Raw genomic sequence first — 72,089 nt, forward strand, 5'->3', positions numbered from 1 at the left:
CATGTGTTTTATGATTTTTCCGAAACTTCGTTAAAACCCATGATTTTGCAGGTCCCTGTTTTTCAGTAAATATATTACAACACGAAGATCATTATGACTTTTGGCTCTGATGTAATTATTAATAATTCCCATTGGACATATGTTGACGTTAAGATGATTTATTTCATTATAGTTACAGTCACGTATAGTTTTTTAAAACCACTCGAAATCACACGAGGCCTTTCATGAAAAATGTAATTGATATTTTCTTTTGTTTCAAAATCAGTCTTATTGCAGTGTAAGATTACAGTGTTAAAACCTAACGCGTGGGAAGTATTATCTGCGCGTGGGACTGTCGTTGCCAACGGGTTACCCTGGAGTATATTTGTCGACAGACGGGTACTTATGGCGAGGCAGTCGGGGCGCAAACAGCTTCAAAGGCGAAGACAGAAAGCACGAGTGAGAGAATATGACCGCGCGATTCCCTCGCAAAAACATCAATCAATGTGGATCCTTCTCCGCATCCCTCTGAGTTTGTCTTTTCATAGAAACCGATACCTAAAGTCCATCCACCGATGCTCGAGCACACCCAAAATTAGCCCCGGATCAGAGGAAGCGGACTCGGAATGCGAGAGGCATGTTGGAGCAACACTCTAATAACAAGCTCTAGGGTTAAATCAATGGGACCGGAGCTTAAGTAAATAATTAACTAATGCAAAAACATTTTGTCTTGATTAAGATCACAGTGGTTTCATTTGAAAAGAAGAATTTTGTCAGAGTCGTTGAAAATGTCCGTGATACCGGTGCTCTAATTAGCGTGGCACAAGACCTTTGCAAACTAGATCCAGATTAAGATGAGGTCACTCACTAACCAGCCCAAAGTTTCTCGGACAAGACCGGAATTACCCGATTTGATCCGACTGGCTGAGGAACGTTTTGTCCTCTGGTTGTCATCATCGAAAGGAAAAGCAGAAAAAATCCGATTGGTTTATTGAAAAGTTGGATCACGCCATTCGACAAAGCGGACAAGAGTCTTCATGGAAATGGTTTATTTGATTTACCGATCCAAGTAAAAAAGATTAATCTTTGAAGGTTTGGTCATTATTTGAATGTGATTCTGGTAAAGAAAACGATTAGTTTGAAGGTCAAAGCAATAGCGTATTCCCTGGTTTGTTGCAAATTTGAGCATGATGAGGAAACGAATCCAGATTCCTTTTAGCTGGAGGTTTTTAAACTTTATTTAAAGCCGGGAGATGCTTGTGCCATGTCAGTTATTAGATGTTTATGCCTAGAAACAAACAAATCCATCCACGTTGATCGCTCCCTGTGACAAATCCGATCTCGTTCTAATTTATGGCCTAAGGTAATGTTTTATTAGCTCTGCAAATACGCCTGAATATATGAAGACATTGATGCTCTGTTGCTCAATCGCCAATTTAGTAATCTTATAAGACCCTTTCACAAGCCTATACTACTTCGTCGATAACATATTAAAGTTCGAAAATCACACGATGGATTTGTTTATGAGAATTCGTAAACGATTTTTGCAACCCGTGAATCGGTTCTAATTGTAAACATAACTGCTTCATAAGATCTAATTAGAATCTTTACTGTGATGAAAACAGATATATTCCATTGAACTGGTTCACAACAGATTATCAGACCCGTGAAGATCAGGGTTAGAATTGATCTTCAGCAATCATGCTTGTTGTACGAGGCGACCAACGGGTCGGGTGGTCAGACTCGCTGACTTGGTTGACACATGTCATCGTATGCCAGTTGAGTAGAGCGATGCTCATGATGTTGATCACTGTATTGTCTGGTCCAACTGGACTATTTACAGATCGAAGTCAAATGTGTGGGATATCCGGCGTTGAACAACAAACAAAACACAGCGAATGCCTACAGATGTCAGAAGAGATACAGGTTTGCGCTATGCAGGTGCGTGCCTTGGCCGTAAGACCAGTGAAGGTCCGGGCTAGAATTGATCTTCAGCAACCCATGCTTGTCATAAGAGGCGACTAACGGGATCGGGTGGTCATGTTCGCTGTCTTAGTTGACACATGCCATCGTATCCCAATTGCCGATGCTCATGCTGTTGTTCACTGTGTGGTCCAGACTCGATTATTTAAAGATCGCCGCCATATAGCTGGAATATTGCTGAGTGCGGCGTTAAACAACAAACCAACCAACCAACCCTTGGTCATAACTATAACCGCTGGACTTGGAATCGAATTGATAAGAGTTTACAAGGTGGCGGTTAACTGATACACTTCTCGCTGTCATTGTTATCTCCCTCAGATATGTCAGGATTCGCGCTAGTCATCGGTAAGAACGCCATATTTAAAGTGACAGTAGACCGCACCCTGGTTTCTTGTCGTGCGAGTGCATCTCTTAGCTTAGACTTAAGCGTTGTCTCTGAATGCATTTAACTTTTTTTTAATAGGAACAAACAATCCCATTTAAGTGGAAAATCCCCAGTGAGACGGCAAATACAGAAGATGAGGAAGTCTAGACTTGTTTCATTTAGGGTTTTGAAATTGCAGGGAAGCCTGGCAGTAGGGAAATAAATACGGTTCAGGGACTATGTGACAGGCGTCTCCAAGCTGTATAAGAATTGCAGGAAGTTGGTTTGAACCTCAGATTTAAACGGGTTAAAGTCCATGATTTCTAGCACCAAAACGGTTGTCGTGAATTCTCCGAAGCTTTCCTCACACTTAAAGCAGGTGCGCTTTTTACATCCCGTTCAACAGGTTCACTCAAGAATGAGAATAGTCCGTATTTCATTCATCAGATGGTAAGTGATTGTTTCGTCAATGAAGCTAGGGTATTTGTGTTGCATACCTGTGTGCATACCTGTGTACGAGAAAGCAATGACTGGACTTCATGATCAGCTTCTGTTATATTGAACGTCACTGTGAGTAAACAAGAAAAGCTATTCTGGGATGATTTTCGTTATGCCATCCCAAGAAACATATAATTTTTGTTTGATCCGGAATGTCACATTCCGCAATATTGAAACTATATAACGTCAGCCGGTAAATATCAAAGTCTGAATCAGTTAATCCGGTGATTGATAATGTGAACACCAAACTTCGAGGTTATTATAAGATATGCATTCAACCCTATTTACTTACCTGGTGTCCACCCATTTACTTAATTGGTATCCACCCATATACTTACCTGGTATCCACCCATTTACTTACCTGGTATCCACCCATATACTTACCTGGTATCCACCCATTTACTTACCTGGTATCCAGCTTGTTGCTGGGGCCTTCGACTAACATCTTGTCTCTGAAGTGAACATATTTTGCCGAAAAAAAAACTTCATAAAAACTAATCATAAAATATAATGAAAAGAAGTCAAGAGACTTTCTACATATTCCTGAAACTGGAAATCTAGACTTGCCACATATTCTAGACTTGCATAGACTCTCTTGGATATATACTGATGTTGAAAAGAAAGTACACTCCTGATTTCTTTGGTAAAATATTTTCTTGAAAACAGCATTAATATTCAAAAAGTGTTTGATTCTGCCTTGTCACAAACATTGTGCAAGTGTTTCCAAAACACCACAGATATTGTTCCAATTACAACATTGCTAGCAAAGTATTTATGATTTTATTGGGAATAGTCCCCAAACACCAGGTGTCTACTTTCTTATGAACGTCAGTATATTTGTTTCATGGTCTGGATGGCAGACTACTGGGGTCTATTCTAACTAAATCCCTACAGGGAGGATGGAAATATGAAATTTCTACTTTCATTGATCTGTGACATGAACGGACAACTTACCATGTTCGCACGGTGACGTACGGTACGAACTTATCAAAACTGTCCAGCCATTGCTTTCTGACACACAGGTATGCACAGTTAATTACCTTTACTGACAGGTAATAATTGCGCAAGCAGCCTGGTTTGTGGGGCGTATTCACCATAACCCCGATTTTCGTTATGTTCCCTACACACATACACGGCTCTTTAATTCGTCACATAAAAGGCTTTTCTCGTTAGTGTGAAAAGTTGAACTTTTTAACAATATTAACAGGTCCGGATTTTCCCGTCAACCTGAATGGTAGAGCCTATTCAAAATACAAAAACGGACACGGATTTCCTCCTTGTACTGAACGGTAATACCTTTTCAACATATAAAAAGGGGCTCGACTTTCTCCTTTAACTGAAAGGTAGAACCTTTTCAAAATTTAAAACGGATTGCGGATTTTCTCGTTAAATTGAAAGGTGGATCGTATTTCCAAATATAAAACGGATTACGGATTTTTCTGCGCGGTTTGTCAGGCTCCGTTTTTGCACAACGCTCGCGATTTTTTAAAGCAGTAATCTGCTGGTGATTCAATGTTCAGTGGTGAAGAGTCACGTTTCGCTACAAGTATGTATTCCGGGCAGCTGTGTGTGATTTGAGTCACGTCAGTTTCGGTGAACAGGCTAACAATTCACAATCAGGCTCCTAACACCCTCCGAAGTATGAAGTTATATTTGCAAATGCCTACTCATTCATTCATTCTGACATGGAGTGTATTTTCACCATCTGAGACGCTCGCCAACGATTTCTGCAAGTTTTACATCAACCGCGTTTGAACTGAAATAATTGTCCTGTCTCATAGTCAGAGAAGCAACTGGTTCCTCGATCGACGTTCATTGCTGTACTGGCTCGGCGGTAGCGCGCACGTACTATACCCAGCCGTCAGCTGGGCTATATCGAACCATCTAAACTTGGCCGGTGTTTTTAAGCATCTAACGAAGTAAAAACGTAACTACAGTGCAGTTTATTCACACAACATGATCTGGGTGGGAAAAAAGATTAAACTGTTTTCAAATAAAATAATAGCGTTTTTGAGTTGCATATTTTGGCTTAACTAAGCAATAAGATTCGAATAATTGCATTTTTGGCACTGGTGAGGTTAATAAAATGTGGTTTCTTTTCTGAGCTGATAAGTTTATAAGTTCTTCGAATAAACTACGGTGTAGCTAAATTGGAGGGATAGGATGTGTAGCTAAGACAATGGCCTTTTGTTTCCATTCGTTTTATAGGTCATCATAAAACGACGTAACGACTCTGTAACAGCCCGCTAATCTTGCCAAACACGCAACAATGGCGCACAATTGCACGATCAAACAGTAAGTATAGCGATGACACGCACGTGTTGCTCCTTACAGAGCATTAGGAGCCACATTCACAATGGTGGTGTGAGGAGTTAAGACCTAAACGAAAACAGAGCAGCTTGGTGCTAATGCGTTTATGATGCAGTTGATCTGGAGAACAATTAAGATAAGCCATCTTATCGCGAACCCAGATTCCTTGTTATGGAAATGACAGGTTTCCCTTACCACAAGTTATGCAAGACGTGTTTGTTAACTATTACCTGTACCAAGCACGTGCGATAAAACTGAAGTAGTTTGTTAACGTATCAGCGTACAGAAAACGAGTCACGGTTCTAAGCCGGAGAAATGTAGGGAATCCTCAGCACACTGTGTGGAGTTTGTGAGCTCAGACCTCTGCAGTCCACGTTATCCGAGCGTCATTCGGCGCGGCTCGGAGCAAACGGGAGTGAATGGGTTTGTAGTAAGCGGTTGAGGTTGTGTAGTAAGATCTATACAGATCTGTCGAACTGACCACGCTGGTGATTGGTGGGAGGGTCCGAGATCACGTGACTTTATCAGCACGCGCCAGATCACATGGTTACTGCCAACTGGTGTTCGCCTGCGAGAGTGTAGTACAGGGGAATTCCTGTACATGTCGAATGAACATCAATCAGCTGGTCGGTGGATTCTATAGGCTGTCGTTCACAGTCGGAAGGAGAGGGGTACCGTTGATCATTAGAACAGGACTGGGAGACAGAGCCGGCTCAATGAGAGGATAATCTCAAGGGACGCCTGTTGGATAGAGGCAACAGTGGACGTTATAATTATACCATTAAATCAATGAAAGGATTGAGAGAGTGTCCGAAATTTGAGGATCGGAGAGCCATGCGGAATTGAGGCATGAATAGGATGTGTCATTGGTGAAAAAAGGCTATGGGGCTTCTGACGACGGGAAGGTGTTCAACAGTTTGAAACCCGGTGTCATTAATTTTCCTAAGTTTTCTAAGTGTTGGTCGACAATCTCTAAAACTGGCGCTGAAAAAATTCTCAGCTTCCTCCTATTTCGGAAAGAAATTATCCTCGTGGAGGACGAGGTTTGATGATGTCATCACTGACCAAATCCACAAGTGGAAAGCCAGTTGCTCATGGAGCAGACGACACCCCAACACGGGCACGTGCGTTGCCAAAGCAACCGAGGCCAAAGAGACAGAGGCCAAAGCTGATGAGCCTCAATCACAACCACAAAGCATGGCCCTGACACCTGTGTCCATCCTGTGGTCACTTTTGTCCATTTTCGTTGCCTCAACGTGTACAGTGACCTTTTTCTACCCGGCCTGGGTGACCCACCCGGATAGACTCCATTCATTCGGGGTGTTCAGATACTGTGTGAGGAACCTTGAGATCCTCATCCCCACCCCCAGGTGCATCAGCTACGGAGGCAACCCCACCCTGGGTAGGATTCCCGCGGGGGCGTGGCAGGCCTCGTGTATCCTATACGGAGGGGGGTGTATTCTTATGTGTGTGTCAGCGTTGTTGACAGTCTTCGTGTTGTGCGTGGACAAACCCAAACATAGGCGCTTGGCGTTAATCAATGGCTATCTACAGACCGTTGCAGGTAAGACCCTGGTTAAGTGTTCAAATTTATAAATGAGTACATGTATGTCTATTTTCAGATACAACCCCCTTTTCAGCTTATAAATTTATAACTAATTTGTAACCGAGGATATTGGAGTCATACATCCAGCATAAGTCACTTTTAAACAAACTTCAGCGCTTCGACAAATGTAATGATCTCGGTGTATGTAAAATCTACATTGACATACTTTACAAGATCTAACAGTATACATCGCCCAGAAGTTCTGTGTTCGTTCTTCAGATATTTTGTTTCATTTCGTCACGTAATACAATACGGGAATACAAAATTCTGTTTAACAACGTCCTGGTCACAGTTCTGTAATATCGCAGCAGTCCGGATTGAACAGGTTCCGGATTAACAAATATAGGTATGAAGCAATGTCCCTTTAACTATGTATAGACCTTTACAATAAAACAATAATAAAAGTATCATAACAAGGTTTCAGAATAGCAGGTTTCGGATTAGTAAGGTTTTCAGAAAGACAATGGAGAGTCTGATTATCATCACCGCCAGATGTTGTTGCCAGAATGTCATTTCTCATGTAGATATCCGTCTGTCCCACGTCAATTAATCACGAACGTCAGTGTTCAGTAGACCGTCTGTACTCGTACATACTGCTGGGGCCGATCCACGACAGCAGACAAATCTAAATCCCTTACAAATCTCATTATGACATCCACAGTGTTACCATACTCCACCGACGTCTAGTCACCGTGACGGTGTGTTGACATGCCACAGGTTTATGACTTAAATCTGCCTCACTTTTATTATTTGCGCTCTTTGTAACCATGTCATGAACCTTCTCGTTTTTCCAAGCAACACGGTGCAACAGTTTGAGTTTTTTTGCGATACTCTTTTGCACTAAGGCCGAGTGGATGCGTTGAGTGTTTATTGCACGGACTTGACGAAAAGAAGTTTCTGTTTCAGTCCAGCTGTAAATGGTCATCATTTAGCCAGAGATGAAGTCTTTATGTATGACAATGATGACTATCAGTGATACCGGAGTCTCTCTAGAACACCGTTTAGTCTCTGATAGTGTATCTGTTTGAAAGAAACAAAGAGCAACGTTTTTATTGAACAGGAGCCCCAGTGATACGAGCGTTTTAGAACCTGTAGAAAACCAGAGTTTCTTTATATTGTCGGGAGTGAAAATTATATTGTTCAGGAATTGCTAGATGAAGTTTTATTGTAGTTGATCGTGTGACCATTAAAGTAACGCGGAGTTGGGACATAGAATACTACTGTATACTACCAGTATAGCCTGGCGAGGGTTTTCAAGGTCTTTTAAATCACCATGGTCATTTTAATTTTGGGATACGTCAGAAGAGGGTACAATAAAACTATGATAATCTGGTCGGTCAACTGTCCCGATTGACGAATCGTGTCTTGTTTGTGGTGCCCCTTTAACAATGGATAGGTTTCTGTGATAATAGTATTAAACGGTCTGGAATAACGACGTCCGTACTAGGGAGGTTACGCTGTTGTGTGATTGTGAACGAGGTCCATGTGATGGGGTTGACTATATTCAAGACAAAGTATTATTCATCTCGAGGTAGACTCAAACTCCATTCATCTCAGTCAGTATTGTAAATCTCACTTAAGTCACTTAATTGCTTCTCTACTTCAACGTCTCACACAGCACCATTGTGACCTCGTTACGACTTCCTGTAAATGGCCAAGTCAGCCACGTCAAGACAAACCAGTGATTGATATCATGAGCAAAGTCCTTGGCGTCCGGTGATATACAGTCAACCAAGTGACAGAACTTGATCACCCTATCCATTAAGCCGCCGTGGCCTATTGCAATCCGGAATCATCAGTTGGTAAGGGGGGATCTTTTGTAATAACCGCAATTATATTATTGTATAGTATTATAGTATCTAAAATATATAATCTATACTTAGCTGATTTTGGCTTTGATTGTGCGAAAATGGGTTCCCCCGTCCTTATCTTCACTTAAAGGGGTTCTCTGTCTTCCGCGAATTACACCTGCATATACTGATATATCCGTGTTAGCTCTGTATCACGGAGATCAGCTTACCTGATTGGCTTACCCTCTGAATCATTCCTTTAAACGATGCTTCTGGAGTATACACGTTACAGGCAACAGCCCCGGTTTAACTGCATATGCCTTCATTGCCTAGTACTGACCCTACGCCAACAGATCCCCAAATTAATTCTGACATTTGACCAACTGTACAATCCAAAGCTATACATCTTAACGACTGTCAGTAAATTCAAAAGCCTGCTCTAATAGCGAGGTAACGTTCATCAATCCTCCGAGGGCATTGTATGGAATCACGATAGCTGTAAGGCAACGCTCCCCTTGCTGTAGGGGACGAAAGTCGCCCAACAAGACGGCGCGATATGTACTCGTATTATGAAGCCTCTTATGTCAATTAGAGCTTTAGGACAGTAATGCGTGGCCCGTATTGCTTGGCATAACCCTCCTTACCCCATGTGGAGCTCCACAACCTCCTCTAGAGCTCACACTCTATTCTACATGCAGCAATGGCAGGAGAATTGGTCTTTATTGGCCGCAGAATTGGTTTTCACTGCCGTTCTGTCATGTAATCAATCAAACTATCAATTTGAACAGGACGCTAGCAATTAACCCTCCTTATTGTTTATCGTTGGGGAAGGAGCTTCTTTGGCCTGTTCATCCTTGAGGAATGTTACGACTGCGTTTTGTCCATAATCGTTCAGCGACATGACAGTGGAATGCATTATACGAACAGAGTGTGCATTGTATGGATGCTTAGCTGGGCCAATTCGTGACGTGTTTATGTGGTATTGTAAATAAACAAACGTAACCCTAATTAGCTTGTCAGTGGGGAAATGGTAATATCAAGTGCTTTCCTGTCTAGGGGGGACATGTAAAGACATAAAGACGGTTTTTTTCGTTGCATATAAGTGTTTCGTGTCAAGATATACCAGTTACGTGTTTCTCGCTTACCGTTTCTGCCATGTCAAATGAGGAAGAATGATTCGTATGGACTCAAGAAGAAATACAATATAACTCGTAAATCCGGACGGGTTTTCATGTGAACAATGTCCAGTCTAACGAGTATATGCATCCACATATGCATTTATATGTTGTCAGATTAACGGAGTCCGGACTGACGAAGTTTCACTGTATCGATGAATTAGCACAGTGGTTGCGCGTTCACTGGTCTTGAGGCTAAAGACTCGGTTCGATTCCCACAATTTAAATGTACCACTCAAAATAACTTAAAGCACAGTCAATTCTTTATAGTACGATAATCAATATGTCACGAGATGAACATATATGAACTGTTGTGACATGAGGAACTCGGGTGCTCTTTCATGTCATGATAGTTAAGTATGGTCAAAAAATGTTAAAGCATCGGGTGTTGTTGTGTTTTAACTTCTACTGTGTAGTTTCCGAACTCGCTCTAATACTCTCACTGCCATGATCGTGAAATACTGGTGCACATCCTAGCATTTAATCATTGTGAAAAGTGGCTCACTTACTTTCTCTTAAAATGCCAATAGTGACATTTATATCAAGTAAACTACGTTTATATCGAATACGCTTAATACGAATTGACGGATATAAAGAACCGTTTTTCTATGTCCACATCGCTTGCTGTATATTATGATATTATTCAAATTGCTTATAACGAACTACGTATATAACGAACCAAAATCAGTGGTTCCTGTAAGTTCGTTATAACCGTAGTTAATTGCATGAGTTAATGTTAAATGGAATTCAGACCTCGAACTCGTCAAAAGACGGTTACATATAATCGACTGTGATGTATCCATTTTCACACGCAACACCTTGACACAGAATAATCACGATCAGACATTGTAGGTGCGCTTCAAGCAGTAATATTACCGCGTTATCTTTGTCAGGTCCAGAGCTACAGATGTTCATGGGAAATGTTAACATCCTTCGTCTCGTACAGATAAGCTGTATCTCTAAGACTTGCAGAGGAAACTGGATCGCTTTCGTATCCACTTTATGCTTATGTTATTAGGGTACTGCGACAGCTTAATAGTCTGGATGATAGGAACACTGCGACTGGGGCGGGATGCTGTGATGTCAGTCATCAAACAGCGTTATGGGCTACTGGGAAGTGGTGCCGTAGGTGCCCGGATTAAAGGCAGTCGTCGATACCTACTAAAAGGCTGCCAGGCATAAAGTAACACGTGACCCAATGCATCACAATGGAATTCCTGAGTGCTGAACACTCGTCAGCAGTACACTATATTACAACATATTCCTTTAAGAATTGCATAGCGCCCTGTGTTTCTCTTATGTAAAGTCTATACCTAAGTCCTGTATGAAAATGTCTATAGAAGGCTAACGTAATACAGTTCTACCAAGTTTACATGGCTACCTGTTCGGAAGCACATAATGCCGATGACCCGTGAAGATCCGGGATGGAATTGGTCTTCGTGCTTGTCGTAAGAGGCGACTAACGGGATCGGATGGTCAGGCTCGCTGACTTGGTTGAAACATGTCATCGTGTCCCAGTTTCGTAGATCGATGCTCATGCTGTTGATCACTGTATTGTCTAGTCCTGAATCGATTATTTTCAGACCGACGCCATTGCTGAGTGAGGCGTTAAACAACTTCAACATAATGCCGATAACTTCGCCGTAATGCTATAAGGCACAACATATCGCAACGGCAATACAAATTATTCCCTGGATTATAACGGGGCTAACGCAGAAAGGATTCGGAACGTTCAATTAGCAGTAAGGAGCCGATGGACACCGATGGTTCGAACCAGTATCATGCAAGCTATGAGCAAACGCGCCTTCACCCGAGCTACTCAACTGCCCACCGAAGAAATCAAACCGTTCCCTATTTGAAACTTTGTTTAGTGTAAGTTATAGAACACATACGTCATTTCGTGTTTGAATTATTGCAGTTTGGTTCCAAACACGTAAATAAGAACAGAAATACCATAATCTTGACATTCCATATAATATACAAACACCGTTGTGTCGAAGTTGAAGTGACTTACGTAAATACTTCGAGTTATCCGATGTTCGACACAACCGAAAATGATGATTCGTAAGGATTTATTTAGGATCGGGGACCTGGTTTTTGCTTCGAAACAACCGTTAGTTCGACGCGACGGTCGGGGAATGTACCTTGATTGATATAATTGTATAACAGGAACACTAGTATTGTTATAGTCTGTCTCACAGTCCCTGAACCACATTACGTTCCCTACTGCCAAGCCCTCTCTGCAGTGCTAAAGCCCTAAAGAAAGCAAGCCTAGTCTCTGGTCTCCCTAGGGCTCCTTTTCAATATAAATGGGCTTGTTTGTTACTATCAAAATTATATATATTCAGAGACTAAGCCATAGTCTAGTATTGTTACGACATCCTTTCACGCCAACGCTCATGCGTGGTTAAGGCCACGTTTGACGTCGGCATGAAGGTCGACCGTATTCGATTGGTTACGTTCTCAATCTGACAATCATCCGTTGCTTGTTGATCTTTATGACCCCATACTTGCTGTATCTGTCAAACATCGTATATACTAAATGTCGGAGGTGCTTATTAACGCAACAGCCAGTGTTTACACAAGTCCCCCTCCGTTCCAACGTTTACCCATCTCAACATCCGTTGATCAGGGTTTGATACGTCCCCTCTTGTTTGCGTCAGCGAAATATAGATACGTAGGCAAATTCTACAACCATCATCGGTCCAAGGTTGTGTATGCGTGCGTTTGATAACATCGAGTATGTTTATATCATCGGCTTGTATATTTACGCTCGCCGTTTCCGTAACAGAGATCGGCCCTGCCGAATGCTTGATAACACATTGATAGGCGGTATGAAAACCGCGTATCGTGTGCTTGAGACGGTCCCCGCTGACTTCGCCCTGCTGCCGGTTTCCTCGTTGTAGGAGCTCCGTGCAGGGTTTTGGTGGTGTGGGGAGCCTGTGTTACCAATCCCGCTGTGTTTGTGGACAAGCTATAAACATTTTCTTTCATTTCTCCTGCGTTTTGCCTGTCACGTGTTTTTTGCACATCAAAATTCCGCATTTATATTAAAAATGTCTTGACACCTCTCGAAAGGTTTGTTATGCGAGTTAACTGTGCATGTAAAAAACACCCTAAAATTCCTGATCAGTCACGTGGTCTGAAAATTAGCACGTGCAGCACTGCGATGTACTTGTATCCGTGGATAAAAACTATTATTTCCAAACAAACATTTGCCAGCTGATCGCAGCACGTGTGGACCGCCTTGATGTGAAATAAACAATCGTGTACATTGTAAGTGTTTGATGGCCTGTCAGTCAGCTCATGTTTTTGTGATGAACATCCCGCGAAAAAGCACATAACTTCATTTTCCCAAAACTATAAATATTTTAAACAGTTTTGGGGATCACTGACTCGTTAGGAGATAAAAACATGAATCCTTGACTCAATGCAGAACTGTAGGAAGGAACTAATGTTCCCATCCGTGTACAGATGACCTATTTAATAAACAAACATCTGTATGAAATAATATTTATCGTCCTGACCTACTTCAATCAAATGGGGTTTTAATATGTTTCAAACAGAAAGTAAAATAATCAAAATGTTTCTCTCGATGCTGTGTAGGACCAGTTTCATGAAATTCAAATATATGTCATACCCGTGAAGATCAGGGCTAGAATTAATTGATCTTCATCAACCAACGCTTGTCATATTCAGAAACATACAATGCCGTTCACACGTGAAGATCCGGGTTAGCATTGGACTTCAGCCACTCATGCTTGTTGTAAGTGGAGGCTAATGGGATTGGGTGGTCAGGCTCGCTGACTTGGTTGACACATGTCATCTCGTCCCAATTGCGTAGATCAGTGCTCATGCTGTTGATCACTGGATTGTCTGGTCCAGACTCGATAATTTAGAGACCGCCGTCATATAACTGGAATATTGCTGAGTGCGGCGTAAAACAAGAAAATCAATCAATCAAATGCAGACGCTATAACTCGCCCGATGCCACAACCATTCTACAATTGGTATTACACGGTTGATACTTGACTCAGACCAACCAGTTGTCGATAACATGAACATCCATCCATATCCCTCGGGTACCCTGTTACAGTTAAATGAGTTAGCTAAGTCGCAGGACTGGTGGATCCAGTCTGGGCGCAGAAGGTGTCTGTCTATTCCCGAACCTGTTGACAGGCCGTGCAGTCATTTGCAACAGTCTCATGAACCGTTTCAAAACCTCGATGGCTCGTCCAGATGAGGCTGGTATCTATAATGTAGACGTAACGCGTTCAGACTGGTTCAAGGGGCGGTGGGGTAGCCTAGTGGTTAAAGCGTTCGCTCGTCACGCCGAAGACCCGGGTTCGAATCCCCACATGGGTACAATGTGTGAAGCCCATTTCTGGTGTCCCCCGCCGTGATGTTGCTGGAATATTGCTAAAAGCGGCGTAAAACCAAACTCAGTCAGTCAGTCAGTCAGACTGGTTCAGTTCAAGCTCATTAGTGAGAGAAGTACACGATCGGAGGATGGCGGTGGTGACGTCACTTCCGAATCTTAGAAATGGCGGCAAATGGGTCCAGGTTATAACAGAATGCATGGAGATACGATCTCAGGGAAGAAGCCATCTATCTTTGTGCAAGCGTGTCGTTTAAGGCCGCACTGAGGAACATTCCAGCTATTTGGCGGTGGCCTGAAATAATTGAGTCTGGACAAGACAAAACCAGTGGTTAACATTATGAGCAACGTCCCAGGCAGTCTGGGTTACGATGACCCGGAACCGACCAGCCTCCATTCCTGACCACTCAATCCAATCACAAAGGAACATTTTGCGAATCCTGGTGTCTTTTTTTCTTCATTTAAACCCAATATAATCAAAAGCCATCTACAATATATTCACGTGTTCTTTGCGAAACGATGGGGAAGCCAAGTGGTTAAAGCTTTCTCAAGTGACGAAGAAGACTCTGGTTCGATTCGGCTCAAAGTGTGAAGCCCATTTCTGGTGCCCCTGCGTGATATTGCTGGAATATTGCTGAAAGCGGCAAAACAACATACTCACTTTACGAAACAACAGTTTTGCTTTAACACACCACTTTAAGAAAAAAGACTTTTTCAATTTAAAAACCTATCTAGTCATTGACACCGTGAGTGAGTGAGTGTGGTTTTGCGTCGTTTTAGCAATATTCCAGCAATATCACGGCGGGGGGACACCAGAAATGGGCTTCACACATTGTTCCCATGTGGGGAAACGAACCCGGGTCTTTGGCCTGACGAGCGAACGCTTTAACCACTAGGCTACCCCACCGGCCCTCACATTGATACTGACACCGAATATCTTAGTATACAGTTTTTATGTCAAAATAATGTTAAACTACAATGACTACCAACGCCGGATCACGTACAATTAACGGTTAATTTACCACGTGACATGATAATCGCCTAATCCAGCAATTTAGAACCTTCGTATCCCGACAATCCCAACTTTGACTGGTTTCAGCACTACTGTACCCATACGCTTAGACTAGATTACGACTGGACTACAATAGGTCTATATTGATTTATGTAGATCGGCCGTATTGGCGTGAGCCCAGTTTGATAGGGTGGGATTGTACTTGCGAGCGCTGTACAGACCATGGCAATGGACGAGATTGGATTAATGCAGTTCTTATCGCTCACGCCTGTGACTAATGACACTTATAGACTTAATAGAGTTGAAACCATCATCGCCAACAATCCCGCCTGTGTTAATCGGGTCATTGATAATGTATCTCTTCTCAATGAGGAAAAGCTAATACAATGTATTTGGGTCGAATGTAAACTATTCACCACCAGAGACTTCCCTTCTAGCACGTTTACCCGTTGGCTTTTGTCTTATCTTTCGTCAAGCATTGTTTGGGGAATAGCCCCTGAAGGATATCAATCTTATCGCGTATTGATTTGTGGGAAATCCAATGAAAATCGCGATCATCAAGCATTGATTGACATCTTCATGTACCCATCTGAGAGAAGAGTATTGTTTTCATGTAGTGCTTGGCAGATCGTGATCGTCCTATTTTATAGCCACTTTCAAAATGTCAAGGATTCAATATAGCGTATGATTATAGGAAACAGATCATGTCGCAACGTGGCTTCACTCTTAAGTAATGCTGGAATATGTCAGTGGTCCATTCCTAAGACACTCGGGAAATATTCAAGCTCGTAAATGTTCATACTTCATCTGTGCTTTTCATGCAAAGTGTAACAGTGATACCTTTGCTACTGATTCGATATGAATATATTAAGGGCAAGTTTGCAACAGTGACTGAAACTATAGTTTCACTTCGTTACAGAATATTGCTGTAATCCCCTGTCTTTTGAATAGCTACGAATGCTTGATCACCACCAAAACACCTTTGAATAGCTACGAATTCTTGACCATCATTAAAACACTTTTGAACAGCTACGAATACTTGATCACGACTAAAACAGTTTTAAATAGCTACGAATACTTGATCACCACTAAAAGACCTTTAATAGCTAGGAATACTTGATCACCACTAAACACCTTGAATTGCAACGAATACTTGACAACCACTAAACACCTTGAATAGCCACAAGTACTTGATCACCACTAAAACACCTTGAATTGCAACGAATACTTGACCACCACTAAACACCTTGAATAGCCACAAGTACTTGATCACCACTAAAACACCTTGAATTGCAACGAATACTTGATCACCACTAAAACACATTAAATAGCTTCGAATACTTGACCAACACTAAACACCTTGAATAGCCACAAGTACTTGATCACCACTGAAAAACCTTGAATAGTCACAAGTACTTGATCACCACTAAAACACCTTGAGTAGCTACGAATACTTGATCACCACTGAAAAGGATCCAACAATTCATCTTATTGGAAAACACATATGCTTGTTTCCCGAGCTATTTAAACCTATACAGCAGAAAACACGGAGGGAGAATCTCAGCTACCGTTCATAAATTACAAACAAGAAGGCTGTTTACTTCAGTTAAACGTCATTAGAAGTCATAGTACGTTGCGAAGCCATATGGTCTGTTTTTGTATTTCTGGAAACACTCTGGTAAAAGACTCGTGGAATATACACAACCTCCTGTTCCTGTTAATACCTCTGTTGTATAGATGCGTGGCTGCCTTTAGACGGAAGAATTCCGATCATGTTTTCAGCTATTTGTTTCAGTAATAGAAATGCTTTAAGTGGCATTATGTTAAAAGCGTTTTGCAATTCCAAGCTGCTACTCTGACAGGTTCTGATCATTTCTAAGTTTCCACTAATGGATATGAGTTCATCGAGTAATACAAACACATTCCCAGTACAAACATAGGAGACATGGAATGGGCATGTACGGTATTTGTGTATTGGGTATCCGATATCCGTATGACTTTATCCCAAACTCAGGGACAGTGGGGTAGCCTAGTGGTTAAAGCGCCCGCTAGTCACGCCTTAACCCGGGTTCGATTCCCCACATGGGTGTGTAATGTTTGAAGCCTATTTTGGTGTCCCCTGGGTGTGATGTTGCTGGAATATTGCTAAAAGTGGCCTAAAAAATACTCACGCTCTAACACATTGACATCAACAGAAGTGTATTATTCACATCAAGTCTCAGTTCATTATATAAACAGAAATGCATTAGTCACCGAAATTCACTATTCAAATCAACAGAAATTTACTATTCACATGAACAGAAATTCACTGTTCGAATGTGTTACTCCTCTGTGAGTAAAAGAGGCACAACTGGCTAAACTCATCAGAGGCAGATTTGCCTCCCTTGTTTGTCAGACCCCTTATGTGTGTTTGTATCATGTCACTTTGGGTTCCCCTTCCACTTCAGGCTGGGACTAAAACATCGTATTATGTCACTCAAGTGAAAACATTGATGACACAACAGTCTCGTTTCCTGATGACTGGGTTCTGTCGTATTGCGCAACTTAGTACAATAACCAGTCCAGAATTTTGAGACCAATTCATTTAACTGGATGCATAAATATTAATCACTGATAGATCTGAGTACTTGTATATTGCAACACTACGCCCCTTCTAGTCCTTGCAAACACGTCGTACAGCGTGCTTTGTCGTACAGCGAGCTCAGACAAACGGAAACCTGGAAATCGTGGAAATCTCAAAACGAGGCTCTGCCGCTAGAAAAGTTTGGCGGTCTGGTACGGAATTGATATTATATCAATCACATTGTGCGTTGCATAACTACACTGAATTAGCGCAAAAAATGCATAACAGGTGTAACCAATGAGCCAGATGCATTGTGAATCATTATATGACCTTATCAAACGGGGACAGTCTGTGACGTCTTAGGTCATGTTGCCTACACCTCGCTATAAAATATAGAAATACGATGTTATTAAAGTTTATAATTAATTTTTTTTTATGAAACAAAAAATTGTAATTCAGTGTAACCATATTTGTTTGTGATGTCTAGTTTCACTTTCACACGAGAAAATTCGGATCGGCTAAAAAGTAGGTCATTGTCTGAATAGGTTAATGAGACTCATGTTTTGGTTTGTTGGGCCTTCCTTCCACTTCAAGTTTGGACTAAAACATTTTATCATGTCACTTAAGGCTTCCCTTCTACTTCAAGATGTGATCTAAATACTGTAGCAATAATATTATAATAATTATTGTAAAGACTGCGATAAAGGCTAGTGGCGACAGCAACTGTGTGTAACTACAAAGATGCTAGTTTGACTCACAATATCAGGCCATTTTATAAAATCATGTCTTGATGTGACCTGCATTACTGACCGCCTCTGTGGTGTAGTGGTTAGAGCGTCCGCCCGGTGAGCGGAAGGTCGCGGGTTCGATCCCCGACCGCGTCATACCAAAAGACGTTAAAATATGGTACTTGTTACTCGGCATTAATGGGTACAACAAGGACTGGTCGGCTCGGAGTCAGTATAATGTGTCTGAGTGGGGTATTCATGCTTCACTGCGGCGTGGTATCTCAGTGGGCTAGCACTATAAAACCAGCTTAAGTCTGGGCTAGTACAAGCAGCCGCACATACACATACACACGCATGCACGTCGTCATATGAGCGAAATATTCTCAAGCACGACGTAAAACCCAATTTCACCTCACCTCACCTCACCTGCATTACAAAATGCGGTGTAAAACAATACTCACTCGCCGCCCTAGGTTTCAAGATTCACTTTCACAGCTATTTCGCTGTGACTGGATGTGAATCAAAGGTCAATAGATCAGATTGTCAGAGTGTATATCTCTATTCTTCTTCTGTCAGAGGTATATCTCTATTATTCTACTGCCACAACTTGGAGCGGTCTTTATAAGGAAAGGTGGACGAAGGTTTTATTGTGCGATGTTATAGTCATTATCCGTGTGTATCTCCTATTCACATTTTAATATTAGCTGTTCCGGCACACGTCACGTCAAAATAGACCAGTTGGTGTCAATAACGTCCATTGAAATTTAGACACCAGATATGTCTATTAGGCTAATACGTCTTGAATACATATTTCTGGAGTGCGACCTCTTACACTCCAATGGTATTACCTTTTGCCCTTTTGAATAGAGGCTGTTCTTTTTAAAGATTACTACGATCAACCGGTTTTACAACAGACCAGTTTGTAACAATAATGGAGTGTTGGTTAGAGGTACTACCCCTTTAACTGACGCGTCCGCCCGGAGAGCGGAAGGTCGCGGGTTCCATCCCCGACCGTGTCATACCGAAAGACGTTAAAATATGGTACTTGTTGGTCCCTGTCTGGCGCTCGGCATTAATGGGTACAACAAAGACTGGTCGGCTCGGAGTCAGTATAATGTGTCTGAGTTGGGTATTCATGCTTCACTGCGGCATGGTATCTCAGTGGGCTAGCACTATAAAACCAGCTTCAGTCTGGGCTAGTACAAGCAGCCACACATACACATACACACGCATGCACGTCGTCATATGAGCGAAATATTCTCAAGCACGACGTTAAACCCAATTTCACCTCACTTCACCTTTAACTGACGTGCCAAAAAATAGTAATCAACTGTGTGTGATCTCTACATTTATTATCGGTATTGACTGTTGGTATTGACTGTTTACGTTTGACCACTGACTGCAGTTGCTTGTGATTACCACGACAAACGGCTTGAAATAGGCTTAGTTATATCAATAGCTTAGCGTATAAAGTCTTCAGATACCCCCCTACACCTGTGTCAAGAAACGGTATTACTTGTATGCGATCACTGTATTTGTTATCGGTTGGTATGTTCATTGTTTCGTATTTACTGAAGATGTTTAAGATTCAAGCATCGTGGTAACCTTGCCACTGCCTCGTGTCAAACACTGCGTGCGATAGGATGTCGCAATGCAAGCTAATGACGTACGTGACAGAACAGAAGAACGCGGGGGACACGTGAGGGGGGGCAATAGATTCCTCGGGGATATCGACAACAGGGACAAAGATGGACAATACTTCGTGATCACGGCGCTCTGAGAACAATACAGCGCTATCTGAAATTTCTAATGGAGCTCGCATCGACAAGCGTCTTAACTAGAATCATTTGATTTGTTGTGATAGACTGCGATCGTGTTATCTAACTTCGTTCAAAGACGAGGAATAGGGCTTGGTGCGTGAGAAGTGTGGACAATTAGACAATTGGGTGTAATTGTGCAAGTTCCTGCGAGAAAACTTTTGTTGAAAGAAGACAGTCAAATAGAGATTTCTTTCGGGTCATCCTCAAGGTTTCAGTTTTTACTATCTTTCTATAAATAACTCAAGCGTAAACACGGAACGGAATGTTTTCTGCTCTTAGTAGAAATACTTTTCGCACCATCGTGTAATTGATACCGTTCTAATGACGTAAAGATCGAGTCTTCGAACGGAGAAAAATAGTCTCAAATCAATTCTTTTCACTTCGAAAGCTATTTTTATCGGTATGCACGCAAAGCAAAAAGTATTATCTCCCCTTGACAGCTTCAAGCATGAGGTTCTACTCATTAGTAGCGTTTCATAGGCCGTAGTTGGTAACGAATCTACGGTTTTTAGTTGAACTGTTACATTAAATGAACGCTAAGAGGCAAAGAAAGAAGTACTGTCCGAAACTCGTTGACAAGATAAAATATGCCGATGTGAGGATGGACAGAAATAAATTCGAAATGTCAAAAGGATCTGTGTGAGTCAAGAAAGTGATTTAAATTGGAAGCGTGACTCTTCTTGTTCAGTTCTTTTGTTCACACGGCTTGAGGTATATTTCTTTCTGGCATATTTCGTGCACATTGGTTTGTACATTTCACTGGAAAATGTCTCTTGTATATTTCACTTCTACTTTCCCATGGAACGCTTCTATTGTACATTTCATTGATACATTTCACTTATACATGTCAACTGCATATTTCAGTAGAACATTTCACTTGTACATTTCACTTATATACGTATGCTGCATATTTCGATACATTTCACTTATACACGTAAGCTGCATATTTCACAGTACTATACATGCCAGCTGCATATTTCAGTTGTACATTTCACTTGTACACAGTCACTATACATGCCAGCTGCATATTTCAGTTGTACATTTCACTTGTACACAGTCACTATACATGTCAGCTGCATATTTCAGTTGTACATTTCACTTGTACACAGTCACTATACATGCCAGCTGCATATTTCAGTTGTACATTTCACTTGTACACAGTCACTATACATGTCAGCTGCATATTTCAGTTGTACATTTCACTTGTACACAGTCACTATACATGCCAGCTGCATATTTCAGTTGTACATTTCACTTGTACACAGTCACTATACATGCCAGCTGCATATTTCAGTTGTACATTTCACTTGTACACAGTCACTATACATGCCAGCTGCATATTTCAGTTGTACATTTCACTTGTACACAGTCACTATACATGTCAGCTGCATATTTCAGTTGTACATTTCACTTGTACACAGTCACTATACATGCCAGCTGCATATTTCAGTTGTACATTTCACTTGTACACAGTCACTATACATGCCAGCTGCATATTTCAGTTGTACATTTCACTTGTACACAGTCACTATACATGCCAGCTGCATATTTCAGTTGTACATTTCACTTGTACACAGTCACTATACATGCCAGCTGCATATTTCAGTTGTACATTTCACTTGTACACAGTCACTATACATGTCAGCTGCATATTTCAGTTGTACATTTCACTTGTACACAGTCACTATACATGCCAGCTGCATATTTCAGTTGTACATTTCAAATGTACTTTTCATTTGCTCATTTCACATGTACGTTTCATCTGCATATTTAGCTTACACATTTTGCTTGTACATTTCAGCTGCACGTTTCAGAAATACATTTCACTTATATAATTATCTCATACATTTCTTCCGCTGATTAATCATCGTCGCCAGTAGACTCATACCGGATCTCATCAATTACACAATTCTTTCTACCTCCAGCTTTGACATGTTGACTCTGGATGTAATGGCTAGGTCGATTTCCTATGATATTACAATGAGCTTCAGATTAAAGATAAGAAAAAAGACAACGCTTCTTAGCCTCCATTTGTATAAGCCTTCCTTCGCGGCCTTCAATGACCATCTTGCTGTAGTCGTTTTCCTAAGCCCTTTTCCAAAGACATGTTACTTATTACGTCCAATGAAATATTTCCTTACGGAGTATAATTTTCCTTTTGAAGTTGCATTTACAGTCAGTTCTCAGCTGGTATATGTTACATACTTATTAAGATGGGTATGGTAACTGTATGCATTTTGTATGTACGCTGACAGCAGCTTTTTTTAAATGTCAGCCCACGTCGACCGAAGTGTGGTCTGCCATTAGTTCTTGAAAGGTTAACGAGGGTCTTCCCTGACCGTGGGCAATGAGCAGATGCTCTGAGCCTCCCAGGACTACTTTTCTTTAGATCAGCTATACGTCTCATATGTACCCAAACATTAATCAGCGTTAAGATGGATATTTTTTTGCTGTTTAAAGAAGCGTTTTATGGTTGGAACAAAGCTGAGTTATTTGGAGTTTCTGTAAGTACCGTATGATGGTGAGCACTTGCTAGTGATCTCCCAGAAGAAAGAAAACGTATTGGATGGTTAACCTGAGCGGTTAACGCCCGTTTGAACAGTGGTTCAGTTAGTTTACGTGGTAATGTTATTGTGGAAGAACAAGTAAATGGGCGGATATCGTAGATATTTGAGAGGGGGGGGGGGGATATATGTTTCTGGTGGTGATTCATGATTGGGGTGAAAAAGGGATTCGAACCCACAATAAGACCCTGGCTTTCTTAGACTTAGATTCCCTCCCTCCTGCAGTTTAGGATGGGATTTATATCTTTCTTGACTGTCAAATCTTCTCACTCTTCTGTCTGTCAGACTTTTTGGCCACTCCAGACGATCAGTCTCCCGTCCTACTCAGACGCACATCATTCCCAGTCTCCAATCCTCCTCAGACGCACATCATCCCCAGTCTCCCATCCTCCTCAGACGCACATCATCCCCAGTCTCCCATCCTCCTCAGACGCACATCATCCCCAGTCTCCCATCCTCCTCAGACGCACATCATTCCCAGTCTTCCATCCTCATCAGACGCACATCATCCCAAATCTCCATCCTCCTCAGACGCACATCATCCCCAATCTCCCATCCTCCTCAGACGCACATCATCCCCAGTCTCCAATCGTCCTCAGACGCACATCATTCCCAGTCTCCCATCCTCCTCAGACGCACATCATCCCCAGTCTCAGACCCAATCCTTCCTCAGACGCACATCATCCCCTGTCTCCCATCCTCCTCAGACGCACATCATCCCCAGTCTCCAATCTTCCTCAGACGCACATCATTCCCAGTCTCCCATCCTCCTCAGACGCACATCATCCCCAGTCTTCCATCTTCATCAGACGCACATCATCCCCAGTCTCCCATCCTCCTCAGACGCACATCATCCCCAGTCTCCAATCTTCCTCAGACGCACATCATCCCCAGTCTCCCATCCTCCTCAGACGCACATCATCCCCAATCTCCCATCCTCCTCAGACGCACATCATTCCCAGTCTCCCATCCTCCTCAGACGCACATCATCCCCAATCTCCCATCCTCCTCAGACGCACATCATTCCCAGTCTCCCATCCTCCTCAGACGCACATCATCCCCAGTCCCCAATCTTCCTCAGACGCACATCATCCCCTGTCTCCTATCCTCCTCAGACGCACATCATCCCCAGTCTCCAATCTTCCTCAGACGCACATCATTCCCAGTCTCCCATCCTCCTCAGACGCACATCATCCCCAGTCTTCCATCTTCATCAGACGCACATCATCCCCAGTCTCCCATCCTCCTCAGACGCACATCATCCCCAGTCTCCAATCTTCCTCAGACGCACATCATCCCCAGTCTCCCATCCTCCTCAGACGCACATCATCCCCAATCTCCCATCCTCCTCAGACGCACATCATTCCCAGTCTCCCATCCTCCTCAGACGCACATCATCCCCAATCTCCCATCCTCCTCAGACGCACATCATTCCCAGACTCCCATCCTCCTCAGACGCACATCATCCCCAGTCTCCAATCTTCCTCAGACGCACATCATCCCCAGTCTCCCATCCTCCTCAGACGCACATCATCCCCTGTCTCCCATCCTCCTCAGACGCACATCATCCCCAGTCTCCCATCCTCCTCAGACGCACATCATCCCCAGTCTCCCATCCTCCTCAGACGCACATCATCCCCAGTCTCCCATCCTCCTCAGACGCACATCATCCCCAGTCTCCCATCCTCCTCAGACGCACATCATCCCCAGTCTCCCATCTTCCTCAGATACCTATAACCCTCAGTCTCAAATCGTCTTCGCGCTCCCAGCCTTCTTATATTCTCCAGACGCCCAGCTTCCCTTCCCCATCACCCCAAATGTCCAGACACTCCAAACACCCAACCCTTTCTTTCTCTTTAGCATCTCCAGACATCCAGATCCCAATGGGCGCTGACTCCCAGAAATCCCCAGACACCCATCTCCACACCCTCACGGGGCGCCCAGACTCCCAACTTCTCAAGACCCAACCTTTCCAGACGCCAAGATCCCATGATCCCAACATGCCCTTTTCCAGACTTTACCAAACAGCCATCCCTCCCGCCTCTTCGCACGTTAGTCTCTGCACCCAGTAGATACAATGGGTGGAAGAATCCATCAACACTCTCTGTCTACATGTATGTCGACACGTGAACTTCAGCAAAATACCAGTTTCATTGCCTGACGTCATGGTCAGACTTACCGACAGCCAATTCCTCGAGTTTTCAGGTGAGTCGAGATCAATCGGCACCGTGTAACCTTACTGGCCTGACCTTTCGGATTTGCGAGTGGACATGTATGTATTTTCGCCGCTATTGAAAGATGGATTATCGGGGGGTCAGATTTCTTCGTCACTTTGTCTCACGGTTTCCCATTGCCTGCCACCCATGCATTAGACCCCGTGAAGGATCACGGACAACAATTAGCGTATATAGAATCTCACCAAATCGCCATCACCACAAGGAGACCAGCCGGCTGCTGAGGCACTTAAAGCAATTGGACTAGGAGCATTATCCAGGCGTGGACTGTAGGTATGTTGCAGAACGGCGGAAGTCTGTGAACAACAATTAGACCCAGGAAAGCCTTCTGACTTGGATCAATACATCGTTTCTGACAGAAGGATCACGTTTCCAGCATCAATGCCGTGGTCGATATGGAACTGGAAATTGATCGATGGTAAACAATCAGCCCGTGGCTGGACATGGGTGAGAGCCAGGACGAAACCTTTCAATGATGACTAGGACATGGGTACCAGGACCTCACCGTCGGCTGCCGTCTCTGCAATTATGTAATGATTTAACTCTAGGTAAATAGTATTGGTGAATTGTCAAACAGGATGTTTGAACGGTGTATTACGTACACGACGCTTGTTTGAAGAGGAAATAGACTATGGGCTTGTATTGAAGCCTAAACAAATGTTGTGACTGAGACTGGATATTTGCAAGGGGGTGGGTTTCTCTGTATTGTCCAAGGGTTAGGTTTGCAGGTGTTGCGATAAGGCAGCCAACACATTTCGGATGGCTTGCCTTCATATCAGACAGCTATGAACGTACTATGTACGTGTCCTGTACGCTAGACGTACATACCCACGAGGCGCAGACAAGCAAATACGTGACTCAATAGCTTGTCCATTTATTTCTGCAAGGAAATGTTTTAATTATATTTGTACATGTCTCAGCCTATATATTTAACAACGTAGGCTGAAGTTTGGTAATTTGGTCGTCTAACAGAGAGAGGCCTTTTCGTTTTGATGGCGTCGGTATGGCTGGATATCAATGGTAATTTTAGTTTGTTAATTGAATCCGTTTAACCGTTTTGGCATCCATAGCAATTGTCGTTTAGGTTGTTGTCCGATTTCGTATTGTGATGAAACCTGGCCTTGGGGCGTCTGAGATTGGGTTGGTCGTCTTGCACTGGACGTGCGAATAGAGGCGGATTGGTGAGCTTTCTGAAAGCAATCATTCACTTGCGCATGCTGGTGATATTAACGGACAGACACAAGTCTAACTTTACAGCTGAAGTGATTTGGGTGGGTGGGTCAAGGGAGGAGGTGCGGGTGGGGGATTTAGACGACTCAGCTGGTGCCTGATCTTCCATCTTTTTAACGTTCGCTCATTACAGATATAGCCTGTGTTTGAATCCTAAGGGGTTTGAACTTGACATTAAATTGACACTCACTCACCAATATCTGCATGATTGTATTATATTGAGATACAGGAATATTTTATTCTGGACTAATTGTTCAGTAACCTTTAAAGATGATTCCAGCGTGTTGTGGGATACTAGATTCTGATTGGTCGATATCTGATCTCGATCGATCTTAAAACCAAATCAAAGGACCGCTGATTACACGCATGAATACATAGAACGCGTTATATAACATTTCAATAACATTTACCGTCTTAAATCACAAGCTAAAGGGACACTAAAATAGAAAACAGGATAGCTTCATCCCCTAATTCCAGTGTGTCGTGGGACCCTTTATTCTTCAGGGTTGGTGGGTTAGCCCAGTGGTTCAAGCGTTCGATCGCCACGCCGAAGACCCGGGTTCGATTCCCCACATGGTCACAATGTGTGAAGCCCATTTCTGGTGTCCCCCCGCTGTGATATTGCTGGAATATTGCTAGAAGCGGCGTAAAACCATACTCACTCCCTCACTTTATTCTTCAGCTCTCTCTGCTTCCCATCTCCATCTCTTTCCCAACCTCCTTCTCTGATCTCCCGTTTCTCCACTTCTCTCTGGATGTACCTCACACTCTCTCTCTATCTCTTACTCACTCACCACTCTCGCTTACTCATCATCCATGTCTCTTTTCTCTCTCTTCCTTCTCTCCCTCTGTCTATCCTACCTCCTCTCCCTTTTCCTTCTTCTTTCTCATCTCTCTCTCCTATGTGTGAAGCCCATTTCTGGTGTCCCCCACCGTGATATTTCTGGAATATTGCTAAAAGCTAAATCCCAACTCACTCACTCTCTCTCTTACTCTCACCCCGCACACACACACACACACGCGCGCGCGCACACGCACGCACGCACGCACACACGCACGCCCACTTCTCTCTGAATCCAGAATACTTAGTTAACTAAACTTATCACACGATAAATATTTACTCAAAATTTCGTATCAGATATAAGTTGTTTTATCCATTTCAGATTTTCTTCATCACATGTAATTTGTTTTAACGACTACCTATCACCAAGATATGTTATACATACGGAACACTTATTTACATTAGAAGCATTTCTTGCTTTCATCTGACACTTTTTACTGCCTAAGTAGAGCACAAATATCTGCCTCGTCTTTCCCAGACAGAGTTATTTTTTAACCCTATAACCCCATGAAAAATGGACGTGCCTGAACTGACAGTGTACTCGAGTCGCTTTTTTCGGCAAGCCTATTGGGTCGAAAGCTGTGTTTACTGTTTGTTGCTTTGACAGGATATTGATGAAATAGAAAAAACTACCGGTGAAGTAATCGTTTGCCTTGATCAGAGTGCTATAGGGTGTTTTCACGAAGTGTACGTCAGTAAAAGATTACTTCACAGATCAAGAAATCTTGCAGTTTTATTTGCCATTTAGGTTATATATCTGCAGTCTGAAGTTCGGTCGACCATGATGGTTCTGTTTACTATCAGAATTATCATTCAATAATGCGACTTTTATGTACGTGATAAAAAGTGTCGATATAATTACTCCATTTCATGCAGGAAATGTTTTAATAGTCGTGTCTGTTTTTAGACTCATCGTAAACATTCAATTACTGATAGGAGACGAACAGGCTCGCTTCTACGGTGCGGTTTGAATAAACATGTATTATCAGTTGTGTCGCGCCGTTTTTTTCCGGCTGTGTTTTGTAATTTTAAAACAACCCGCTGCGTTGAAACAAACTGGCTCGTCAGTCCGTTGCCGTTTTTATCTCGGCTTGTCTCGGTCCCAGCACGTCTTGCGCATCATGTGATTTCGCACGGATTTTATCCCGGTTGGATACAAATTTGGGATCGGAAACAGATAGGACACGAACTTGGATTCTAGTGCATTTATCACAACGTTATCGCAATACATTGTAAGGTTATCGTGTGGAGAAAGTTTATGAGATGCTTAAAATTCCATTAAGACTTACGAATGTAGATCTTACTGTCAGGCGGGAGAGGGGTGAACGATTCCTGTGGGGTTAGAGAGTATGAATGAGAGACCGTAGATAAGCCCTACTCCGTGCTCAACCATAGGAACATTAGATCCGCACCCTGTAGGCCTTTAAATTGTTTTCATACGTCTGAATCAGTATTCCCTGTCTGAGATTGTGTTTATCGTGGCCATAACCATGTCTAGATTGCATGTCAGGGACAGATGATAGCTGACATGTAACCGGTTCCACGAGAGGCAAGCGCTTCAAGCTGCTGCGCAAACATGTTTAGTAGACGAAAACTAGTCAGGCTTGATATGAAGACATACGTTGTGCTCAGTACTGTTCAGGTGGGTCGGTGTGGGTGGTGAGGACGGCGGGAGCTGGTGGGGGAAGGGGCAGGTACTGAGAGGCTGAAATTGATTGCAAGGTGGCTTGTGTAACTCTTGTCCGCAACACCGCAGGTGTTTAGCACCAGTGACATATATAACGCGTTAATGGCACGTTTACACTCGGCAGCCAAAAACCCAGTCTCGTAACCTCAACACATGGCGATGGAAGACGACTGCAGCTAACAAGAGATAGGCATTACGTGTTAGCACTACCCAAAAAAAAATGTCAAATACGTGGAACAAAATTAAAGAAAATAGTCTGTGCCAGAGATACGAACAACACTTTAAATAGTTTTTTTTAAAACTTTTATTGTCAGACGTTCCTTCGCGGAATTACACCGCTGGTTGTGTATATATACAGCCTGTATTTACCGATTGTTTACATTTGGAGTGATGTAAGGCCGTTCTTAAATCTTTAAGCGTAAATACACTTCCGTTTATTTTTTTAGGTTTTGATGCTGGAGTTCTAACACCTGTCTGTTGCCTCCAATTTCTGACATTGTTTCCGCAAGCCGTTCACCTTTACCACCAAAGTGAAGAATCCCGAATATTATAGCATATGGTGAGGTGGCACGTAGGGTTGGGACTTATCTGGAATTCCAACTCACAGCTTGCGGACACACTTCAATCAAATATCAATCGCGTAGAAGCAATGTACTCCCTCAGTCTACCGTTATTGTTTCAAAATATTCATAAGAACTTTCATTTCAATTAACTACCTTTAGTCATCAGTATCAATCTGGGATTTGAACCCAGAACTGTAGCGTCCTATCACATCCATAGAACGCAGATACACAACACACTTCCTGCATACAGAGAATTATGACACAAAACAGTGCTTTACAAAGTTATGGAATGTTGTTTATCTGATTACATAAATGTTGATCTGAAAAACAAACATTTCACGTTGTTAATTATTAAAAAATAATGTCATTATGAGTCGTCAAATATCCTATGGACGTGTTCTACTTCCAATGACATTAAACCGTGACATTTCGTTAGCGCCCTCCTCAATAAAACTGCCACAGCGACTTAAAAACCAGCAATGGCGCATTGGTTTCAACTGACTCCGAAAACATCGTGCCTGCAACACAATCGTTTTGAATGCATTCTACATTACAAGCAATACATTATCTTAGATAATTGATTTTTTATCTGTGAGCGACCGCCTCTGATATTTGATGACAACTTGGAAATGTGTTTTGTTCGATCTTATCGTACCGATGATTGATTTACGCTTTATTCGCAATAGCGTCTCATAATAACATGGTTTTAAACAATTATTCTATTTACCTGTCTAATCCTTTCATCAAACAATCCAGACAGCTCAACGCAAATATGTCAAGCATTGATTTATACAAAACAAACACTGTCGACGTAACAAAATCCGCGGATTATCCAAAGTTTCACTATCATACGGAGGCTTCCAAGTGTCACTTTCGGCTATTCTCGGACTTTAATACATACGGCTGTCCATGATGAAGTCTTCGTACGACTTCCCCGCAGCTATGTGTGGCCACACACGACAGATTTTCAACGACGACATGGACTACAACCAATTACGTCGCGACGGTGTGCGGTGTTTGCACGGAGCTGCCAAAATAGCCTAATGTATTTGTGCAGCCACGGTGGATTAAACCGAATCTATTGACACAAATTTCCGTCTTATTACAAGAAGCCATAAGTGTTTGAGGGGGCCATTGTATTGCACGTGTATCTTATACGGACTGAAAACACACGGGTTTAAAGTACGGCTTTTATAAACTGTAGAAATGGAACCGTATGGTCGATACTCCCTCTCTGTCTGAAGAGGCTAATTATGGGGGATCCCGGGGCATTTGAATTCGATAGGCAGTGTTTACACATGTATAAAAAGAATATTAATACGGCGAGACGTGGTTCTGCGAGTAAGGCTTCGATAATGATGCCATGATATCGTCTTATGTGTTTTTCCCATGCTGTTAGCGTTACTTCCCCAGCCAGGAAAACAGGACGGGCGACTATCATATTAGTCTCTGCTGGAAACACAAATGTGTCGCGTATTCCATTAGTTTTAGCCTTAAGTCTCAAATTAGATATCTCGTCGACCCCTAGGGTTTCCGGAATAGGATACCCCGCCCACTCTCACAACATATCCGTTGTTTTTGTGATGGGAGGGGGCTTGGTGTAGCCTAGTGGTTTGTTCGTTCGTACGCGAGGCCGATGACGGGGTCTCTGTTACCAACAGAACAATGTTTAAAGCCCAAAGCGACGTGAAAACAAGTTTACTCACTCACTCTTAATTGCGAAGGAGTGAGTGAAAATGGTTTTTCGCAACTTCAGGACAGAAGACACCATAAAATGGCTTCCCACCTTGTACCACCGCCGACGTGGTGTAGTGGTTAGAGCGTCCGCCCGGAGAGCGGAAGGTCGCGGGTTCGATCCCCGACCGCGTCATACCAAAAGACGTTCAAGTATGGTACTTGTTGGTCCCTGCCTGGCGCTCGGCATTAATGGGTACAACAAGGACTGGTCCGCTCGGAGTCAGTATACTGTGTCTGAGTGGGGTATTCATGCTTCACTGCGGCATGGTATCTCAGTGGGCTAGCACTATAAAACCAGCTTCAGTCTGTGCTAGTACAAGCAGCCGCACATACACATACACACGCATGCACGTCGTCATATGAGCGAAATATTCTCAAGCACGATGTTAAACCCAATTTCACCTCACCTCACCTCACACCTTGTACCCTTCTGGGAATCGAATCTGGATCTTTGGCGTGACGAATGATTTAAAACGAAGGTTATTCCCCTGCCACGCTACCTTATCAGAGGGTGGTAACCTGAAATGGCTCCAGTAATAGCGATCTGTCAGGTTTATCATTGGTATAAATCGGCGTCCAGGTTATAATCGAATCTGGATCTATCAAAGTGAGTGAGTGAGTTTAGTTTTACGCCGCACTCAGCAATATTCCGGCTATATGGCGGCGGTCTGTAAATAATCGAATCTGGACCACACAATCCAGTGATCAACAGCATGAGCATCGATCTGCGCAATGGGGAACCGATGACATGTGTCAACCAAGCGAGCCTGACCACCCGATCCCGTTAGTCGCCTCTTACGACAAGCATGGGTTACTGAAGATCACTTCTAACCCAGACCTTGACGGGTCGTCAGTGACGTCAAGACCGGGCGACGTCATCGGCTACAGTGACATGTAAACAGTCCGGTCTAGAGCCTTGGTTTTAACTCAGATCACATCTTACGTTAAGCAGTAAAGGAGCGATGTTTGCGCTTTACGTATCCGTCTTACACCGCTTCTCTTGGGTACTATAAATCTGTTTCTTTCTGAAAAGTGTCGTGGGCCTGTTCGTCATCAAGGTGTCATTTAGAGAGTGAGTGAGTGAGTTTGATTTTACGCCGCTTTTAACAATATTCCAGCAATATCACGGCGGGGGACACCAGAAATGGGCTTCACACATTGTGCCCATGTGGGGAATCGAGCCCGGGCCTTCGGCGTGACGAGCGAACGCTTAAACCACTAGGCTACTCCACCGCCCCTTTTAGGGAGTGAAGTCACCGCCAATCTCATGTGCGTAATTTAAAGCACAAAATTTATCTCGTGTGTAATTTGATTTGTCGTGTTATTCGCACTCGACACAAATGAACCAAACTATGGCGGCAAATCGGTTTGAGGTGTGTCGTTTATACCGATAAACACACTTGATAATTGAGGATGGTAATCTCATTTTCCTAGAATGTGCTTGTCAAAGTAGTTCTAGTGCACCTGTGGTCTGAAGCACTGCGATTCAATGTATAGAGTAACGTTCCTTGGTCACGCCAGGAATCGCTCGTCTGGCGACCAGTACTATACCCGTAGGGCAAAAAAAATCCACGTCCTACTGGTTTTTCTCTGACAGTTAACTGACCAGCGAAATGACTCTGCAGCATTTCTAAGTGGGCGGTGGAGTAGCGTAGTGGTTAAAGCATTCGCTCGTCACGCCGAAGACCAGGGTTCGATTCCCCTCATGGGTACAATGTGTGAAGCCCATTCCTGGTGTTCCCCGTCGTGATATTGCTGGTATATTGCTGAAAGCTGGGTCAAATTAAACTCACTCAATCACTCATTTTACTGTCGGAAGCTGCTGTCTTCTCTCATCAACCAGCAGCAATGTGATGTTCTGACCCGGCGGCATATCTGATTACTTTGTACTCTTTAACATTCATTTTTTCCCCAAATGCACTGAACTTTCCGGTTTCAAGTTAGAGCTATAGCTTTTGTGAGTTTTTAGTGATCTCACAGCTTTCAGGGAAAGCAAATGGTGATGGGTAGTGTATCAGAACAAAAAAAATATTGCTGTGACTTATTATTTATAAATTTGATGCAAGAAACAAGAACATAGGCAAGAAATAGCATTTAAAACCTTTTTATTTGTCTGCACAGTCGTTGGAAATGAAAACAAATATTTGTCTTACTTTTGTTCGACAGTGAAAATACGGTTGAATGAAAGGCAGGAACCAAAGTAACCGTTGTACCATTGGGCCCTTGGTGTACCGCTCACTGTGGCATTGGGCCCTTGGTGTACCGCTCACTGTGGCATTGGGCCCTTGGTGTGCCGACCACTGTGGCATTGGACCCTTGGTGTACCGCCCACTGTGGCATCGGACTCTTGGTGTACCGGCCATTGGACCCTTGGTGTACCGCCCACTGTGGCATTGGGCCCTTGGTGTACCGCCCACTGTGGCATTGGACCCTTGGTGTACCGGCCACTGTGGCATTGGACCCTTGGTGTACCAACCACTGTGACATTGGACCCTTGGTGTACCCCACTGTGGCATTGGACCCTTAGTGTACCGCCCACTGTGGCATTGGACCCTTGGTGTACCGCCCACTGTGGCATTGGACCCTTGGTGTACCGGCCACTGTGGCATCGGATTCTTGGTGTACCGCCCACTGTGGCATTGGGCCCTTAGTGTGCCGACCACTGTGGCATTGGACCCTTGGTGTACCGCCCACTGTGCCATTGGACCCTTGGTGTACCGACCACTGTGGCATTGGACCCTTGGTGTGCCGACCACTGTGGCATTGGACCCTTGGTGTACCGCCCACTGTGGCATTGGACCCTTGGTGTACCGGCCACTGTGGCATTGGACCCTTGGTGTACCAACCACTGTGACATTGGACCCTTGGTGTACCCCACTGTGGCATTGGACCCTTAGTGTACCGCCCACTGTGGCATTGGACCCTTGGTGTACCGCCCACTGTGGCATTGGACCCTTGGTGTACCGCCCACTGTGGCATCGGACTCTTGGTGTACCGCCCACTGTGGCATTGGACCCTTGGTGTACCGCCAACTGTGGCATTGGGCCCTTGGTGTATCGAGCACTGTGGCATTGGACCCTTGGTGTACCGCCCACTGTGGCATTGAACCCTTGGTGTACCGACCACTGTGGCATTGGACCCTTGGTGTACCGCCCACTGTGGCATCGGACTCTTGGTGTACCGCCCACTGTGGCATTGGACCCTTGGTGTACCGCCCACTATGGCATTGGGCCCTTGGTGTATCGAGCACTGTGGCATTGGACCCTTGGTGTACCGCCCACTGTGGCATTGGGCCCTTGGTGTATCGAGCACTGTGGCATTGGACCCTTGGTGTACCGCCCACTGTGGCATTGGGCCCTTGGTGTATCGAGCACTGTGGCATTGGACCCTTGGTGTACCGCCCACTTTGGCATTGGACCCTTGGTGTACCGACCACTGTGGCATTGGACCCTTGGTGTACCGCCCACTGTGGCATTGGACCCTTGGTGTACCGACCACTGTGGCATTGGACCCTTGGTGTACCGCCCACTGTGGCATTGGACCCTTGGTGTACCGCCCACTGTGGCATTGGACCCTTGGTGTACCGACCACTGTGACATTGGACCCTTTGTGTACCGGCCACTGTGCCATTGGACCCTTGGTGTACCGCCCACTGTGGCATTGGACCCTTGGTGTACCGACCACTGTGACATTGGACCCTTGGTGTACCGACCACTGTGACATTGGACCCTTGGTGTACCGCCCACTGTGGCATTGGGCCCTTGGTGTACCGACCACTGTGCCATTGGACCCTTGGTGTACCGACCACTGTGACATTGGACCCTTGGTGTACCCCACTGTGACATTGGGCCCTTGGTGTACCGACCACTGTGACATTGGACCCTTGGTGTACCGACCACTGTGACATTGGACCCTTGGTGTACCCCACTGTGACATTGGGCCCTTGGTGTACCGACCACTGTGACATTGGACCCTTGTGGCATTTGCAGATTTTAATCAGTCAGTTCAAAAACAAACCAAATATATTGTAGACATTTGCTGACGTTTGTTTAGATATTTTGTATTAAAAACAAAACATTCATAAAACTGAGGCGGTGGGGTAACCTAGCGGTTAAAGCGTTCGCTCGTCACGCCGAAGGACCGGTTTCGATTCCCCACATGGGTACAATGTGTCGAGCCCATTTCAGGTGTCCCTCATCATGGTTTTGCTGGTATATACATGTATGAATAGATGTACTCATTCACTCATACAACGGGTGAACACGTCATTCAACCTTCACTAGGACGCCTTATAGTATATGTTTGGTGAACAGCAGTGGCATCATTCGTCGTTGTCAGATGGGTGGCTAGTTATATAGGCAGCTCCTTACAGTTAACATACGTGACTGGTGAAAGGTGAGGCGAAGGCTCTGATTGAATATGCAAGGATCGGCGTGCTAAATTATTAATTGGGATACACAAACCATGACCTCAGTTGTGTATTTCAACTCTTCTCGCAGCTCCTGTCCCGCACTACGAAACAAGCTAAAGGTAGACATCAAGCTCTCATGGAAATCGCTGCTTATTGTAAAACGTGTTCAGCATCGTTGAGTATGGTTATACACATACATCTTACCTGGCAGTTGTATATCTTGTGCCGTGTGCAGAAAGGGAATTCCAGAATGACGTATTTAGGTCACGTGTTGCTTTAGGGCTTGTAGTCTTTGGGTATCGCTCGATGACCTTCTTTAACACTGCGGCCATTTGAATGTATGTTGTCGTGGCCGTTGAGTACGTGAGATCAGATTCAGATCGCCATTTTCAATGGTAATTTCGTTCTGCCATGGCGCGTCAGAGTGATGGCCGGGTATGGTAACAAACGCCGGTTTCAGAGCTTCTCATTTTTACCCGACTGAGCACATGTCCACTGCTGACACTTCCAGGAACATAATCAAGTATATCTTGGATTCGGATCCATAAACAGGTTTGGGGCGGTTGCGTAGCCCAGTGGATAAAGCGTTGCTCGTCACGCCGAAGACCAGGGTTCGATTCCCCACATGGGTACAATGTGTGAAGTCCATTTCTGGTGTCCCCCGCCGTGATCTTGCTGGAATATTGCTAACAGCGGCGTAAAACTAAACTCACTCACCATAAACAGGGTCCTGTTCGACAAAGTAAAGTCTTAGTCTTACGACTTTCTTTAGCCATTGTAAATATAAGAATCAACTTAACCCTAAAGTCGCTTTGTGGAACTGGACCCAGCTGATGTTGGCACACCAAGGGGACGCAACTCTGTGTAGAGAATACGGCGTCGAATTCAAGGGTATCCTGGAGCGCAGTAAGACAGCTGTATTAAAAACTCAAATCGCCTTATTATTCTAGATCAGCCGAAAAGAAATGCTTTAGACATTGTGACTATGTTGCAGCATATAAAACAGGCCCAAACAATAACGCTATCGGTAATCACCAAAATCATTTCCGGGAATATATTCATACAGATTGGAAATTAAAAAAAAGCGCCGTCATGTGCAGAGCTAAAAAACTAAATTTGTCAATAATCGATCCACTGTGTTTCATATTCCGGAATTCATCAGGAATCTGACAGCAAGTGAAATAGAACCCCACTAAAAAACGAATTTCAATTTCAATTCTCTGCCAACGACACGTGGAGATGTTGGTGATGGAGCAACCCCCGCGAAGATGCACGTGAGATGCGCGTTTGATTCTAAAAACAGCGAGGGGTCTTTTTAAAGGGTTTGCAAGTGATGAGATAGAAGATAAAGATGCAATCGCAATGGAATCTGACTCACCATGGGGGGTCTCATAAATGGGCGGGGCTAATGCACATTAACCAATTAGCCGCGACCTCTAGCGGGCGACAGGGCGATGCGATCACGTGATAGGTCGGCATATTCTAACTTTAACAAGTGAGGCGGAAAATTGAATAGCAAATTTCAGTGGAGGTTAATCTGAGAAGCAACTCAACACACGAGCTGCCTAATCTCCTGGAATGATTGTTTCTGTGTTTGATCTCATAATTTGATAATGTAGTAAATTAGTCTTGTGACATCACTATCCCCATGTGAACAAGCCGCCGCTGTCTGTAAAATACTATTAGAATCAAAGAAACATTTAAAGAATCCAAATAATAATTATCTCGTTAAAAACGCATGTCACAAGGCCAGTGGTAATATGACCTGATGTATTTAGTGCCGAAACACTGTATTTAACTGAAGATATATAATCGAGAGAAATAGCATTTTATGCTGTGATTACTTAAAGCCCGCTTCGATGACTACAGTTTTTAGAGAAGGAACGAATAGGATCAGTAATGCTAAAAGTAACTATATTAATGATGATAGTGGTGGTGGTAGTCGTGCTGCTGCTGCTGCTGATGACGATGATGGTTTTATTGTCAAATAACATGGTTAGCTCATCTCGTGACCTGAAACAAAATAATTTATACATGTGGTTGTGCCACTTATTGTGATATTGACTTTATCAACGTTTTTTGCCAAGAAAAGACATACAGTAATTTTATGAAAGATATAACACACAAGAACAAAATTTATGTAACATTGCTTAAATTAAACAAAATGATTTCAATATTTCGATGTGGATGTTAAAAAGTATTTAATCAAATTGTGAATGGCGGAACTTAAGACGTCTCTGCCACCGGTTATTTGATTGTATGCCAGAAACTCTGTATTAAATACTAACTGGCTGGACTGTTCAATTCACGGATACATTTTATTGGTCAGCTTAAATGCTGAAAGTTTCATATATCCCCTGATAGTTCGATAACGTAGACTTGAGTTGTCAGGGACGAACCTGACCTTCTGCCATCGACAGCTAGAATCTTTGACTGTTATCATATCTCTTCGCTCAGTTGATGAAGCTAGTGACATTTCTAAACTAGCCGTCTCCCAGGACGGACAAAAACATATATGCCTCTCTATTTCTAATTTTCCGGGCGCTTTGCTTGAGAATAAACCAGTATCAATTTCTACCTCATCAACCGCCAACAATCGGCGCACAACAATAACACAATCTCACAACGTTCACGAAAAAACGCTATCGTGGATAAAACGAACACAGAGTGTATCAGTCACGAAGCTTTCAGACTTTCGAACAAAAGACTCGCATTATATCATGTCTTAAAGCAAGCTAACTAATTCTTTGATGAAATGCTTTATGAATTTTCATGAAATCAACGAAATCATCTCTAATTCTTCTCTGTCATCGTCCATGGATTAATTTTGGCAGCGGCGTCTTTTTTCCGTTTTTGACAGTGCCACTTGTTCCATCTTTTGATATTAACCACTCTATCATTTCAACGATTGCCATTGGTGCCCGAGATGTTACGAGACGACCTGCCGCCCGTCCGTCACAATGGCGGACCATGACATCTCACAATGGCGGCGAGTTCCCCGTTGAATACCCCCGCTTATTCAACCCCAGCCAAGATTACTCATAATAGGAACTGTCCCTCCCAGTTCTCATTCCACCCAAGATTGAAGTTTTAATGGAATTGTTGAATGGGATGTGCCCTGTGCGGGCGAAATTGCTTTTCCGAAGATTAAAAGCTAATTTGAAACCTTTTTGAGTAATGGCGTCAGTGATTGACCACCTGACGGCCACTAGAGGGAGCTGGTCACCACGTGCTGCTTAGGCAACACGTGCAACTAATGCGATTGACACTAGGGGTTATGTCAACAGGCCATTGAGAAAGAAAAACACAAGATGACATTAATACTGCACTTATTAACATATTACTGTTTATAGAAAAAACAGCAGTCAAATTATTGTCTGTGACGTACAAAAAGTATTATTCAGAATATCTTTTTCCAAACCATGTAATTACTGATTTTATGCTATAGACATTCATACCTAGTTTTTCTTGACATCCACGACCCGTGAAGATCCGGGTTAGAATTGATCTTCAGCAACCCATGTTTTTTGTAAAAGGCGACTAACAGGATCAAGTGGTCAGGCTCGCTGACTTCGTTGACACATGTCATCGGTTCCCAATTGCGCAGATCGATGCACATGCTGTTGATCCCTGGATTGTCTGGTCCAGACTCGATTATTTACAGACCGCCGCCATATAGCTGGAATATTGCTGAGTGCGGCGTAAAACTAAACTCACTCACTCTTGATATTCACCAAACGCGAATGCTTTTCTTCAAAATGTAGACTCGATTTCTTGGATAGAAAGATGTGAATTGCTACCATTTGTTCATTGGGATGTTTCGTAGTGAGGATGTTTGATCACGGGTATGCAGTTTATACAAATGTAGTAAAAATAAACTCAACTCACTCACTCTTGATATTCACCAAACGCGAATGCTTTTCTTTAAAATGCACCCGATTTGGGGATAAGAAAGTTGTTACTCCCAGTACCATGGTGGCATTTATATTCAATTCTTTTTTGTCCACTTATTTGTCTAGAAAGAGATGGAGATGGAAATAATGAAACCTCTGAATTAATGTATGGAAATGACTAGATATGTTCAAATAGACTATTACTAGATCTTTCCTTCTTATTCTTGCAAGTGATAGACGGATGACATGATCAATTGTAATGTCATTAATGAGTGAAAAAGGTCGATTTATCGCGCTTTGAGAAAATGTAACAATTTTATACCATTCATGATATGTGTTACGTTTTAAACTATATTCTATTTTAAATCTATTGTACAGTTTGACTTGTAAAGTCTCTCCTAATTCCGTGCGGAATGGCCCTATATACATTTATTTCATGAACTGTATCTATTTGTGTTTTAGTTATTGCATGAGGGGTGAGACTCAAACAAACAATCTGCCTGTAACTATGAACAAGTGCGTGTTAAAGAATAGTTTGTACCATATGTATTTATGTACCGTCGGTATCTTTATCATGTCCCACGAACCCGTGAAGGTCCGGGTTAGAATATTGATCTTCAGCAACCCATGCTTGTCGTAAGAGGCGACTAACGGGATCGGGTGGTCAGGCTCGCTGACTTGGTTGACACATGTCATCGGTTCCCAATTGCGCAGGTACATGTCACATGATGTAGAGATGCACGATGCACGGTACATGTCACATGATGTAGAGATGTACGATGCACGGTATATGTCACATGATGTAGAGATGCACGATGCACGGTACATGTGACATGATGTAGAGATGCACGACGTATTTTTGAAGATAAACAGACTGTATCTCCAGGAATATATGTAAACCGAAGCCTACATTAGCAATAGCTTGTGTGTTGCCCTTTGCTGGGAAACACTATTATCACTAATTTTTCAATGAAGAGTTCTATCTGCCGGAAATAGAAATGGATCTTATTTCTGGATTCATATTTGGTTTCCCTAAAGCCATCATTTCAAAATGTCAAACATACAAAGGATAATTTTTACGTTATTTCGTTTCAAATTCATTTCAAAGAATAACACTTTCAACCTTCTAGAAGTAGGTTTATCAGAAGCCATATATATCTGTACATTGAGGAGATAATAGGATCAAGCCAACGCATTTTGATAGTCATGATAAATATCCCCTTTTAAGAAACCGCCTCCGTGGTGTAGTGGTTAGAGCGTCCCCCGGAGAGCAGAAGGTCGCAGGTTCGATCCCCGACCGCGTCATACCAAAAGACGTTAAAATATGGTACTTGTTGGTCCCTGCCTGGCGCTCGGCATTAATGAGTAAAACAAGGGCTGGTCGGCTCGGAGTCAGTATAATGTGTCTGAGTGGGGTATCCATGCTTCACTGCGGTATGTTATCTCAGTGAGCTAGCACTATAAAATCAGCATAGGCTAGTCCAAGCAACCACACAAACACACGTCGACATATGAGCCAAATATTCTAAGTGCGACATTAAACCCCATTTCACCTCACCGTGAAAGAATGAGTATTGCTTTATGCCGCTTTTGGCAGAACAGAACCGCTATCGCGGATACCCCCTGGATGTTTTGGTACAAAAACGAGAGAAAACGTTCTTTTCGAACATTTTTTTCTTGTTCTTTTCTGATCTTTATCTTTGAAAAAATATCCTTTATTTCTTTAATTGCATGTTGTTTTTCGGACGGATGTATTACTTTGTGGTAAAGCGATCGTGCGTTACATCATTTTATCATCGAAAACTGGCCGTTATAGGATATATCGCCTGGTTTGAGGTCTTCTTGGAGATGTTGCTGCAGTAAGATTGGATCACAATGATTCGGAAGTTGCGTTTTTACACGCGAGACACTTGTCATTTCTGTTTACTAACGTTTAAAAAGTTGAAAGAATTATGTTAGCTGATAGAGTCAGACCCTCGTGTCTCTTGATATCAACGATAACACTTGCTGATAATAGTTTTAAACCCTTTACGTCGGGTTTATATTTGATATCACACAACACAAGCGTGAAAATCTGTATGTCCACATTTTTCAAGATCTTTTTTGCTCGTGATGATATGTCGGGTATCAAAAGATGCGAGGGTTAGATTCACTCGTCGGTAATTATATAGATTCGTGCTGATATACAGTAATACGTTTACAACCAGCGTTCGAAATTAACGTCGGTCCTTAGGTCCGAGGCCGACTGAAAACCACTCGGACCCACATTTTTTTGTTTTCTGCTGGTCCTTATGGCCTTGTTTGCTGGGAATTACTTATATTGTAACTAAATATAAGGCCTACACATTCTGATCAGGACCCACTTTTCATGGGCCTGGGTCCTTAGCGCCTGCATCTTTTCAGGGTTAAGGGCAAACACTGTAAACAACGATCTCAAAGGGACCAGTAATTTTAGTTCGTTATTACCTAAATCGTTCATGTATTTGGATTAAAATATTTTGCAAAAGACAGGGACCAAACATTCACACCAGTTCGTTATATCCGTCAGTTCGGTGTAAACGTAGTTAACCTTAGTTTATATGGGAAGACACGAAAGTGAGATTCTCAATGTCACTTAATGTCATAATTTCCTGACATTAATATGATGTTTCTACTGTAATAATTATGAAATAAGATTAATCGTTATGAACGTAATCTACCGTTTATGCTCTATTTATTGTATGTATATATGGAGACACAAAAGTTAGATTAATTCTCACTTAATGTCATAATTTCCTGACATTAATCTGATGTTTCTGCAGTAATATTTATGAATAGTTGTTAACATAATCCACCGTATATGCTCTACTTATTGTATGTCTATATGGAAACACTAAGGTGGCATTCTCAATGTCTACACTTAATGTCATAATTTCCTGACATTAATCTGATATTTCTAAAGTTATAATTATAACTAGTTATTACCTCATATGCTCTATTTATTATTGTATGCATATATAGACACAAAGGTGACATTCTCAATGTCTACACTTAATGTCATAAGTTCATGATATTAATACGCTGTTTTACTGTTTCAGTGTTAATCATGGCTGCCGGGCTGCTGATGTATCCCCTTGGTTTCTCGACGCCATTTTTCCAGTACTACTGTGGAGAAGCCGCTGGACCCTATTCGACTGGACACTGTCAGATTGGCTGGAGCTACATGTTGGCCATCATGGGCGTGTCGCTGTCCATCTTTTGTCCAATACTGTCCAACTTCGCTGACGTCAAGTACGACGAGGACGATTATTTGGCGTTTGTATGACGTCATGTGTGACGTCATTCTGACGTCATAAGTGATACGGAACAAACTGAATTCGATTCACGTATCGCATGTGATAACATGTATTATGTCATTAATGACATCTAAGATGTATATTTTCCTATGTACAGACAATGGATTACTGTAGAAATTATCATAAGAAAAGTTTAGCGTTGAAGCCTACGTCCCTGTTTCTCCGAGGCAAGGGGTTAACTGATTATGAAAGTCCAATTTCCTCCCTTGCCTAACTGGGTTTCAATTTCACAGTTATAGTTTGGCTGCACAAACGAGTCTTTGTATAGTCCGATCAAAGTCACGTGACAAAATCAACATCCGCTTCGTAAGCAACATGGCGACTACCGCTCAGATTTCAGTCAGTTGCAGGATTTGCAAATCATTTGTACCTTTAACTTGCCGTCGACGGATAATTTCCAAATCTTTCCACCAAGGTGCTCAAGTGTTGTGCTACAGTCCACTACTAGGGGGTCTTGGCGTCATTTCACTAGGTGCCAAACAAGGAATGAAAACACGTTTTTATCGATTAACTCGACCCCATTGTCATGGCCAAGTTAACGCTTAGTCTCTGAATAAATATAATTTTGATAGTAACAAATAAACCCCAGTGAGATGGGAGATTCGGAACCTGAGGAAATCTAGACTTGCTTCATTTAGAGTTTTAGCATTGCAGGGAAGGGTAGGTAGTATGGGAAATAATGTGGTTTATGGACTGAGAGACAGACATGTCATGGCCGGGCGCCATCGTTTTGTTTGATATGAGAGACTGATTCTGATTGGTCAGTAGGAAGAACATTGAAGGAACGTAAGTCGCAATAGTCACTTGTGGCGCTACTATCGTCACTGAATCCCATCCTCGGTGGAAACTGGACTTCTGTTGTCACTAAACTCCCTTGCCCATGGAAGATGTTCGTCCTTTAAAAAACCCAACTCTTCCTCAATAACATACTTTAGTACTGTCAGCATTACAATGGAGATGTTTGCCTGTACTTGTCATGAGCCATCTCCTGAAGCGTCTCTTGTCAATGGAAATGTGATGAAGAAGAAAGCATATTGACCGACTGGCGGCGCCTGTGAAACATCAAAATTGACCCGGGTCATGAAACAACATTTGATCTGTTTTACCATCCAGTTTTTACCGTCAAACAAGATTTATTTATCTTCCACGTAAAGCTTCTCAATTCACAGAAGACCAATCGACAACCATCTGACATTGGCACCAGAACTTTGAAAGCGATCAACCGTCAAGAAGCGTAAAAAACCATGTCCAAAACCTCGCGGAAAATAGGTGATAAAGTGCTGCTTGATGAACTGTTTGAATTCAGATCTGCTTGATCCTCAAAGGAAGAAACACGATCTCGGAATGTATTATATATGTGTGATAAGTGCAATGGACAACTGTTGTCAAGTTCCTATTATTTGTATATTTTGTGTATTTACCGTATAACATTGTGCTATGTTCCTTCATTGGTGTTTCTTGTACATACACGTGTGCGCTGTGTCCAAACAGGAATACACTGTGGTAAATGGCACCTATACTTGATAGGGGTTTGTGCTGAATGAGACCAAAGGTATTTCAACACAGATAAACATGAATACAGATCATGAAGTCAGGGGGTCATGAATATTTAGGGGAAATTTCCTTCAAATTATGTCTTCTCAACAAAATAAATATTGAAAAAATATTTAATATCTTTAGGTTTCTTTGTTTAGTATATAAAGATGGTGATATAACTTATTATGCAATTCAATACTCTGTCATACCAGTCCAAACAAAACTGAATAATACCATACATATACAGTGAAACTTCGTTAGTACGGACACCTCACATTCAGGACGACGTTGTTATGTACCTCCATATAATTGCAACACCACTGCGTCATTGCCATGATTCGTTAAACCGGACATGTCTAAACCCGGACGATTTTACCAGGTAAGACCGGATAAACGAGGTTTCGTTGTTTACATTTCATAACTATAATTAAACATAACTTATTGATATTTCCTGATGTGAGACAGTGAGTTTAGTTTTACGCCACACTCAGCAATATTCCAGCTATATGGCGTCGGTCTGTATATGAATAATCAGACTAGACCAGATTTCTGATGTGATGTAAACGTCATGAGTTAATTTGAAATAAATCAAATAATAATATTTCATTATATGAAGCAAAGATTAATCATATATCAGGTTATTACTCGTGACAGCTTGTGTTACATTGTCTGTCATCATCCATCTCGACATCCCTCATGTTCGAGCAGTTTCACTTCAGAGTCTCGAGTTATTGGACACGTGTTATTTGAGTGTCGGACATGTTGCTCACATAGCCGAAAAAGACACAAAAACGTATTTGGTGACGATCTGATATGTCGACTGTAGACCTGTCGTTTTGATCAACGCTTTGTACAGTTTAATTAATGCGAATATGGCGTCTCGCTGTGAGATATTCGTGTTTCAAGATATTCTTTTGCACTGATGTTTTATATTTACGTGAAGATTTACGTTCGAGAAGTCCAAATGTTATATCAAGCATTAAAAAAACATTAAATGTGTTTTTAAGAAATAAATGATGATACGATTGACACGTGCTTGTTACAGTGTTCTTTTCCTCACGTCAGAATGGTGACATGGTAAGATTGTGTTCTGTGGATTGTCAACGACGAATATAAGAACAGAATGACATGGCGACATTTGTATCTGGCCGGGGAACGGTGGGGGTAACCTCGTGGTTAAAGCATTCGCTCGTTATGCCGAAGACCCGGGTTTGATTCCCCACATGGGTACAATGTGTGAAGCCCATTTCTGTTGTTCCCCGCCGTGATATTCTTGAAATATTGCTAAAAGCGACGTAAAACCACAACTCACTCACTCACTCCATCTGGCCGGTGACTACTTTGGCGTTATGTCGAGTTGGCATTATAACGAAATATAGTAAAATGAAGTCTGGGTTACTATATTATATTTTATACTATGTGTGAGTGTGATGTGGTTTACTCATCTTTGAAGATAATTCCAGTTACATTTCGGCGAATCAACTAAATGTTTGATCAAAGCCTGAAATAATGCTGGTGTCTGAAGTTTGGGTTAACCAACGATCATGGGCAGGGTGCTAGCAAACCCGGACACATAAACGGGTCGAACAATGATTTGATTCTCCAATCCTAGGGTTCTGGAGCGATCAAGGGACGCAACTCTGCACAGCGATTTGTTGGCTACTGGAATAGTCGAAGCCCAGACGTTTTAAAACAAGCGGAATTATCCAAAGGCGAGAGAACGCGGGATTTCGCCAAAATCTCTGGTGATCGCGACGGGCGGTTGGGTAGCCTAGTGGTTAAGGCGTTTGCTCGGCACGCATAAGACCCTGGGTACAATGAGTGAAGCCCATTTCTGGTGTGCCCCGCCGTGATATTGCTGGAATATTGCTAAAAGCGGCGTAAAACTAAATTCAGTCACTCGTTTACGCGATATCGCATTCATGTGTTCTTTGTACATTGGCCCTTTGATAATGGGGGGGCGCAAGAACATGAAAGCTCGCGAGTTTTCGTGGGACTGCTTGACAAATCGACATGTAGTATTCTTGTACAATACCCAAAACTCAAGAAAGCACAATAGAGAGATTTACGCCATATTTACCGTTCTCACGATCTCGCATTCTCACACTTTGGCATATTCAACTAGTCTCCAAAGGTTGTGATCGAGAGAACTCGAGAACACGAGAATATCCCTTACAGCATTCCATAGAAACAACCACCATTGCAACAAAATGTCAGCCACTCAAGAAAAAAAGGTTATTGGCATGTTGTGGTCTTATTGCAAAAACGCTTGACATGGGCACGGAGCTCCGACACAACGGAAATGATACCGCTGTGCAACTGTGGTTGCTATGGACGCCCGTATCCTAGTAATTACGTCCCCCGAGGTACTATTGTGCGGCCGACTAATCACAACATGTCATATATATCAATAATTAATCTAGCGGCAGACATGATCCAGTGATATAATATACAAAAGGTAATCTCAGACGTGATTAATAAACCCGTTTCATTGGCAACTCTTCGCCGTTGCCGTCCTGGTTCTTCTCTCTCTTATTATACCTGGCATTGTTCTCCTGATATTGGAATATTTCTCGATTGGTGTACATCTCGCTAGAATTACATCTGGATGATGTACACTGTCTGGAGCAACGTTACACGTGTGTATACCATGACTGGAGGCATAATGTGGATTCCCAGGACTTGTTACCAATCCGACTGTGAACCTTTCGGTGTGAAGACCCACGAGAACCAGTATCCGATTATCGTGGGTTAGAAACCCAGTGGTGGCCCTATCGACTTATGCGAGGGATTCGCTTTGAAGAGTTGTGTTCCTTTGGTTCGTCAGTATCCAATGATCTGGTTCCCTTCGCGATATTGGTTACAGGTTTAATAATATCATAACTATTTTTTATTACATGTACTTTGGGCTTTCCTTGAATTGGATTACTGTTCAGATCGGCGTTAAAACACTCACTCACTCACTCACTCACTCACTCACCCACCCACCCACACACACACACACTCACCCACCCACCCACCCACTCACTCACTCACTCACTCACTCACTGTACTATCATTGGCTGAGTAGAGTGAGGTCACAGTAAATCTTTTCAGTATAAATGTAACAATAAAGCAATGGTAAGGAGGATAAGGATTGTTGCCACATCCATGTTCCTATATTTCTCTTGAGAATTATCCAGGTATACTGAATATCTTCAGAAGTTATACCATTTGCGTGCATTGATTAAAATTTAATTTGAGTGTGTGATCTTTGCCATTTGATGTTTAATTAAGCAGTCAATAAACCGATGGTCACGGTATTGTTGTGATACAAAATTGCTAAAACGGACCAGTTCACAATTAGATCGTCACGCCTTCAGCTTTTGCACAGATTCCGGGTCAGAATAGGTCACCAGTAGCCCATGATTGTCTGTCTGTTGAGAAACTTGCTCAGAGCAGGCCCAGATGCTCCACAACTCCCTGCCAACGGTGACACCGGGTAAGTTTGGTTTGGTTGTTGTTTTACGCCGCACTCAGCAATATTCCAGCTATATGGCGGCAGTCTGTAAGTGATCAAGTTTGGACCAGATAATCCAGTGATCAACAGCATGAGCATCGACCTGTGAAATTGGGATACGATGACATGTGTCAGCCAGCCTGACCACCCGATTCCGTTAGTCGCCTCTTACGACAAGCATAGGTTGGTGAAGATCAATTCTAACCCGGATCTTCACGGGTAGGATAGGAACAGCCCCTAATACCCAATGTTTGTCTTTCGGGGATTACACCGGATGGGAATAGACCCCAGTAGCCCATGTTTGTCTTTACAGGGTGACACCGGATAGGAATGGAAACCCAGTAGCCCATGTTTGTCTTTACAGGGTGATAGCAGATAGGAATGGAAACCCAGTAGCTCATTTTTGTATTTACAGGGTGACACCGGATAGTAATAGACCCCAGCAGCCCATGTTTGTCTTTCCACAATGACACCGGATAGGAATGGAAATCCAGTAGCCCATGTTTTTCTTTACAGGGTGACACCGGATAGGAATGGACGCCAGTAGCCCATGTCTGTCTTTCCACAATGACGTCGGCAAAAGAATGGAAACCCAGTAGCCCATGTTTGTTTTTACAGGGTGACACCGGATAGGAATGGAAACCCAGTAGCCCATGTTTGTCTTTACAGGGTGACACCGGATAGGAATGGACGCCAGTAGCCTATGTTTGTCTTAACAGGGTGACACCGGATAGGAATGGAAACCCAGTAGCCCATGTTTGTCTTTACAGGTTGACACCGGATAGGAAGGGAAACCCAGTAGCTCATGTTTGTCTTTACATGGTGACACCGGATAGGAATGGAAACCCAGTAGCCCATGTTTGTCTTTACAGGGTAACACCTGATAGGAATGGACGCCAGTAGCCTATGTTTGTCTTTACAAGGTGACGCCTGATAGGAATGGAAACCCAGTAGTCCATGTTTGTCTTTACAAGGTGACACCTGATAGGAATAGAAACCCAGTAGCCTATGTTTGTCTTTACAAGGTGACACCTGATAGGAATAGAAACCCAGTAGCCTATGTTTGTCTTTCCAAAATGACACCGGATAGGAATGGAAACCCAGTAGCCCGTGTCTGTCTTTCCACAATGACACCGGATAGGAATGGAAACCCAGTAGCTCATGTTTGTCCTTACAGGGTGACACTGGATGGGAATGGAAACCCAGAAGCTCATGTTTGTCTTTCCACAATGACACCGGATAGGAATGGAAACCCAGTAGCCCATGTTTTTCTTTACAGGGTGACACCGGATAGGAATGGAAACCCAGTAGCCCATGTTTGTCTTTACAGGGTGACACCAGATAGGAATGGAAACCCAGTAGCCCATGTTTGTCTTTACGGGTGACACCGGATAGGAATAGACGCCAGTAGCCTATGTTTGTCTTTCACTATGACATCGGATAGGAATGGAAACCCAGCAGCCCATGTTTGTCTTTCCACAATGACACCGGATAGGAATGGAAACCCAGTAGCCCATGTTTGTCTTTACAGGGTAACACCTGATAGGAATGGACGCCAGTAGCCTATGTTTGTCTTTACAAGGTGACGCCTGATAGGAATGGAAACCCAGTAGTCCATGTTTGTCTTTACAAGGTGACACCTGATAGGAATAGAAACCCAGTAGCCTATGTTTGTCTTTCCAAAATGACACCGGATAGGAATGGAAACCCAGTAGCCCGTGTCTGTCTTTCCACAATGACACCGGATAGGAATGGAAACCCAGTATCCCATGTTTGTCTTTCCAGGGTGACACCGGACTCGATTATTTCCAGGCAACCGGTGGAAAGCGAATCATACTGAAAGTTGTGCAACAGTTACATCTTTTCTTGGACTTTACTTAATTTGAACCCACGCTACACAACCTTCATCTACAATGGCTCTTTAAGCGTCGGCGCTAGATATCGGCGGAGGCGCGGTGGCGATACGGGGCCATTAACGGCTCGGATGTTCCACGTCGTACAAATGGCACCATGATAACGTTGCATGTAGTCTATCGCACTTAATGTTCGTGAAGACCGTGGATGTTGCTCACGATCAGGTTCACAGGGGGATACATTCTTTTGTAGTTTCCAGTTTCAAAGGTCTGATTTTAAAGTTTCTAGTTTCTGAAATTCCAATCGTGTTTCTGAAAAAGGAACGAAGTTAGAGTGAGTGTGTGAGTGAGTATGTTTTTACTCCGCTTTTAGCAATGTTCCAGCACACGGCGGAAGACACCAGAAACGGGCTGTTCACATTGTGACCATGTGGGGAATCGAACCCGGGTCTTCGTTTCGAGCTAACGCTTTAACTACTGGACTGCCCCACCGCCCCGAACGCACTTACGGAAGAGTATGTAGATTACTGCAGCTGCAGTTTACTTCCTGTTCCGGTCTGGGTTTGAAACGAATTTGGTTCAACGCCACACGCCAAGACTGCTCCAGTAAAATCACGGCCTGTCAGCTTAATGTGGGAGAAAAGCCCGAAGTAACCTTCGACGTTTTATCCCAATCAGTCACTGCGGGGTGGTGGGGTAGCCGAGTGGTTAAAGCGTTCGCTCGTCAAGCCGAAGACCCGGGTTCGATTCCCCACATGGTTACAGTGTGTGAAGTCCATCTCTGGTGTCACCCGCCGTGATATTGCTGGAATATTGCTAAAAGCGGCGCAACACTAAATTCGCTGACTCACTCACTCTTTTATCTACCGAGATAGAATAGAGTGTAATAGGCAAATAATAGGTGAAAATGAAATAAATGGATTACTAAAATTAAGTGCTGCTCTTATTGCAGCAACCGCCACGCACAGAGTTGCCGTGAAAAGGGAAGTGTTCGTTATCCACAATCCAAGAGACCAGGCAGTGCAACAAGAGATTCGAATTTGTCACGCATATGGACGGAACTGTGTACCTCGAGATACGCGGGTGACAATACCATCTATGTCTAGAATGAGGTCGTTATATTTACTTCTTTTTTTTTCCTGTTGTTATTATTGAGCTCAGCAATATCCCAGCAATATGACGGTGGTCTCTAAATAACAGCGTCATGACCAGACACTCCAGTGATTAACATAACGAGCGTCGATATACGCAATCGTGAAACGATGACATTCGTCAAACACCCGATCCCGTTAGTCCCCTCTTACAACAAGGGATCATGATGATGAGTTTTAACCCGGATCTTCGCCGACCATAGAGCAAGTGTCATGTCTGAAACTTTGTTTGTGTAACAACATGTAGGTCATGATTTAATGCATGATAAATATGCATCCTAAAATGTTACTCTTCTGACAAACAATTTGGTGTTTGAATGATGTTCTTTTCTTTTTAACGCCGCACTCGCACCAGACAATCCGGTCAACGCCGTAGATATACAGCCTCTTATCGCGATCGGGGTTGAGGTGAGGTGAGGTGAAATTGGGTTTAACGTCGTGCTTGAGAATATTTCACTCATTTGACGACGTGCATGCGTGTGTATGTGTACGTCAAAACCCGGGCTGCTTGTACTAGCTCAGACTGAAGCTGGTTTTATAGTGCTAGCCCACTGAGATACCATGCCGCAGTGAAGCATGAATACCCCACTCAGACACATTATACTGACTCCGAGTCGACCAGTCCTTGTTGTACCCATTAATGCCGAGCGCCAGGCAGGGACCAACAAGTACCATATTTTAACGTCTTTTGGTATGACGCGGTCGGGGATCGAACCTGCGACCTTCCGCTCTCCGGGTGGACGCTCTAACCACTACACCACGGAGGCGGTCCTATCGGGGTTGAGGTGCGGTGGGGTAGTCTAGGTTAAAGCCTCCGCTCGTCACGCCGAAGACCCGGGTTCGATTCCTCCGTGATATAGCTGGGATTTTGCTTAAAGCATACTCACTCACTCACTATAAGCTGACATGGCGATGTCACTGAAATACAAAGCAGCATTAAACAACACTCACTAATTCGGTACAAATAAACTGAATCTAAACAAAGAGAAAGGAGTAAAGCCGCTTTTAACAATATTAAAGTTGTACCCAGAGAAACAAACCGAAACATGAGTCTCATGAACCAATTCAGACAATAACTTACTTTTCAGCTGATCCGAATTTCCCCGTATGAAAGTGAAAAGAGACACTACAAATAATTATGGTTACATGGTTACACGAAATTCCTATTCCGTGTTTCTTAAGAAAATGGTATTTACAGATGAGTTGTAATTTTAAACTTTAAACAAACATCGTATTTCTATATTTTATGACGAGGTATAGGCAGCATGATGTTAACTAAGACGTCACAGACGGCCCCAGTTTGAAGATGTCGCGAAAATGATTCACAATTCATCTGGCCGACTGGTTACAACTGTTATGTTCTTTGTGCTTGTTAAGTGTAGTTTTGTAGCGTACAATGTGATTTTATATAATATCAAGGTCGTACAAGACCGCCAAAGTTTTCTAGCGGCCGAGCTTCGTTTTGAGATTTCCACGCCGTTTGTCATCGCACGCTGCACGACATGTTTGAATGGACTAGAAGGTGCGTGTTTGAAAAAAATGTAATTTCTTCTTGTTGTTTTCAAATACAACATACTTTACCCACGAAGAAATAGAACAGTCCAAAACAAAATTCTGGACTGGTTATTGTACTAATTTGCGCAATAGGTTGGACGGAACCCAGTCAACAGGAAACGAGACTGTTATGTAATCAATGTTTCGACTTGGAGGAATCGAACCCGGGTCTAGGGCGACGACATACAAATTAGGCTACCACAACGCAGCTAACTGTCGACGTATTTGTTTCAACTGTGTGTTTTCAGTTCGTCATCAATACAGTTTTTTGTCTTACCGAACAGACGCAAAGTCTTTGTCGAAAAGCAAGTCCCCTAAAGGTGTCATAAGATCTTAATGGGTCTACGTCCACATCCTGGCTTTAAAGCTTCTGTTTTTAAACCAAGCTCCCTGCTTTCACCGGTAAGGATTCCTTACAAGCTTCTCATATTCTAGCCAACCACTGCAGTAGACTTCATGTCTTCCACAGACATCATCTAGCCTTATGAAGCTTCTAGAAAAATATTAGACTTTGCGAAATCATGGTTAGAACGGTTTGCAACATTAATACAAATGAAATGAAACATATTACTTTCTCTCATGCATGTTATTTTTTTCGATTTTCAGCCCTGTAACGGAATACACTTGTATTTTTCAAATGACCACATTTTGAAAATTCCCTCATATCATATTTGGACAATCGGATCTTACATCGAACTATTCAGATAATTATATAAATATGAAGAAATGATTTAAACGCGGATCTTTCTCTCTGTCTTATTAAACCAGTAGAATCAGAAAGCCCAATTAACCAAACGGTACAATAAAATTGTTTTATTTTATTTTTGAACAAAAAGGTAGATAATTTTTCTCCGTCTGATCGCTCGTGGAATACATCATGAGCAGAGGCATGACCTTATTGGTATGCGTCTTTCTGGACCAGCCAGTAGGTACATGTACATATTCATCTATCCAGTTGATCATACTAAGAATAATTAACTTCCAGACAGGGTTGTGGCACAATATTGATTCCCCTTTAATGGCATACTGTTGAAGTCAGGTTATTTACAAAGAGTAAAAGTCATGTATTTTGGGACTAGTGTGTGCTTTGGAAAATGTCAGTATCGACTATCTTCAAGGGACTTAGACATGTTTACCTACGTCAAATGACGTTAAACGACTTGGACATCACATGCCACGGGAAATGACAGAGTAACGGCATCTTGAAGCCACAAATACGAGAAGCAACACAACCGGAAACGGAAGTGCTAACATAACGTAACTTCCTGTTGATGGAGAATACACAGATGGTTCGGTCCTTGGTGCCTATCATGCCCCATTAGAGTCTGAGAAAGGCTTCTACGATACAATAGGAATATGTGGCTTAAGTCAAAATGCATTTCCTAAAATAGCATGGTAGAGTAATGTTCTCAAAGGGCGCCCTTTTAAAAGTGCCATAACAAGGTGTTACTTATTGTTTGCGCACGCACCCACACGCCCATACGCAAGCGTTCTCATGGCACGTTGCTAAGGTGCCAGGTCCAGACTGGATTACGTACAGACCGTCATCATATATATGGAATATTTCTGACCGCGGCTTTGAAAAACATACGCGTACGCAGTGAGAGTGAGTGAGTTTAATTTTACGCCGCTTAGCAATATTCCAGCAATATCACGGCGGGGAAACCCGAAATGGGCTTCACACATTGTACCCATGTGGGCAATCGAACCCGGGTCTTCAGCATGACGAGCGAACGCTTTAACCACTAGGCTACCTCACCACTCCTACAAAATAAGGGGAATATATACACTGGACTAGATTAATCTATAAATGTTAAAGGCGAGAGCTTTTAGTTCCACCAAATCTCTCCATGGCACCGTTAGCAAATTATCTCATGCTGATGTCCCTGTGCACTGATTGACGAATAAGCATCAGTTAAATAACATTCTTTGTAGAGATTATTAACGATGATTAATTCAGGATCAAAATCAAAGTGTTCGATTACTCAATCTGCTGATTCGGGCTGTAAGGGCTGTAACATTATTCATCATACCTTATAAACACCATTAAAGGATGGAATGGATTGATGGCCAAAAGTCGGACGACCAATGCGATTATGTAATATCTGGACTTTTTTCAAGGCGAGCACAGGGCGGTGGGGTAGCCTTGTGGTTAAACCGTTCGCTCGTAAAGACCCGGGTTCGATCCCCACATGGGTACAATATGTGAAGGCCATTTCTGGTGTCAGCCGCCGTGATATTGCTGGAATATTGCTAAAAGCGGCGTAAACTTAAACTCACTCACTCACGACGAGTACTAAAGTTACCTGTCAAGATTAATATGAAATACAAACCCACTGATGCGTGAATGTGTCGACGTTCACTTCGTTCCCAGATTATGCAGTGGTTCCAGTTAGAGATTGATGACTACCTTCCGTTGAGTTTGTATGCAGTTGTTTCAAGTAGTCTCATACATAATCCATACGATCGAGACGGACGATGGCGTGTTATTTACGCCCGCGATGTTTCGAGGAACCACTTTGTTGACATTTAACTTGCCTCGTAACCTTCGAAAATATATCGGCTGACACTAAATAGTTTCAGCTTGGGCAATTCACAGCAAAAACGATCAGTATTAAACTTCAACTCATGGAAACAAAAAATACGAAACTTGATGTTGGGTTTTTGAAAGGGCTTTTAAATTCACACTCTTCTTCTCTATCTTCAATAGAGTCGCCGAATCCCGGAATGACTCCTTTGCGAGTTTTTGTTTTATTTTTTTGAGATTCCTGTATTTCTTTTTAAAATAAAACATTTTTTTTTTTCAAAAATCCTCTTCAATACCACGCCCCTCTAGTTATTTCTGCATTTTGTATTCCGGTCAAGGTTTGACATTTACTTGGATTTCGCCACAGCGACAGCACTATAAATCTCGCGACATGCGATAACATGCGAGACTACAATGTCAATGAGAGATGCGACACGTGTTTTGGTTTGCCAATTGTCTGCCGTGTTCATGTCCTGCATGATTTCAAGAGGCACTACTTTATCACCATGACACTGCACTGCTGCTAATGATCCGCGTCAAGCCTTTAATTGCACAATCACTTGAAGGGAGTAGTGATACAATGCATCACTTTCAAAAGCAGGAAGAGAGTTTTTAAACGGATGCGGAATCCCGTCGAAATGTGATTAACCTATAATCATTTTGGGCCGTCTGGTTGTCAGTTAACTTCCTCTGAGCATTTTTTTAAACCCAGGTTCATTTTGAGATGCTGGGTTTCGAATCCAGATCGGAAAACTATCGGTTTTAGAGATTGTAGATTCGGTACGCCTCTCCAAACAACCACCAGGCCGCCGTTCGAGTACGAATATGTCCAAGTTTAACCGCCACTCAAACTCACTGTAAATATCCCGTATCGTCGCCAGATTCGTGTTTTTGTATTTCCCAAAATGTCAACATTCACTACACGACTAGGCGTAACTATGTCTGTCATTGCAGAGTTGACAACATCCAAATTACCTCCCAAAGGTTACGCATGTGGAATCGTAATCGGAAGGGTAATTGCCCTTGTCAACTGTCAATATTATCGTATTACTGCACGTGCAAATCATGCAACCCATATCAGCTGTTTCGTGTTGATTGACAACCTCCCAGCGCCAGCTTTGTAATTCACAAAACTTTAATGCACACAGACGTTCGGTTAAGTTTAAGAGTGTTAAAATTACCGAAATAGTTTTATTAAAGTGGTATGGGGCGGCTCGTAGGCATTTATAACATGATCATTATATCTTTGATGTCAACGTGTGCATGACTGAAAATCAGATTGCCGTTTTCTTGCCGTTAAGATAAATTGGAAATGGAGAGTTTAAAACTCGTTTAGGACCATCTTGTTCTTTGACATTGCATGACTGGTTAACTATAGCAATATGAAAGTAAGGGGTCCCTTAACGATTTTTGTAGCATATGTCTGTTTACTTTGAAAAGGTGGCTGACAAAATATGCAAATTGTATGATTATTTTGCAAATTTAAATTTTGCAAGATTAACCAACTGGATTTGAAACAGGCAGATGATGGTTTCTCAATCGAATCTCGTATTCTCCTCTCTTATCATTATTGTTCAGAACCAATTCTTGTTGCTTTCCCAACGTTTAATGTTTTTGCTGCTGGTGAGTGAGTGAGTGAGTGACGGAAGGAGGTTTAATACCGATATGTGTATGGTTTTACGCCGCTTTGAGCAATATTCTAGCAATATCACGGCGGGGGACACCAGAAATGGGCTTCGCACAGTGTACCCTGGTCCCATGTTGGGAATTGAACTCGTGTCCGGCGTGACGAACCAATGCTTTAACCACTAGGCTACACTCACGCACTTTAATTTGGTACGCGTTTGTTTTTCAACCTCGCACCCAGCAATATTCCATCTATCCCACCGCCCCTAATGTCGATTTGAATAGCATCCCAGTCATGTCACAATGAGTCAGTTTTATTTTTATGTGGGAGAAGTTATAGACTTCATCACTTTGGTAAATACACAGGAATGTGGTGTGGATTACCCTTACGGAGAATCAAGGATCGGCGGGGTAGCCTAGTGGTTAAAGCGTTTGCTTGTCACGCCGAAGACCCAGTTCCATTCACCACATGGGTATTAGATATGGAGCCCCTGTATGACGTCGCTGCCATGATGTTGCTGGAGTATTGCTAAACGTGGTGTCTCACTCAATGAATCAAGCAGAACGAGCCATAATAGGAAGACTGTGCCTCACCGTGCCCCCTTTTCTTTCGCCTAGCAATCCGTGAAGATCCGGGTTAGAATTGGTCTTCAGTATCCAAAGCCTGTCGTAAGAGGCGACTAACGAGATCGGGTGGTCAGGCTCGCTGACTTGTTTGACACATGTTATCGTATCCCAATTGGGTAGATCGAGGCTCATTGCTGTTGATCACTGGATCTTCTGGTCCCGACTCGGTTATTCACAGGCCGGCCAGCATCATCATTCGACTGCAGACTGCTCGCGGCTCTACGTAGAAAACCGTATCATCACACATTATCAATTTTACAGGTGACTAAATTTAAGTGGCTGATTATCGATCGATATTTTCATAATGGACATGGTGTCGAATGACAATTGGAAAATCATCAACAGGAACCTTCGTGCATTGAATGTAAGATTCGGCTCGATAATGACCATTGTTTTGTCAGCACCATGACTGCTGGCCGTGGAAAACATCTACAACTAGTGGGCGGTGGGTAGCCTAGTGGTTAGAGTGTTCGCTCGTCACGCCGAAGACCCGGTTCGATTCCCACATGGGTCCAATGTGTGAAGCCCATTTCTGGTGTCGTCCGCAATAATATTGCTGGAATGTTTGCTAAAAGTGGCGTATGCCCAAAGAATGTTATCAACTGTGACACATGCCCCATGTATGTTATCAACTGTGACACATGCCCCATGTATGTTATATACAGTGATTCATGCCCCCTGAATGTTATAAACAACTGTGATGCATGCCCAAAGAATGTTATAAACTGTGACATTTGTCCCATGTATGTTATCAACTGTGACACATGCCCCATGTTATCAATGTTATGTATACAGTGATTCATGCCCCATGAATGTTATCAACTGTGAGACATGCCCAATGTATGTTATCAACTGTGACACATGCCCCATGTATGTTATCAACTGTGACACATGCCCCATGAATGTTACAACTACAACTGTGACATGCCCCATGAATGTTATCAACTGTGACACATGTCCCATGCATGTTATATCAACTGTGACCCCATGCCCCATGAATGTTATACTGTGGCAAATGTCCCATGTATGTTATGATGCATGCCCAATGAATGTTATATCAACTGTGACATGTTTGTCCCATGTATGTTATCAACTGTGACACATGTCCCATGTATGTTATCAACTGTGATTCATGCCCCATGAATGTTATCAACTGTGATGCATGCCCATGAATGTTATCAACTGTGACACATGTCCCATTAATGTTATCAACTGTGACACATGCCCCATGTATGTTATCAACTGTGACACATGCCCCATGAATGTTATCAACTGTGACACATGCCCCATGAATGTTATCAACTGTGACACATGCCCCATGTATGTTATATATACAGTGATTCATGTCCCATGAATGTTATAAACTGTGACACATGCCCCAAGAATGTTATCAACTGTGACACATGTCCCATGAATGTTATCAACTGTGACACATGCCCCATTAATGGTATCAACTGTGACACATGTCCCCCATGTATGTTATCAACTGTGACACATGTCCCATGAATGTTATCAACTGTGACACATGCCCCATGAATGTTATCAACTGCATGACACATGCCCCATGTATGTTATCAACTGTGACACATGTCCCATGTATGTTATCAACTGTGACACATGCCCCATGAATGTTATCAACTGTGACACATGCCCCATGAATGTTATCAACTGTGACACATGCCCCAGTAATGTTATCAACTGTGACACATGCCCCATGTATGTTATCAACTGTGACACATGCCCCATGAATGTTACCAACTGTGACACATGCCCCATGAATGTTATCAACTGTGACACATGCCCCATGTATGTTATCAACTGTGACACATGCCCCATGAATGTTATCAACTGTGACACATGCCCCATGAATGTTATCAACTGTGACACATGTCCCATGTATGTTATCAACTGTGACACATGCCCCATGTATGTTATCAACTGTGACACATGTCCCATGAATGTTATCACTGTGATGCATGCCCCATGAATGGTATAAACAGTGACACTTGCCCCATGTATGTTATCAACTGTGACACATGCCCCATGAATGTTATCAACTGTGACACATGCCCCATGAATGTTATCAACTGTGACACATGCCCCATGCATGTTATCAACTGTGATTCATGCCCCATGAATGTTATAAACTGTGATGCATGCCCCAACTGTGAGACATGTCCCATGTATGTTATCAACTGTGACACATGTCCCATGTATGTTATCAACTGTGACACATGCCCCATGTATGTTATCAACTGTGAGACATGCCCCATGAATGTTATCAACTGTGACACATGCCCCATGAATGTTATCAACTGTGACACATGCCCCATGAATGTTATCAACTGTGACACATGCCCCATGTATGTTATCAACTGTGACACATGCCCCATGAATGTTATCAACTGTGACACATGCCCCATGAATGTTATCAACTGTGACACATGTCCCATGAATGTTATCAACTGTGACACATGCCCCATGTATGTTATCAACTGTGACACATGCCCCATGAATGTTATCAACTGTGACACATGTCCCATGAATGTTATCAACTGTGACACATGCCCCATGTATGTTATCAACTGTGACACATGCCCCATGAATGTTATCAACTGTGGCACATGTCCCATGTATGTTATCAACTGTGACACATGCCCCATGTATGTTATCAACTGTGAGACATGCCCCATGTATGTTATCAACTGTGAGACATGCCCCATGAATGTTATCAACTGTGACACATGCCCCATGTATGTTATCAACTGTGACACATGTCCCATGTATGTTATCAACTGTGACACATGCCCCATGAATGTTATCAACTGTGACACATGCCCCATGAATGTTATCAACTGTGACACATGTCCCATGTATGTTATCAACTGTGACACATGCCCCATGAATGTTATCAACTGTGACACATGCCCCATGAATGTTATCAACTGTGACACATGCCCCATGTATGTTATCAACTGTGGCACATGTCCCATGTATGTTATCAACTGTGACACATGCCCCATGAATGTTATCAACTGTGACACATGCCCCATGAATGTTATCAACTGTGACACATGCCCCATGTATGTTATCAACTGTGACACATGCCCCATGAATGTTATCAACTGTGGCACATGTCCCATGTATGTTATCAACTGTGACACATGCCCCATGAATGTTATCAACTGTGACACATGCCCCATGAATGTTATCAACTGTGACACATGCCCCATGTATGTTATCAACTGTGACACATGCCCCATGAATGTTATTATCAACTGTGACACATGCCCCATGAATGTTATCAACTGTGACACATGCCCCATGTATGTTATCAACTGTGACACATGCCCCATGAATGTTATCAACTGTGACACATGCCCCATGAATGTTATCAACTGTGACACATGTCCCATGAATGTTATCAACTGTGAGACATGCCCCATGAATGTTATCAACTGTGACACATGCCCCATGTATGTTATCAACTGTGACACATGCCCCATGTATGTTATCAACTGTGACACATGCCCCATGAATGTTATCAACTGTGACACATGCCCCATGAATGTTATCAACTGTGACACATGTCCCATGAATGTTATCAACTGTGACACATGCCCCATGTATGTTATCAACTGTGACACATGCCCCATGAATGTTATCAACTGTGGCACATGTCCCATGTATGTTATCAACTGTGACACATGCCCCATGAATGTTATCAACTGTGACACATGCCCCATGAATGTTATCAACTGTGACACATGCCCCATGTATGTTATCAACTGTGACACATGCCCCATGGATGTTATCAACTGTGACACATGCCCCATGTATGTTATCAACTGTGACACATGCCCCAATTAATGTTATCAACTGACACATGCCCCATGTATGTTATCAACTGTGACACATGTCCCATGAATGTTATCAACTGTGACACATGCCCCATGTATGTTATCAACTGTGACACATGTCCCATGTATGTTATCAACTGTGACACATGCCCCATGCACATGTCCCATGTTATCAACTGTGACATGCCCCATGAATGTTATCAACTGTGACACATGTCCCATGTATGTTATCAACTGTGACACATGCCCCATTAATGTTATCAACTGTGACACATGTCCCATGTATGTTATCAACTGTGACACATGCCCCATGAATGTTATCAACTGTGACACATGCCCCATGTATGTTATCAACTGTGACACATGCCCCATGAATGTTATCAACTGTGAGACATGCCCCATGAATGTTATCAACTGTGACACATGCCCCATGTATGTAATCAACTGTGACACATGCCCCATGGATGTTATCAACTGTGACACATGCCCCATGTATGTTATCAACTGTGACACCATGTAATGTTATCAACTGTGACACATGCCCCATGAATGTTATCAACTGTGACACATGCCCCATGTATGTTATCAACTGTGACACATGCCCCATGAATGTTATCAACTGTGACACATGCCCCATGTATGTTATCAACTGTGACACATGCCCCATGAATGTTATCAACTGTGACACATGCCCCATGTATGTTATCAACTGTGACACATGTCCCATGAATGAATGTTATCAACTGTGACACATGCCCCATGAATGTTATCAACTGTGACACATGCCCCATGAATGTTATCAACTGTGACACATGTCCCATGTATGTTATCAACTGTGACACATGCCCCATGAATGTTATCAACTGTGGCACATGCCCCATGAATGTTATCAACTGTGACACATGCCCCATGTATGTTATCAACTGTGACACATGCCCCATGAATGTTATCAACTGTGACACATGCCCCATGTATGTTATCAACTGTGACACATGCCCCATGTATGTTATCAACTGTGACACATGTCCCATGAATGTTATCAACTGTGACACATGCCCCATGAATGTTATCAACTGTGGCACATGTCCCATGTATGTTATCAACTGTGACACATGCCCCATGAATGTCCATACCCTCCGCATGATGTATTTGTACTCATACACTGGCCTATCTCGGCCTCCACATTACAACTTCGTTACTAATATGATTAAGATCTATATCAGCACAATTATATGTTCAAACATATTCATTTCAACGCATGAATCACTTCAGGGAATTTATTAACTCTTATCGGAGCAGGAAATAATTTTCATATTCCAATTATCGAGGAAATCGTTTGTTTATGGAGTGGCGACGCCAGCATGGCCCTGACCTATCAACGGGCTGGGATCACGTGATATCCACATAATCCAGATTTTACAACGTTTACTTTGCTAATAGTCTATATATGTCAGCTTAATGTGTGCATCGACTACACCAAGGAGAGAGAGAGAGAGAGAGAGAGAGAGAGAGAGAGAGAGAGACAGAGAGACAGAGAAAGTGAGAGAGGGAGGAGGGAGGGAGGAAAGAAAGGGAGAGCAGGAGGGATTGAAAGAGGAGAGAAAAACAGGGTGGCGAGAGAAGCGTGATAAATAAGAGAGAGACATAAAGAGAGGATGTGCAGTAGAGGTGGGGGGGGGGGCGTAGATCAGATAGATATGAGGGGTGACGGGAGATCGGAAAGAAAGGAGCGGTGAAGTTAGATCAGAAGGAGGAGTGGAGAAGGGAGTTCAGATCGTAAAGAGATCAGAGAGAGAAAGGGGAGGGAAATCAGAGAGAGAGAAAAAGAGGGAAGATCAGAGAGGGGACAGGGAGGAGAGCAGAGAGAGGGGTGAAGGGAGGTCAGAGAGAGAGAGGGAAGATCAGAGAGGGGACAGGGAGGAGAGCAGAGAGAGGGGTGAAGGGAGGTCAGAGAGAGAGAGGGAAGATCAGAGAGGGGACAGGGGGGAGGAGAGAGCAGAGAGAGGGGTGAAGGGAGGTCAGAGAGAGAGAGGGAGAGGGAAGATCAGAGAGGGACGGGGAGAGAGCTGAGAGAGGGGTGAAGGGAGGTCAGAGAGAGAGAGGGAGAAGATCAGAGAGGGACAGGGAGGAGAGCAGAGAGAGGGGTGAAGGGAGGTCAGGGAAGAGAGGGAGAGGGAAGATCAGAGAGGGACGGGGGAGGAGAGCAGAGAGAGGGGTGAAGGGAGGTCAGAGAGAGAGGAGAGGGAAGATCAGAGAGGGACAGGGAGGAGAGCAGAGAGAGGGGGAAGGAGCAGAGAGAGGGAAGATCAGAGAGGGGGAGCAGAGGTGAAGAGGAGAGAGGAGAGAGGAAGATCAGAGAGGGACAGGGGGAGGAGCAGAGAGAGGGGTGAAGGGAGGTCAGAGAGAGAGAGGGAAGATCAGAGAGGGACAGGGAGGAGAGCAGAGAGAGGGGTGAAGGGAGGTCAGAGAGAGAGAGGGAGAGGAAGATCAGAGAGGGGACGGGGAGGAGAGCAGAGAGAGGGGTGAAGGGAGGTCAGAGAGAGAGAGGGAGAGGGAAGATCAGAGAGGGACGGGGAGGAGAGCAGAGAGAGGGGTGAAGGGAGGTCAGGGAGAGAGAGGGAAGATCAGAGAGGGACAGGGGAGGGAGAGAGAGAGGGTGAAGGGAGGTCAGAGAGAGAGAGGGAGAGGGAAGATCAGAGAGGGGACGGGGAGGAGAGCAGAGAGAGGGGTGAAGGGAGGTCAGAGAGAGAGAGAGGGAAGATCAGAGAGGGGAGAGGGAGGAGAGCAGAGAGAGGGGTAAAGGGAGGTCAGAGAGAGAGAGGAGGATAGATTGAAGATCAAAGAGAGGGGATATCAGAGACAAAGGGGGAATGGAGATCAGAGAAGAGAGAAGAGAGGGGAGATCAGAGAGAGAAGAGAGAGGGGAGATGGTGATCAGAGAAGAGAGAGAGGAGAGGGGAGATCAGAAAAGAGAGGAGAGATTGTGTTATTTCAGAGACCATGAATTTTGTTATTCCTGATTCCAGGCCTTAGTGAATATGTTCGACTTTCTTTTGCGTGTCGGAGGAGATACGTTGGGACCCAGCTGTCCTCCCAATGCTAGACCTGGGTTCTTCACTGAATTGTTCACAATACCCTATTTCCAATAGACAAATGTCTATCAACGTCTGTTGTTAGTTATGCTGCAATGTACCAAGGTTTTCACATCCGGCGCGCGGACGTCAGAGAAAACAACCTTCTGTAACGAGCAGCGTCCCCTGGGTGCCTGAAGGAATAACCAGAATTGTTTTCTACAACAACAAAAAACAACTAACTACTGAACTAATAGTGGAGGTTTGGTACCTAAATATACAGATGAACATAAGCTATTCAATATAGGTACCAGTAACGGTACTTATAGACACTGACAAGGTGATGTACAGTTCATAGGGTGACAAATATGTCCACGAGTGAGTGAGTTAGTTTAGTTTTACGTCGCTTTTAGCAAGATTCCAGCAATATCAAGGCGGGGAATGGGCTTCACACATTTTACCCTTGTGGGGAATCGAACCCGCGTCTTCCACGTGGCGAGATAACGTTTTATCCACTAGGCTACCTCACCGCCCCCATAAATAAGAAATATATAGTACTAGATAATCTTGCTAATGAGTGAAAATCACAGTACTAAATCATCTTCATCATCTACATGGATGATAAATAATCGAGTCTGGACCAGACAATCTAGTGATCAGTAGCATGAGCATTGTTCTTCGCAATTTGGATACGATGACATCTGTCAAACAAGTCAGCGAGCTTCATCAGCCAATACCGTAAGTCGCCTCTTACAAGTACCCGTGAAGGTCCGGGTTAGAATGAACCTTCAATAACCAATCCTTGTCGTAAGAGGCGACTAACAGGATCGGGTGGTCAGGCTTGCTGGCTTGGTTGACACATGTCATCGGTTCCCAATAGCGCAGATCGATGCCTATGCTGTTGATCCCTGGATTGTCTGGTCCAGACTCTATTATTTACAGACCGCCACCATATAGCTGGAATAGTGCTGAATGCGGCGTAAAACTAAACTCACTCACTCACTCTTACAAGCATGGGTTACTGAAGATCAATTCTAACCCGGATCTTCACGGGTAGCCAGCAGTAGTTGCTCTTGTTTTGAGTAGTATAGTGACAGTATTGCCGTATTGAAGTTGGGATCCACATCGGTTGCTTTGGGATTTTAAAAAAATAACAGCGTAAATATCCTTTACAGCGTTGTATCACAAAAATCATGATTTTGTTGATTCGCACGTGTATGATATGCACCATCAGTATAAAACACACTCAACTGAGATTGTTAGTGGTATACCTGTTAAAGGCACACATCGAAATGCCAAGATTATCAGCAGCGAAGCGAGAAGGGGCCATCTGAGTGTCGCAGATGGGGACTTCGAACAACCATATTGCCAGAACGTTCGGCTGTGCAAGGCAGACCGTCACCAGACTAATGAGGCGGGTCAACCAGATGGGCCAGACATCTTTGACAGTTCTAGAACTGGAAGACCGAGAGTGACAAAATGACCGTCACATGCGCATTCTCCATCTGCGCAACCGGATGGTCACAGTGACGTCATCAGCATCAACAGCGTTGGGTCTTCAGAAGGAAGGCAGTGATGAAACGACTGCGGGCTATCAGCATCTCGGGCTATCGACCATTTCGGGCCATGTCATTAATCCATCGGCATCGACTGAATCGTCTACGTTGGGCTTGGAGCGTGAACCCCCTGGCAACGAGTCGCAATTGGGTACGATATCTGTGGATTTTGGGCAACAGGTACAAAATATTTACGCTTTTTAAAAATAAATCCCCAAACATCAGGTGTGTACTTTCTTTTGTACTTCAGTTTATTTTCAGAGACTATGCGTTAGTCTGGTACCAAGGGCAACTGGCATCTGTGCGGGAGAATTGAGGAATATAATAAATATCGCATGAATGTCTTTTCTATGTATTATTATCTTGTTGGGTGTTTATTCATTCATATTCATTTATTTATTTATTTATTATTTTATTTTCTATTTAGGGATCATTAGCCTAATGATCCCTAAATAGAAAATAAAATAATACATTAGGGAGTTAAGGATCATTTTGTAATATTTTATTTTATTTCTAAGGGGCCCAGAACTCGGTAAACCGAACATTTGACAATTCGACAGTTTTACCGAAAACAGTCCTGTGCCGATTGGCATGGTTACACTGTATTTCTGAAACGGAGCCGTTGGCGCCTGACAGATGACTGGTTCTGCGTCTACGCATCTCCCGTCATGTCGTTCCCCTCACAACATGCACCACAAAGACGGAACCTTGTACACGAAGCCCGAAGGCTCAAGAATTATAACAGCTTCGTTAGATCTATTTCCTCCAATGACGCCGATGGGTGTAGACTTGAACCTCCAACCATATACTTCCTGTTCAATTAAAGATTTCTCTTTGTCTGCACGACAACCCGTAGCCGACTGCAGGGGTACCGAAATATGAGAATCCTGACTGAGGCGAGTCACGTGTTTTTCACCTACTTTGATCCCGTGATGGTAAATGACGTCAGAGATATATATTTTAGCCTGTTATTACTATGTTATTATTAGTAGCTATAGTATACTCATAAAGGGGGGGCTTATGTCGATGAGTTGCAGTTTTAGCAACGATTGTGTTTCAAATACCATTTTGGTTATGTTTTCTTATTCCATTCATTCGGGGGGTGGTGGGGTAGCCTAGTGGTTAAAGCGTTGGCTCGTCACGCCGAAGACCCGGGTTCGAATCCCTACATGAGTACAATGTGTGAAGCCTATTTCTGGTGTCCCCCGCCGTGATGTTGCTGGAATATTGCTAAAAGCGGCGTAAAACCAAACTCAGTCAGTCATTCAGTCCATTCATTCGGCCTGTTAATGAGTACCCCAAGGAGCCGACTATTTGGTGCTTTGTGGGTTTTGGAAGGGATTCTTTAAAAATAGCTTGTTGTCCCTAAAACTTGGCCACAGGTTTAACAAGAACAATTAATTGTTAGCTAGACGGTATCGAACAAGCCTTAATTGTTCTCAGTTTCACACATTGCTGTATTTACAGTCTAGATGGAAACTGAAGGTAACCTGTAGACCGTGGAACATTGTCCCTCTTGAAACTGACCAGACAAATTGGGTAATGGATCTCTGTGATTCCTGTTCCCCTGGGTGGCGATATTGGGACAATTGAGCTAACCCGACGATGTTCTGTTCATACAACCATCGAGCAGCAGTCGTGTAGGATGGTAGCATAGGAAAAACTGGGCTTCGACCCAACGATTAGTAGATCCTGCCACTGCTAAGGGACGCCACTCTTCCTCTAGCATTGTGGTACCTTAAACCAGTTTTCCATCTCTGAGTTTTGTATCTCAACGCTGGCCTCGCTACAACGAACCACTTGTGTTATAGTGCTTACATTTACACAGATCTCTCTAAGGTGTCTTTGGGATGTTTATTGAACAACTTTATTGATGTTTTCCGGTGATAAAATGGTCGTTGTTTCCTTTTCCAAAACCACCCTGACCCCACACACGCGTTTGTCTGTGATATAAGTACAAAATGTCCTTATAAATTGACTGAATCATGCGTCTTATAGAGCATATAAATAGAGGAAAATACACACGCACACGCACACGCACACGCACACGCACACGTTTCAATTCTGTGACCTCACAGTTGCTTTAGGCTCACGATTGATACCCTAGAAAAAAACATACGCTGAGACAAACGCAAACGCATATGCATACGCACACACACTCAAATATCCCCACATGTGTCAATGATCGAAGGAAGCTGTAGTCTCCCGTCCTCCGAGTACGTACACCCAGGAGAATACAAGCAACCAATTCCCCGTGTGTGTTCGGCCAATTCCGGACATCCCCGAAGTCAGTCTTCCGGAAATGTATCATAGAGGGATTTTACGGTGTGCGCATGTCTGATGTAGATGCCAGACGAATCCATCACGCCATGTTGCCTCGCATCAATCGCTAATCTCGCTACATAAATAACTTTTCTTTGATTTCCTCACTCCATTTTCTTCTCACGACAGTGTCAAGACATCACAGCACCTTGTAACCGTCTTTCTATGCACGCTGGCAGTTTTATGTGGCTGATGGTCGACCCCAAGCTCAAAGGTGTCTACTGATGATACGATCATTTTGTGCTTGTGCATCAGAGAGAGGTGCTGGATGAATGCTGAGGTTGACGGTTGTCTATGGAATCCAAAAATGGATATTATCGCGTTGTCACCCTTTTAAAGAAAACAAGGAAACAAAAATTAACAAGATCGCGACATTGCGAAAACTGGCCAAAATGTTGCGTTATCGTGTTGTCGAGCTTCCGTTATTTTAAACACCATTGTTTTTGTAAGGGCGACAATGTTGTTGACATAAGACGCATTTGCCTTTTGAACACTTCGCTTATAGAATGTTGGTTAAATAATTTGTTACATGAATTATTGGTACACGACTTAGCAAAGGTGTGAATGAGTGAGGTTTAACGTGGTTTGAACTGAAGTCCAGTTATGTTACAATGTGTCAGTTTAGTGTCGGAGGTAAAGTACCTTCTTGTCACGTTTTCGCGTAAACCACGGAATCAAACCACAGACCTTCCACTCACAGGGTGGACACTGTATCCACTACACTAAGGAGGTGGCCAAAAGGTGTTAACCCTCAGCAATCTTCATTTGTGGACAAAACACGTGTTGACAAAATGCAAGAGTGAGTGAGTGAGTTTAGTTTTACGCCGCACTCAGCAATATTCCAGCTTTATGGCGGCGGTCTGTAAGTAATCGAGTCTGGACCAGACAATCCAGGGATCAACAGCATGAACATCGAGGTACGCAATTGGGATACAATGACATGTGTCAACCAAGTCAGCGAGCCTGACCACCCGATCCCGTTTGTCGCCTCTTACGACAAGCATGGGTTACTGAAGACCAATTAACCCGGACATTCACGGGTCGCAAAGAAAGTGCAAGAATATTTATTTCCAAAAATGTCAATGAGGGAAATATGAACATAATTATGAAGAAGCAATTTGACATAGGAAAACTTCTTACCGACAATATAATTGTCACTTGTAACGAATAACCTCCCGTGTGGATTCAGTTTGTTTTGTTGATGGATGAATCGTGAACGGCTCGTAGATCGATGTTACAATGACTATACCTTGCAATGTATCATTTTTGGCTGAAAGGTTGTTTTACGAAGGATTGTTGATTGGAAAGACTTCTTGATAATGAATATATATGATGCTGGGTAGATTGAATCATAGATAGATAAAGGAAAAGATTAATGCGTATTGATAGATGGTGGATAAGTAATGAGTGATGAATATATTCCTGATGGGTGGATTCATTGAATAATGACTTAAATCACATATGGATGAGTGAGTGAGTTTAGTTTTACGCCGCACTCAGCAATATTCCAGCTATACGGCGGATATATGGATGTGTTGGAAAAAATGGGTAATGCTGATTTTATCGATGACAGATTGGATAAATCATGAATTGAATCGTTGAAGGAGAAAGACTCAATAATGATGGATAGATTTTGGAAATAACTATTAATGATGAACGCATTTATGATAGAGGATGGACTGAATCCTGCACTGAATTTTATATGATGAAAGCCATTCATGATTGATAGACGGTTGCAAAGATGGCAATATATCTATAATCGATAAAGTGAATCAAGAACTGAATCATATATGAAATGATAGATAGTCGGTAGATGGAACGTGGATGGAATGAACGTTTGATGAATAGAATTGATGGATGGAAACATGGAAGTATCACTGATGGAAGTTGGGCAGGAGATAAATAAATTGTTAGATTATCACGAACGTGAACTTTTCGCCCATTACTTGTCTTGTCATTTCATGAGCAAAATACCCAAACTGAACCCAACACATTAATGGTTTCCGTTCTTGAACAAAAGAACCTTTCGAAGTCTAAGGTGACATAGATAATGGAATTGTCATCTACTTATGAAACACTTATTCTATAAAGTAACTTAAAAAATTAATTGTATTTGCGTCAATAATGTTTCTTTGAAGATTCCGTCAAGCTTTTACTGAAACAAAAATGAATGTATTTTTAGGGTTTGTTTTATAGAGACCTAAGCAAGATCAAAAGACGCTTGTCGTCCCATGTGTCGCTTACACAATGGTTACTGCAGAGACCGAATTACTGTCAAATGGTATAAGCATATGCAAAATATATAAACCTACTCCAAGCTGCAGACGCTGAAGCTGATGCTGACGTTCGCGATGTCGGATGTGGTTTCGTTACAGTTTCTTCACTCAAAGCAGTCATCTCGTGTCATCCAAATCAGCGAATGGCTACGCGTTGCGTTATAACGTGCAGGGGATCAGGGCATATTCAACACTATGCAACGTATGTCTCGCTATAGCACGAAGCTGGAATCACGACAAAAGCATGGCGTTGTCAACCGCGTTTAATTATTGATGAGCTGATTTGTTTGGGCATGTTTTCGCTACGTTGTTTGCGGGAATCGTGGCATTTTTAGCAAAGATAATTACATATCTGTCCAAACAGTAGTGGCACTGCAGGGTCTCTTCCGGTGAAATATGCTTCTCTGGCTCCAGTTATTCCTGGAGTAACCTGACGGAAGTGACGTCAGTCTTTGAGGATTTGACCCGGTTCAAATGTACAAGCAGTGATTTCTGGTAGACTATCGCGTTTGGATTAAACTGGACTGGACTATTGTCCATTTTATACAATATAATAGATTTATGCTTCAAATTACTCTGAACAAACAATTTAAAACTAAATCATTGCTAGAATAATTGAAACATTGTTCTTCAAATGGTATCTAGCTGTGTTGATGCATTCAAAGCACATCAGTGAAGTACTCTTTTATATATTACTTTAATGAATTCATATTCATTAACAGGCAACGCTTCTGGTCTAAAACCCGTAATGTGTTTGTGCGTGTTTTTTGTGTGCGTGTGTGTGCGTGCGTGTGTGTGTGTGGTTTTATTTATGTTTCTTTGCTTTTTCTTGTTTATGTGCTTGTTTTGAGGTATCTTGACTTGTACTATTTGTTCCCGCGTTAGTTTTTTCTAGTGAAAAACTTGCCTTGCTTTTGCATGTGTTTGTGGCATGTCTCGCGGGTGTGACGGGTGCTGTCACCTTTACCTGTTCTTATCACGATTTTATAATGATTCAGAAACGCAATACTTTAGTGCTTATGATATTATGATATAGTGGGAATCACATGGTTGACTCCACCTTTATAGATGTTTTATGATTGTAGAAAGGTTTTAACGCGGATGCAGAACACGTACGAATTTCAGGGCCAATTAGGTGCTGTAGGTACAAACCATTTGACTATGGAGATCTTTTTGTCACTTTTTTTAAAACAAAAGAGAGAAAAGAGTGTTGGGGACTTTAAAGTTCCTGAAACTGATTGAACGAAATATAACCAAACAACGTTCCTTTAGTACCAACTTGCACAACCTGCCTCCCCTGACTGAAATGACAATTGACAAAAAAGTAGATTTCCTCAAACACCGATAGTTAATTTGGTTTTAAACGTTAATTTGGATGGCACGGCTTGTTATGAAATCAGAAATAACCGTTATATCACGGAATGTGTTCCTGGCAATATGTCAAATGTCTTAATGGTTCTCGATACGTCATATCTGGACGTCATTGCCCCTCACGAAGAAAACCACCGTCTGTTATATGACGCAAATCTGGACATAAAGCGTTATCAGTAACCATAACGTTTTTTCCCCTCTCAGAACTTCGAATTCTTGCTATAAGTTTCCACCGTGCGATCTTTCAGTCAGTGAGCATCCATATCAAGTACGGTAAAAGACCTTTCCATGAAGCTGGTTAGGTTTCATAACCATAACCAAGCTTGTGATTTATGATCGAAAAGATTACATATATAGGATATATGCCGAAAGTGATTTAATGCTGATTTTATCGATGACAGATTGGATAAATCATGAATTGAATCGTTGAAGGAGAAAGACTCAATAATGATGGATAGATTTTGGAAATAACTATTAATGATGAACGCATTTATGATAGAGGATGGACTGAATCCTGCACTGAATTTTATATGATGAAAGCCATTCATGATTGATAGAC

General features: G+C 42.9%; 1 protein-coding gene across 1 annotated transcript; it reads left to right on the forward strand.

Annotated features, from left to right (window-relative positions):
* The first annotated feature begins 5,505 nt into the window (after nucleotides 1-5,505).
* On the forward strand, nucleotides 5,506-45,266 carry LOC124266766 (LHFPL tetraspan subfamily member 2 protein-like). The gene is made up of 2 exons (XM_046701562.1): nucleotides 5,506-6,698; nucleotides 42,444-45,266. The coding sequence occupies exons 1-2, from the start codon at nucleotides 6,332-6,334 to the stop codon at nucleotides 42,668-42,670; spliced, it is 594 nt and encodes a 197-aa protein (XP_046557518.1). The 5' UTR covers nucleotides 5,506-6,331; the 3' UTR covers nucleotides 42,671-45,266.
* Nucleotides 45,267-72,089: the final 26,823 nt, after the last annotated feature.

This window comes from Haliotis rubra, unplaced genomic scaffold (assembly GCF_003918875.1).
Source record: "Haliotis rubra isolate DU_JTF1 unplaced genomic scaffold, ASM391887v1 Scf100, whole genome shotgun sequence".
NCBI lineage: Eukaryota > Metazoa > Mollusca > Gastropoda > Lepetellida > Haliotidae > Haliotis > Haliotis rubra.

What these genes read in the sequence shown, in the direction of transcription:
- LOC124266766 (XM_046701562.1), top strand. Translation starts at nt 6,332, where the DNA reads ATGGCCCTGACACCTGTGTCCATCCTGTGGTCACTTTTGTCCATTTTC. An exon ending in CTATCTACAGACCGTTGCAG is followed by an intron (nt 6,699 to 42,443) that starts GTAAGACCCTGG and finishes TTACTGTTTCAG; the next exon opens with TGTTAATCATGGCTGCCGGG.